The following is a 72,089-nucleotide window of genomic DNA, read 5'->3' as shown; positions in this document are numbered from 1 at the left end:
AAAAATCTCACTTCTTAATAAGGTATATGTGACTGGAGGTTTGCATTGATTCTTATGTTTCAATGTGGGGATTAATACTAATATATAATTTCACTTTATTTTAAATATTTTTGAAGCATTTTTATACAGTTCCCCAAAGGCATAGTTTTACATTTAGGAAAAATGAGTTTACATGTTGTGTCACAAAATATTGTGTGCATTATTCTTATATATGAAACTCAGGGTTTTCTTCTATTGTCTAAACAAAAGTTCCCTTTATGGAAACATTTAATCAAACACATTTTAGCTCATATACATAACTTATTTGTTATACCTGAAGTAGATCCAACACAAAAATTAGGCTTTGAAGATCTGCCCAATGCTTACATTATTTTAAACGATAAATTAAGAGCATTAATGAAACTTTTTTTTTTTACTTTTCATCATTTTACCTTATTGCTATGATTTTCCTTTTTGAAGTGAATTTTTATTCACCCTGGAGCTATTTGTAGTACTTGCTATCAGGGGAAATATGATTAGCTGAATTCTTTGTTTCCTGATGTAAACATGGGGAGTATTAAGTTCCAGACACTGCTATAACCTGGTAGAAAACCTTCAGAGATCATAAGCATCAAAGCTACATGTATTGGGGCCAGCGCTTTGGCATAGTGGGTAAAGTGCTGCCTGAAGTGCCGGCCTCCCATATGGGTGCCAGTTTGAGTCCCAGCTGCTCCACTTCTGATCCAGCTCTCTGCTATGGCCTGTGAAAGCAGTGGAGGATGGTGCAAGTCCTTGGGGCCCTGCACTCATGTGGGAGACATAGAATAAGCTCCTGGCTCATGGCTTTGGGTTGGTGCAGCTCTGGCCATTGCAGCCATCAGGGGAGTGAACCTGCAGATGGAAGGCTTTCTCTCTCTCTCTCTCTCTCTCTCTCTCTCCCTCTCCTCTCTGCCTCTGCCTCTCTGTAACTCTGCCTTTCAAAAAAATAAATAAATATTTAAATAAAAAAAGAAAGAAACCATGTTTTAAAAAAAAGTGATGGGGGCTATGCTGTGGTGCAGCAGGTTAATGCCCTGGCCTGAAGCTCCTGCATCCCATATGGGAGCCAGTTTCAGACCCAGCTCTCCACTTCCAATTCCACTCTCTGCTATGGTTTAGGAAAGCAGTAGAGTATATCCCAGGTCCTTGGGTCCCTGCACCTGCATGGGAGACCTGGAGGAAGCTCTTGTCTCCTGGCTTTGGATCCCTGCAGCTCTGGCCATTGTGGCCAATTGGGGAGTGAACCATCGGATGGAAGTCCTCTCCTCCCTCCCTCCTTTTCTCTTTCTCTCCCTTTACTCTCTCTGTGTAATTCTGACTTTCAAATAAATGAATACATCTTCAAAAAAAAAGTGACATGTGTAGATATAATTTCCTACGTGGCACCAAGGCCCATAAAGTGGTTGCTTCACCAGGACTAATCTTTCCAATACTAGATAATAAAGTGAAGAATTCTCTAATTAATAACCCTGGCATATACGCAGAGGTATTCAGAATATAAGAAATAATGTTCAAGATGGCTAGAGAGGGCCAACATTTGCTCCATGACAGGAAAAAAAAAAAAAAAAAAAACAGAACAACAAAGGGAGGACCACATTTCCAAGAGATTGAGTGAAAACTCAGGGCATCAGGCCTGGAGTTATGCTCCCTCACATACAATCTCAGGAAATTCTCTTTTGCTTTTGTGTATTGGAGCCAACTGGCAGTAGCCAATACAGAATCCCAGAAAACCAGAATTTAGGAAGTCCCCTTCTGCAGCTCTTACCACTTGGTGCTTGATGGCCAAGCCACAAGATCCGGGTCTCAGTTGCACCTAATAGCACCAGAACTGTAACTATTCTCTCTAAGTCCTGGGAGTACCTTGCTTTCCCTGTGGGACCTGGGAAATGCTCTATTTCCATTGCACTGATGGAAGTCCTTGGCTGACAATGTGTAAGCCTCACCACAACCTACACTTTTACTCCAGAACCTATGAAAGATATCCTTCCTGCTCAGCAGCTCTAGTACTGAGACTACTGGCACTATAGTTCTTAGATCACCTCTAAACAGCCTGCAGGACCAGGCTAAATTCTGCCTGCATTTAACTGCATGGTTCCCTTCAAATTTCCCAGTGCTAGAAGTGGAGCTTTTGGTGCTATAAGCCCCACTATTACCCACACACTGCCAGAAAATATAGGAAAGGTCTACTCACATCACCCAGTTACAGGGACAAAGCTACTGGTGCCAAGTTCCAGCATGCCTGGGACAAAGGAGAGACATATGTGTCTCTCCCAATCTAAAAATGTAGCTACTGACATCACAAACCCTACTGCAATTCACAACTAGCTCTGGGGCCTGAAGGCAGACACATTTGGAAGCTCACACCCACCACAAAGTCTTACCAGTATCCCCATGAACTGCTGCAGACTGGACAACTATGGGATTCATAGACACTGCTGACATTGGTCATAGCTGAAGAGACCACTTAGAGATTACAATCCTGGGCTCATGAAGAACCAAAGTCAGAGTAACCACACAGCTGACATTCCACATTCCATCTAAACAAAAAAGCCTTTTGCAATGAAAGTTACTCCACAAAGAAGAAGGAATGGTTCTATCACATGCACAGATGTTAATGTGGGGACCCAATGGAAATGAAGAAGTAAAGAAGCATGATAGCTCCAAAAGAATATAATAGTTCTACAGAAATAGGTACTGCCTTGAAGGAAACCTATGAAGGCCTCAAAAAGAATTCAAAGTAATGATCCTAACCAAACTCAATGAGATACTAGGGAACACAGATGATCAGTTCAGCACAGAAATCAATGAATGGTATGAATGAGAACTCCAACAGAGAGAGAGAGAAATCATTAAAAATAATTAATCAAAATCTTTGGAGCTGAAAAAATTAAACCAATGAATTAAATACAATTTATATCTTCAACAACAGATAAACCAAGACAGAGGGGAAAAAACTGCTGTTCTTGAGAGTAGATATTTGAAATAATACAGTCTGGTAAAAATAATGAAAAGGCCAGTGTGATATGTAGGATATCAATAAGTAAACAAACACATGTTGTTACAGGAATAACTGAAGGAAAAGGCCATGGAGAACTTCCTGAATGACAAAATAACTGGAAGATCCCTAGGTCTTGAAAGAGATATAAACATCCAGATAAAGGACGTTCAACCTTGAACAAACTCAACTAACAAAGATGTTCCACAAGGAATGTTGCAATCAAATTGTCAAAAGCTAATATTAGGGGGCCGGTGCTGTGGCCCAGTGGGTTAAATCCCTGACCTGATGCACTGGAATTCCAAATAGGTGCTGGTTCTATTCTTAGCTGCTCCTCTTCTGATCCATCTCTCTGCAATGGCTTGGGAAAGAAGTGGAAGATGGCCCAAGTGCTTGGGCCCCTGCACCCACGTGGGAGACCCAGAAGAAGCTCCTGGCTCCTGGCTTCAGATAGGCCCAGCTCTGGCCATTGCAGCGATCTGGAGAGTGAACCAGTGGATGGAAGACCTCTCTCTCTGTCTCTACCTCTTTATGTAACTCTGTCTTTCAAAAAAATTAAATAAATCTTTTTTAAAAGTTAGTAATAGATGATTCATCATTTAAAAAAATCATCTATCATTTTTCACTTTATGTTTCTTTGTGGGAGCAAACTGTTGAAATCCTTACTTAATGTATACTAAGCTGATCTTCTGTATAGTAAGATAATCTAAAATGAATCTTGATGTGAATGGAAGGGGAGAGGGAGTGGGAAAGGGGAGGTTTGTGGGTGGGAGGGACGGTATGGGGGGGGAAGCCATTGTAATCCATAATTCGTACTTTGGAAATTTATATTCATTAAATAAAAGTTAAAAAAAATGTCCTACATGAAGGACCTCAGTGGTTGAGACCCCAGTGGAAAGAAGTGGTCATCAAACAGGGATGTACTTTTCTCTGAAGGGAGGTGAAAACTCCCACTTTGCTTATGGCCTTGTCTAAATACTGATGGAGTTTGTGGATTCAAAAGGCTTCTGTAGCTTAGGCAGCTTATGTCAAGAGCCTAGGGTGATCACTGACATCACACCTAAGAGTGTTAAATGTTAAAATAACAATAAGAATCACTGTACGCTAACTTCCCACGCAGGACCTCTGTCCTCAAAGAGTTATATTATAATTATATCTTAAGTGCTCACAAAAGATGTATCATTATTGGGTGCATCTTTAAAGTTAATTAAGTTTCTAAAAAAAAAGTGAAATTAACTTCAAGATGCAATGACTTTGAATAGCCCTTTTCTTGATTGTTGAGGAACAATTTTTTTGTTTTATTTTTTGTTTGTTTTTTTAATGCAAATTGTTGAACATTACTTGGTATAGCATTGATCTTCAGTGTATAAAGTTAATTGAAAATAGATCTTAGTGGAGAATGGCACTGGGAATGGGAGATAGAGGAGGAGGAAGGGTGGGAGAGTGGATGGGAGGGCGGGTATGGTGAGAAGAATCACTATATTCCTAAAGTTGTACTTATGAAATGCATGAAGTTTGTATTCCTTAGATAAAAGGTTTCTTTGAGGAGAAAATAAACAAATGTATATGATTGTGTCACAATAAAATTTTATTTATAAAAAAAAGTTAGTAATAATGAGAGGATCCAAAAGAGTGAAACAAAAGCATTAAGGTTCACTTAGGTTATTAGCAAACTTCTCAGCAAAAACTCCAGAAGAGAATGGGATGCTATATTCAAGGTCTGGGGAAACAAAATTTCACCCAAAAATACTATATCCAGTGAGCTACCCCTTCAAAGTGAATCAGAAATAAAATCTTTCCCAGACAAGTGAAACTGAGACAACTCATCATCACTACATAAGCATCACAAGTAATTCTGAAGGGAGTCCTGTATTAGAACTAATGGATCATAATAATCATCATGAAAACACATTATAATGCAAAATTCAGTAATATAGCAAATTCATAAGAGAAAGAGCAAATCCAAACTTATCATGACAGAAAGCTACCAAAACACAAAGCTAAATAATGAGAGGCACAAACAGAGATTTTATAAAACAGGAAGTAAGACATCAACCAAACCACATCAGTTAGTTCTCACCTTTCAATATTAACTTTGAATGTAAGCGGATTTATTCTCCAGTCAAAAAATACAGACTAACTGAATGGATAAGAAACTACACTCAGGGCTGGCACTGTGGTGCAATAAGTTAATCCTCCACCTGCGGTTCCGGCATCCCCTACAGGTGCCGGTTCTAGTCCCAGCTGCTCCTCTGCCAATCCACCTCTCTGCTATGGCCTGGGAAAGCCATACAAGATGGCCCAAGTCCTTGGGCCTCCACACCCACAGGAAAAAGCTCGTGGCTTTGGATCAATGCAGCTATGGCTGTTATGGCCATTTAGGAAGTGAAACAATGGAAGGAAGACCTTTCTCTCTGTCTCTTTTTCTGTCTGTAACTCTACCTTCCAAATAAATAAAATATTTAAAAAAGAAACTATACTCAACCCTACATTACTCATTAGAAACTCATTTCACATTTAAAGATACACATTCACTGAGAGTAAAGGATTGAAAAACATAATGGATACAAATAGAAAGAAAAAAGGATCATGAGTACATGTACTCATATCAGGTAAAAACAGATTTCAATCCAGAAATTAAAAAAGAGATAAAGAAGATTATATATTAATAACAGGATTCATTCAGCTAGAAGACATAACAATACATATATATGCATATATACAATAAAAACCCAAATATGTAAGGCAAATATTATTATAAATAAATGGATAATTGCAATACAATAATAGTGATGCACTTCAATATCTCACTGTCATCAATGGACACATCATTTAGCCAGAAACTCCGCAAAGGTATTTAAGAGAGGCAGACCATGGAGCAAATGAACAACACAGGCATTGACAGAACATTTTAATTAAATACCACAAGAATACACATTCTCCTCATTAGCACACCAAACACTATCCAGGATAAACCACACATTGGGTGACAATCGGTTCTCAGAGTTTACATATACAACACTTTCTTCATCTACTCTTCGTTACTATTATGGATTGAGCTTCAATAAACATTAGAATTCATGTATCACTTTCATAGGCCGACTAAGCCAGACACAGAAAGACAAATAACACATTTTCTCTCATATGTGAAAGTTAAGATATGCAGAGTATAAAAAATGTATGTATGTCATATTGTTTGGAGTATAAAATTATAAATATTGACTTCTCTGAATTACACCATCTATATCATATAGCCTTATTTCTACAGTTTATGATCATTGTAATGAGTCCCACATTATGTCATATTAATATACTGGCTTTAATAAATATAGTATGTGTGTATATGTAATATATATATATATATATATACATAAAATAAATTTGGCAAACTCTAAAAACTATTAAATCTAAAAAATGAACTGTAGTTTTTAAAAATATCTTGAAGCAAAAAATGAAAACACAGCTTGTCAAATATATTTATTCTACCAAAAGCAGAATTAAGAAATTTCAGAAATAAATGCATACATTAAAATATAGAAAGATTTCAGATAAAACAATATAACAATGTATTTTCAAGGACTTAAAAAGCAAGAACAAACCAAACTCCAAATTAGAAGGAGGTGAAAAATCTGAACAAAAATAAGTAAAATTGAAACAAAAAAATGCAAAAGATCAAGAAAACAAAAAACTGGTACTATGTGCAGATAAACGAAACAGACAAAACTTTACTCAGGACAACAAAGGAAAAAGAGGAAAAACTCAAATAAAATTAGGGATGAAAGGGGAAACATCATAACTGATACCACAGAAACACAGAGAACCATGAGAAACTATTACAAACCACTCTATGTAAGCAAAATAGAAACCTTTACGGAAATGGAGAGGATCCTCGGTACATACAACTTGTCAAAATTACATCAAGAAGATATATAGGGGGCTGGCACTGTGGTGTAGCGGGTAAGGCCATCACCTGCAGTGCCAGCATCCCATATGAGCACTGAATTGAGTCCTGGCTGCTCCACTTCCAATCAAGCTCTCTGTTATGGCCTGGGAAAGCAGTGGAAGATGGCCCAAGTGCTTGGGCCCCTGCACCGGAATAGAAGACCTGGAAGAAGCTCCTGGTCCCTGGCTTCAGATTGGCACAGCTCCAGCCATTGCGGCCATCTGTGGAGTGAGCCAAGAGATGGAAGACCTCTCTGTCTCTCTCTGCCCCTCTGTAACTCTGCCTTTCAAACAAATGAATAAATAAATGTTTTTTTTTTTTTGAAAAGAAGATATATAAAACCTAAGATTGTTAAGCAAGTAATAACAATAAAGCAGTAATGAAAAATCCTATCAAAGAAAAACCCAGGGCTCAATGTCTTCAAAACTGAATTCTATAGGACAGTTAAAGAAGAAATAACTCTGATTCTTCTCAACTGTTCCAAAATATTGAAAAGGATGGAACTCTACCGGCATCACTCTGATACCAAAATGAAACACAGATATAACAGAAGAAAAAAAAAACACTACTGATCAATATACTTAAAAAACACAAGTGCAAAAATTTCCAACAAAATGTTAGCAAGCTGAATCCAACACTACAACAAAATACCATAAATTGTGATCAAGTGAGATTTAACCCAAGAATGCCAACTGGATTTAACATTCACAAATCACATATTGTTGTAAATCACATCAACAGAATGAAAAAAATCTCAATGATCATTTAAATAGATGCAGAAAAATATTTGATAATATTCAACATTCATTCACAGTTTTTTTTTAACAAACTAGATACAGGAAGAACATACATCAAAATTGCAATGGCTCTACATTTAAAAAATAGCTAATATCATATTGAATGGGGAAAATCTGAAATCATTTTCCCTCAAACCTGGAAGAAGAAAATGACATTAAGTTTCAGCACTCTTAATCAATACAGTATCAGAAACAGCAGCAAGAGAATAGCAGAATGAAAAAGAAATAAAGAACATCAGAATTGGAAAGAAAAAAGTCAGATGTCCATGTTAGCAGATATCACGAGAAAAAAAAAAAAACTACTCCACCAATAATCTATTAGAATTGATAAATCAATTCAGTACATTCACAAGGCACAGAATCAACAAACAAAAACCAGCATTTCAATATACTAATAATTATCTTGCTAAATGGAAATCAAGAAATAAATCTCTTCTGTGTATAAAGTTAATTGAAAATGGATCTTAGTGGAGAATGTAACTGGGAATGGGAAAGTGAAGAAGAGGAGGGGTGGGAGTATGGGTGGGAGGGCGTGTATGGTGGGCAGAATCACTACATTCCTAAAGTTGAAATTTATAAAATGCATAAAGTTTGTAATCCATAAATAAAAAGTTTCTTTGAAAAAAAATAAAATAACGGTTCTCACTTAGGGGAAAAAAAAAAAAACACTACTTGGGCTTCCTGCAACCTATAGCAGAGTGCCAGTGTTTGAGCTATGGTCTGCTTCTGATTCCAGCTACCTGCTAATGCACACGCTGGGACACAGCAGTGATAGCTCAAACACTTGGGTCTCTGCCATCCTGGATTGAATTCTGAGCTGCTTCTGTGGCCTGGCCCAGCCCAGCTATTGCTGGCATTTGAGAAGTAAACCAGTAGATGGAAGATATCACTTTCCTGTCTCTGTTTCTCTGCCTTTCAAAGAAAATGAAAATAAATAAAAATAATAAATAATAATTTTAAAAAGAAAGTAATCTCACTCACAGTAGCTTCAAAAATTAAATATTTAGGAATAAATTAACCTGAAAAGGTAAAGTTATCTAGATGCAAATAATAGTGAAATTTATTAAACATTTATGAGAGGCATCATTACAGACACACAAAAAAATGGAAGGATGTCTCTTGTTCATGGATTAGAACAATTAGCTGTGTTAAAATGCTATCTAAAGATTCATCGAAATCCCCATTAAAATTCTAGTGACTGAAAAAAGTAAAAGAGGAACAATAAAGAAAGGAAGAAAAAAAAGAAACAAAGAGAAAGAATTCTAGTGACATTATTTATAGATTTAGAAAAACAGGGGCTGGCACTGAGGCTCTGGCATCCCATATGGGCGCCGGTTCTAGTCCTGAACGCTTCTCTCCCAATCCAGCTCTCTGTTGTGGTCTGGGAAAGCAGTGCAAGATGGCCCAGGTCCTTGGGCTCCTGCACCCATGTGGGAGACCTGGAGGAAGCTCCTGCCTCCTGGCTTTGGATCGGCACAGCTCCTACTATTGTGGCCATCTGAGGAGTGAACCATCGGATGGAAGACCTCTCTCTCTCTCTCTCTCTCTCTCTCTGCCTCTCCTCTTTCTGTATAACTCTGACTTTCAAATAAAGAAAAAAAAGAAAAGAAAAACAGTCTTAAAGTTCATATGAAAGCACAAAAGACTGAGAATAGAACAGGAATTTTAAGAAGAAAAATGGCTTCCATTTTTCTGAGACTGGGCAGAGACAGAAAGACCTTCCCACCTGCTGGCTCACTGCCCAGGGGCCTGCAGCAGCTGTGACTAGGCTAGGCTAGAGCCAGCACCCAAAAGTTGTATTTGCATCTACACAGATAGTCATGGGAGTCAGTACTTGGATCATCATCTCTCAGGATGAACATCAGCAGGAAGATGGACCAGGTGGAATAACCAGGCTCTAACAAGGTGTCCTGAAGAAAGGGCCTCTGCTGTGGCCAGGGATTGCAGTGGAGGATGGCCCAAGTGCTTGGGCCCTGCACCCCATGGGAGACCAGGAGAAGTACCTGGCTCCTGCCATCGGATCAGCGCGGTGCACCGGCTGCAGCACGCTGGCCGCAGCAGACATTGGAGGGTGAACCAATGGCAAAGGAAGAACTTTCTCTCTGTCTCTCTCTCTCTATCACTGTCCACTCTGCTGAAAAGCTCATGACAGTATTTCAGGCATGGAAAGCCAAGACACTCTGGCAAAAGATCTCTGCGAGTGAGATGCCAGTGGAAAGAACAGGTCATCAAAGAAGGAGGTACCTTTCTCTGAAGGGAGGAGAGAACCTCCACTTTGACTATGACCTTGTCTAAACAAGATAAGAGTCGGAGAACTCAGAGGGCTTCCATAGCCTTAGAAACTCATGACTGGAGCATAGGGAGATTACTGATGCCATAGACAGGAGTGTCAATTGGTAAAGTCAACAACAGGAGTCACTGTGCACTTACTCCTCATGTAGGATCTCTATCCTTAATGTGCTGTACATTGAGATTTAATGCTATAACGAGTACTCAAACAATATATTTCACTTTGTGTTTCTATGGGGGTGCAAACTGTTGAAATCCTTACTTAATGCATACTAAACTGATCCTCTGTAAAAAAAAAAAAAAGAAATTATCAATTCCCAACTTGACTCTCACTGGGATTAAACATGACAATAGGTCTGCTCTGATTTCATCATCATTTAAAAAAATCATCTATTATTTTTCACTTTATGTTTCTGTGTGGGAGCAAACTGTTGAAATCCATACTTAATGTATACTAAGCTGATCTTCTGTATATTAAGATAATAAAAAATGAATCTTGATGTGAATGGAAGGGGAGAGGGAGTGGGAAAGGGGAGGGTTGTGGGTGGGAGGGACGGTATGGGGGGGAAGCCATTGTAATCCATAAGTCGTACTTTGGAAATTTATATGCATTAAATAAAAGTTTAAAAAAATAAATAAATAAATAAAAAGAAAGAAAGGGGACGTGCTCCCGAGATTTTGCACGAGGAAGTTCTCCTGGATCGAGTGGCTGTGAATCGAAGGACCTAGTGGGAGAACAAGGTCGCCCACCGTGTGGAAGCCGAGCCGCGGGAGCTGCGGTAGCCGCAGGGTCTGCACACCAGTGCAGGAAGGGGAGTGCTTGTCACACAGATGCCAGTGGGGAGAGTTGGGACATCCAGGGCTCCCAGTCCACACATTGGCGCTGGAAGGGGAGGTGAGCTCAATAACCCGAGACATTGGTGGGGAAACGGGGGTCAGAATCTACAGGGGAGCCGGAAAGTGCAGCAGACTCACTACCAGAAAGAAGGAAAAAAAAAAAAAAGGTGGGGGGTTTCTCTCTCCGCCAACCTTGCAAAGGTTGAAAGGCTGCAAGGCTTGAGTTTGCAAGAGACAAAGAGCAGGCCCCCTCTCTGGATTTACATAACAACAGGGGAGAGCTAAGGAACTGAGTCACTACAATTCAGTAGCCTAGGCAACCCAGTGGGAGTCCAGAGGAGAAACGGAGCCTACACAGACTCTTTGGGTAGAAGCCAGAGACTGGAAGCTAAATACCATCAATTCTGCACAGCCGTGCTGTGCGGTATTACTTACCCTGAATAAATAAAATAAATAAATAAATAAATAAATAAATAGAGATTTACCACGCATAACCTGAGGGTGTCACCTTTGCAAACCCGTAACCCAGAAGAACCAAGCAGAGCTCTCAGGCCACACCCATCTCAAGCCTCCAAGGCTCCTCCAACAGCAGGCAGTACACTTAACACAGACATAGTATAAAATAAAAAAAAAAAAAATTAAAAAAAACGCACAGTGACGAAAGAAGAATTAACTATGCCAAGAAACAAACACAGAAATCGAGGGAACAAGATCAAAGCTGGCACTATGATGCCTCCAAATAAACAAAACACCCCAAGCCAAGATTATGAAGACGATGAGATAGAAGAAATGCAAGATACAGATTTCAAAAAATTTATGATAAGATCATTTAGAAGTTTTCAAAAGCAAATCCTTGAACTACAGAAATCCTTATTGGACAGGATTGAAAATCTCTCTCATGAAAATGAAATTTTAAGGAAGAATCAAAATGAAACTCAGAAACTAGTAGAACAGGAAAGTGTGATAGTGAAGAGAAATCAAAATGAAATGAAGAGCTCAATAGATCAAATGACAAACACACTAGAAAGCCTTAAAAACAGAATGGGTGAGGCAGAAGAGAGAATATCGGATTTAGAAGATAGAGCACAGGAAAACATACAGTCAAACCAAAGAAAAGAAGAGGAAATTAGAAATTTAAAAAATATTGTTGGGAATCTACAGGATACTATTAAAAAAAACCAACATTCGAGTTCTAGGAGTTCCTGAAGGCATGGAGAGAGAGAAAGGATTAGAAGGCCTTTTTAGTGAGATACTAGCAGAAAACTTTCCAGGTTTGGAGAAGGACAGAGACATCCTAGTACAGGAAGCTCACAGAACCCCCAATAAACATGACCAAAAGAGATCCTCACCACGACACGTTGTAATTAAACTCTCCACAGTGAAACATAAAGAAAAGATCCTAAATTGTGCAAGAGAGAAACGTCAGATTACTCTCAGAGGATCTCCAATCAGACTCACAGCAGACTTCTCATCAGAAACACTACAGGCTAGGAGGGAATGGCTAGACATAGCACAGGTGCTAAGAGAGAAAAATTGCCAGCCCAGAATATTATATCCTGCCAAGCTCTCATTTGTGAATGAAGGTGAAATAAAGACCTTTCATAGCAAACAGAAATTGAAAGACTTTGCCGCCACTCTTCCGGCCCTGCAAAAGATACTTAAAGATGTGCTACACTCAGAAACACAGAAACACGGCCATCAATATGAAAGAAGGGAAAGGAAGAACACCTACCAGTAAAAGAGCATAGGAAGCTCAAAGCATATACTAGAAAATACCTCCTGGAAAATGGCAGGGCAAAGTCACTATGTATCAATAGACACATTAAACATTAATGTCTGAATTCTTCAGTTAAAAGACACCAATTGGCTGATTGACTCAAAGAACACAACCCATCTATTTGTTGCCTACAAGAAACACATCTCTCTAACAAAGATGCATGCAGACTGAAAGTGAAAGCTTGGAAAAAGATATTCCATGCCAACAGAAACCCAAAAAAAAGCAGGTGTAGCCATATTAATATCAGACAAAATAAACTTTAATACAAAAACTGTTAAGAGAGACAAAGAGGGACACTATATAATGATTAAGGGATCAATTCAATAGGAAGATGGAACTATTATAAATGTATATGCACCTAATTACAGGGCACCGGTCTATTTAAAAGATATGTTAAGGGACTTAAAGGGAGATTTAGATTCCAATACAATAGTACTGGGGGACTTCAATACTCCACTCTCAGAAATAGACAGATCATCCGGACAGAAGATCAACAAGGAAACAGCAGATTTAATCGACACTATAGCCCAAATGGATCTAACAAATATCTACAGAACTTTCAATCATACATCTAAAGACTTCACATTCTTCTCAGCAGTGCATGGAACCTTCTCTAGGACTGATCACATACTAGGCCATAAAGCAAGTCTCAGCAAATTTAAAAGAATTAGAATCATACCATGCAGCATCTCAGACCACAGCGGAATGAAGCTGGAAATTAGCAACTCAGCAAACCCCAGAAAGTATGCAAACACATGGAGACTGAACAACATGCTCCTGAATGAACACTGGGTCATTCAAGAAATCAAAAGAGAAATCAAAAACTTTCTGGAAGTAAATGAAGATAACAACACAACATATCAAAACTTATGGGATACAGCAAAAGCAGTATTGAAAGCAAATTTATAGCAATAGGTGGCTATATCAAGAAATTGGAAAGGCACCAAATAAATGAGCTTTCAGCGCATCTCAAGGACCTAGAAAAACTGCAGCAAACCAAACCCAAATGTAGTAGGAGAAGAGAAATAATTAAAATCAGAGAAGAAATTAACAGGATTGAATCCAAAAAAACACTACGAAAAATCAGCCAAGCGAGGGGCTGGTTTTTTGAAAAAAATAAACAAAATTGACACCCCATTGGCCCAACTAACTAAAAAAAGAAGAGAAAAGACCCAAATCAATAAAATCAGAGATGAAAAAAGAAACGTAACAACAGACACCACAGAAATAAAAAGAATCATCAGAAATTACTACAAGGACCTGTATGCCAGCAAACAGGAAAACCTATCAGCAATGGATAGATTCCTGGACACATGCAATTTACCAAAATTGAACCATGAAGACATAGAAAACCTAAATAGACCCATAACTGAAACAGTAATTAAAATAGTAATAAAGGCCCTCCCAACAAAGAAAAGCCCAGGACAAGATGGATTCACTGCTGAATTCTACCAGACATTTAAAGAACTCACTCCAATTCTTCTCAAACTATTCAGAACAATCGAAAAAGAGGGAATCCTCCCAAATTCTTTCTATGAAGCCAGCATCACCTTAATCCCTAAGCCAGAGAAAGATGTAGCACTGAAAGAAAATTATAGACCAATATCCCTGATGAACATAGAAGCAAAAATCCTCAATAAAATTCTCACCAATAGAATACAACAACACATCAGGAAAATCATCCACCCAGACCAAGTGGGATTCATCCCTGGTATGCAGGGATGGTTCAATATTCGCAAATCAATCAATGTGATTCACCACATTAACAGACTGCAAAAGAAAAACTTTATGATTATCTCAATTGATGCAGAGAAAGCATTCGATAAAATTCAACACCCTTTTATGATGAAAATTCTAAGCAAATTGGGTATAGAAGGAACATTCCTCAATATAATCAAAGCAATTTCTAAAAAACCCACGGCCAGCATCCTATTGAATGGGGAAAAGTTGGAAACATTTCCACTAAATCTGGCACCAGGCAGGGATGCCCACTCTCACCACTGCTATTTAACATAGTTCTGGAAGTTTTAGCCAGAGCCATCAGACAAGAAAAAGAAATTAAAGGAATACAATTTGAAAAGGAAGAAGTCAAACTATCCCTCTTTGCAGATGATATGATTCTTTACTTAGAGGATCCAAAGAACTCTACTAAGAGACTATTGGAACTCATAGAGGAGTTTGGCAAAGTGGCAGGATATAAAATCAATGCACAAAAATCAACAGCCTTTGTATATACAGGCAATGCCACGGCTGAGAAAGAACTGCTAAGATCAATCCCATTCACAATAGCTACAAAAACAATCAAATACCTTCCAATAAACTTAACCAAGGACATTAAAGATCTCTACGATGAAAATTACAAAACCTTAAAGAAAGACATAGAAGAGGATACCAAAAAATGGAAAAATATTCCATGCTCATGGATTGGAAGAATCAACATCATCAAAATGTCCATTCTCCCAAAAGGAATTTATACATTCAATGCAATTCCAATCAGCATACCAAAGACATTCTTCTCAGATCTAGAAAAAATGATGCTGAAATTCATATGGAGGCACAAGAGACCTCGAATAGCTAAAGCAATCTTGTACAACAAAAACAAAACCGGAGGCATCTCAATACCAGGTTTCAGGACATACTACAGGGCAGTTGTAATCAAAACAGCATGGTACTGGTACAGAAACAGATGGATAGACCAATGGAACAGAATTGAAACACCAAATCAACCCAAACATCTACAGCCAACTTATATTTGATCAAGGATCTAAAACCAATCCCCGGAGCAAGGACAGTCTATTCAATAAATGGTGCTGGGAAAACTGGATTTCCACGTGCAGAAGCATGAAGCAAGACCCCTACCTTACACCTTACACAAAAATCCACTCAACGTGGATTAAAGACCTAAATCTATGACCTGACACCATCAAGTTATTAGAGAACATTGGAGAAACCCTTCAAGATATTGGCACAGGCAAAGAATTTCTGGAAAAGACCCGGGAGGCACAGGCAGTCAAAGCCAAAATCAACTATAGGGATTGCATCAAATTGAGAAGTTTCTGTACTGCAAAAGAAACAGGAGAGTGAAGAGACAACCGGCAGAATGGGAAAAATATTTGCAAACTATGCAACAGATAAAGGGTTAATAACCAGAATCTACAAAGAGATCAAGAAACTCCACAAAAACAAAACAAACAACCCACATAAGAGATGGGCCAAGGACCTCAATAGACATTTTTCAAAAGAGGAAATCCAAAGGGCCAACAGGCACATGAAAAAATGTTCAAGATCACTAGCAATCAGGGAAATGCAAATCAAAACCACAATGAGGTTTCACCTCACCCCGGTTAGAATGGCTCACATACACAAATCTACCAACAACAGATGCTGGTGAGGATGTGGGGAAAAAGGGACACTAACCCACTGTTGGTGGCAATGCAAACTGGTCAAGCCACTATGGAAGTCAGTCTGGAGATTCCTCAGAAACCTGAATATAACCCTACCATTCAACCCAGCCATCCCACTCCTTGGAATTTATCCAAAGGAATTTAAATTGGCAAACAAAAAAGCTGTCTGCACCCTAATGTTTATCGCAGCACAATTCACAATAGCCAAGACCTGGAACCAACCTAAATGCCCATCAACGGTAGACTCAATAAAGAAATTATGGGATATGTATTCTTTAGAATACTATACTGCTGTAAGAAACAACAAAATCCAGTCACTTGCAACAAAATCGAGTAATCTGGAACACATCATGCTGAGTGAAATAAGCCAGTCCCAAAGGGACAAATACCATATGTTCTCCGTGATCGGTGACAACTGACTGAACACCAAAAAGGAAACCTCCTGAAGTGAAATGGACACTATGAGAAATGGTGACTTGATCAGCATAGCCCTGACTGTTAATGAACAACTTAATACATTATCCCTCTTAGTAGTTTTTTTTTTGCCTGTTCTACTTAATATGACTGGCTTAATTCTGTAATTATCACACAGTTATTCTTAAGTGTTGAAAATTAACTGAAATGTGAACCCTGTTAAACATAAGAGTGGGAATAAGAGAGGGAAGAGATGTATAATTTGGGACATGCTCACGCTGACTTGCCCCAAATCGTAGAGTTAGAAACATACCAGGGGATTCCAATTCAATCCCATCAAGGTGGCATGTACCAATGCCATCTCACTATTCCAAGTGATCAATTTCAGTTCACAATTGATCATAATGAAAGGACTAAGAGTCAAAGGGAGCACATAAACAAGTCTAGTACCTGCTAACACTAACCGACAGAATAAATAAAGGGGAGAGTGATCCAACATGGGAAGCGAGATACTCAGCAGACTTATAGAATGGCAGATGTCCTAAATAGCACTCTGGCCTCAGAATCAGCCCTAAAGGCATTCGGATCTGGCTAAAAAGCCCATGAGAGTATTTCAGGCATGGAAAGCCAAGACACTCTGGCAAAAGATCTCTGTGAGTGAGATCCCAGTGGAAAGAACAGGTCTTCAAAAAGGAGGTACCTTTCTCTGAAGGGAGGAGAGAACCTCCACTTTGACTATGACCTTGTCTAAACAAGATGAGTCGGAGAACTCAGAGGGCTTCCATAGCCTTGGAAACTCATGACTGGAGCATAGGGAGATTACTGATGCCATAGACAGGAGTGTCAATTTGTAAAGTCAACAACAGGAGTCACTGTGCTCTTACTCCTCATGTAGGATCTCTGTCCTTAGTGTGCTGTTCATTGAGATTTAATGCTATAACGAGTACTCAAACAGTATATTTCACTTTGTGTTTCTATGGGGGTGCAAACTGTTGAAATCTTTACTTAAAGCATACTAAACTGATCTTCTGTTAAAAAAAAAAAAGATTGTAAATTCCCAACTTGACTCTCACTGGGATTAAACATGACAATAGGTCTGATCTGATTTCATCATCATTTAAAAAATCATCTATCATTTTTCACTTTATGTTTCTATTTGGGAGCAAACTGTTGAAATCTTTACTTAATGTATACTAAGCTGATCTTCTGTATATTAAGATAATCGAAAATGAATCTGGATGTGAATGGAAGGGGAGAGGGAGTGGGAAAGGGGAGGGTTGTGGTTGGGAGGGACATTATGTGGGGGAAGCCATTGTAATCCATAAGTCGTACTTTGGGAATTTATATTCATTAAATGAAAGTTAAAAAAAAAAACTCAAATTGGAGGCATTACTATTCTTAAAGGAATTATTTTCTTCTGATTCCACTTACAAATCTTGATGCAACCATTTCACATAATAACGAGTGCAATATAGTATAGTGTCAGTTTATGATATATACATGTTTTAGAATATTCATTTGGTGCAACTAAAGTGAATAACAGTTCATGTTTATCAAACATTTTAGAAACAAAGGACAACTTTTAAAAACCAATGATAAAGTAAGATTGAATCTGGAAACTAATTTCTGGAGGCAAAAGAATATTTATTGTTGCTCCACTTGGGAATTTTTTTCTGATTGTTTAAATTATAGAAAATGCCAATGGTACAAATAATACCCAGAACACTGAGGAACAAATAATACTCCTTGCCTGCTATGAGCCACCAGAAAGATATTCATTTCAAAAGCAGACTTAGATATTAAGATATTATGATGATAACAGTATACTATGCACTGCTATAAGCTCTTCCATGGATAAAATGTGAAAATAATATGCAGCCAAAAACCCAGTCAAAAAGATCACAAAGACATGAATCAGTTTACAGAAAATGTCCAGAATAGACAGCTCCACAGAGACCAAGGATGGATTAGTGTTATCCAGCGCAGGAGGGAAGGTCAGAGGGATGGGGATGCACTGAAAACAGGTATTTAGATTTTGAAGGGGAGATGAACGTCTCCTAGTTAACAAGCAAGTATTTGGCAATAAGCACTGAAAGTTTTATGAAACGGCATACCTCGTGTCCTATTAATTAGCCCAATTATCTGAGTAAGAAAAATATGCAAGCTTTATTAACTAAAAATGATCATTATATATTACTCAAAATCACACACAATTAATGATTTCCTAAATATGCACATTGAGTAAACAGGTGTGTATTATTAACATAAAATAAAACTTGGTTGGCATGGAAACAGTAACACTATCCATCAGTTATAGGGAAATACATTCATGATATATTGTTAGGTATGGAAGTGTAATTGAGGAGAAACTGAGTCTGTCTGCCTATAACAGGGCTTACCTTGGTTGAGGCCTAGAACATTCTAGGACACAACAAGCACATGATGGTTGACACTCTTCAGCACACAGGGAGGGTGGCCAGACAGGTTTTGGGCTGGAGGACATAAGGCAGAGTACAGAGTTTGGCCTCTAAACTTGTGGCATAAACAGAACTCTCCTCTGGGACTCATGAACAAGGCAGGTCCTCACTATCCCTACACAGAGCCCCACCACTGGCAGAATGCAAACAGAAATCAGCTGCCACCTAAGCAGAGAATCCACAAGCATGAAACATTTTCCATCACATGTGCCATTTCACATTGGGACTAGCAATGAAGAAAATACAAAGAGGTAAGGAAACTCGAAGTGAAACAGTGAAAAAGAACGGAAGTATTTAACAGTACATGTTAGAAGTAATTACAAGGCGTGATTCTGACCCAAAGATCAGCACCCCCACTTTCTCACTAGCACAACACTACCTGCGGAGGTAGTAGGTGCTATACACGAGAAAGAACTGACAAGGACAGACTCACATCATTTAAACAAATTGCACACTGCAAAACTCTCCTATCACATGAGCATGTGGATCTCTGGGGCAATTGAGAAGCAAACTCCTCTGCTGGCACCAACAAGGTGTGTAGACACAGGCCTTTTATTAAACCCCTCCTTAAGCACCAATGCAGTGACTGAGTTACCAGACACACCACTAATGCAAAGCTCAGAATTCATACAGTTTCTGCATTGTTTCTGGAGAAGAAAATATCAGATTTTGAGAAGAAGCCATTAACTATGTATGGGAAATTATTTCCCTTGCTTCTGATGTTCAGGATCAGGGTTCAAATGCCTCCAGTGTAGTAGGACTTAATTATTGATCTGTGAGGGTACCGGGTCTGCCTCATGGCTTCAAGTCACAAGCAAAATGAGTATTGTCCTTGTCGGCAGTGGCTACCTAGACTAAGGCCCTCCCAACATTGACCTCAGGACATAGTCTTAGGACTCCTGTGTGCTTTCTTCACAGGTGCTAGCAATAGGGGACCTGAGGTCCCAACCATCTCACTGACTCCAAGAACAGAACCCCAGGGCTTAATTACAGAGACCTGGCCAATGGAGTAGGCACAAAAATCGTGATGCCTCTCCTATGTCTCTGAAGGAGTCAGAAAGCAAATGGAAATGAAAGGTAGTGAAATGCTAAAGAAAGGAGAGGACCTTAGCTTTCATGGAACTGTGTTTCTGCCATTCTTAGAAGAATTATCAGAACTCGCAAGAGGTGTTGAACACACACAGACATGAACATATACTCAAATGCAGGCATAACAACACTTAACAGCTAGAGAATATCTAAAATATAGTGGATAAGATTGAAATTGACATTTTGAAATTTGATGGCTATTTACAGCCCTTGGATTACTGTTGAGGAACAGTGTTTTTTCCCTCATCTTATTTGCTTACTGTAGGGTTAATCTTATAAGGGAAAAGTAAATTGAAAATAGATTTGTAAAATTAGGAGTAGGAATAGGAAAGGAAGAAGGGTGAGGGCAGAGGAGGGAGGGAAGGATTATAATTCCTGATTCTGTATATATGAAAGCAATGAAATATGTGTACCTTAAATAAAACTTAAAAAACACATATACACACACCTTGAACTTACCAAGATGCCACCATGTTATACTCAGGCTTGAGTAAAAAGGATAACCGGATCATGTCTCTTTCTGGTTCCATGTAGTACAGGGGAAAAAACACTCCCAGCACTAGGTCTCCATCTCTGAAGACACTTGGCTTCAGATACTCATGGCAGTTCTCAACAATTCTGTCCTGTGAATTAGATAAAGCCTGCAGGAGTAGGTAGAGAAAAATCAGAGGCAATGACATGTCACTGTCTCCCCAAACTATAGTGAGAGCCTTAAGTCTCAGCTGAGAGGAGGAGACACAGAGCTGGATCAGGTCTGAGGGCTCATCAATCAGCAGTGACAGTGGAGCTCTGTGTAGAGCACAGCTGACTCCAGGTATTGACGTGTGCCCTCTGCCTGTAGGAACCTGTGTGCCAGTCTGGTGAGCTAGACCAGAGCACAGCTAGAAGCAGAATGCAGAGTTCAAAGCAAGACACAGTGCTGAGACCTGGCTCTGAGTGTCCTGTAATCAGAGCTGCTCTGGGTTCCCTGTAATTTCAATGCTTCCCATTTGTCTCATCCAGAAACTCAGGGGATCCACCTGCCTGAGGCTCTGCACCTGTTGTCCTCCATTATGGGGGAAAACCCTTTGGAAAAACATGTTTTGCACTTGTCTACCTCCTTTGCCTTTAGGGTTACATCATAGTCCAACAAGGCTATGGCAATCATAGCATCTTGGTACAGAAGCTCTGTTAAATAGTATGCACAGTGGCCAAGGGTTTTGTGAATAGACATCTGTGAGGAATTTGGCAGGGTTAGAAAAAGTTGGTGTTGGAATAACCAAAACACCCAGCTGCATCTTCCCACATGATGCTGTAGACATTAAGTGAAGGGCTGACATCAGTCACAGATGACTTCGGACACCACAGGAATGTTCATCATTATCGTGCCTAATGTCACTCCCAGGGCCACGGTATCCTGCTGCCAAAAAAATGGGCTTCCTTATTAATAAGTGAATAAGCCCTGCGCTCGTGGCTCACTAGGCTAATCCTCCACCTTGTGGCACTGGCACACAGGGTTCTAGTCCCAGTCAGGATGCTGGATTCTGTCCCTGTTGCCCCTCTTCCAGGCCAGCTCTCTGCTGTGGCCAGGGAGTGCAGTGGAGGATGGCCCAAGTGCTTGGGCCCTGCACCCCATGGGAGACCAGGATAAGTACCTGGCTCCTGCCATCGGATCAGCGTGGTGCACTGGCCACAGCACGCTGGCTGCGGCGGCCATTGGAGGGTGAACCAACGGCAAAGGAAGACCTTTCTCTCTGTCTCTCTCTCTCACTGTCCACTCTGCCTGTCAAAAAAAATTAAAAATTAATAAGTTAATAAGCCATATTCTAGAGAGAGGAAGTACTCTGTCCTCCACACCTACTCCTCCCCCACAGCTGAGCTCCCCACCCATCATCCTGATGCCCTCCACATAGAGAATGCTTGAATCACTAAGCTCTCAGCATCAGTGATTTCAATATGACAACAGAAAGAAACTGTGTTGGTTCTCAATCACTTATTTTCTGTTGTCATATTTATTTTCTCCCACTTTTCAGAGACAATAGAATGTCCTACATGTGTATTTTCATTTTGAAATTCATAACTTTAAATTATGTAGATGTATGTCTACCAGAGAATGATTTGATACCTGTACACAATGTTGAGTGGTATAATACAACTGTTTTGTGTTTCAGCTTTACTTCATTGCCTTATTTTTTCTTGTGTTGACCACACTTAAAGTCTACTATGTCAACACTTTCTTAAGTATACAACATGTTGTTCACTGAGTTATCTCATGATTTGTGACAGTTCACTTGAACTCCTTGGTCTTGCCTAATTTTGACTGCTGTGATTAACAGGTTCTGAGTTTCCCACTTCCTAGTGTTTTAATCACAAAGCTCTATTTATTTTTTCAAAAAATATTTATTTATATTAAAGTCAGAGTTACACAGAGAGAGAAAGAAAGGCAGACAGAGAGAGAGGTCTTCCATCAGCTTTTTCACTCCCCATATGTCCACAACGGTTAGAGCTGTTCCGATCAGAAGCCAGGAGCCAGAAGCCAGGAGATTCTTCTGGATCTCCCAGGTGGGTGCAGGGGCCCAAGGACTTGGGACATCTTCTACTGCTTTCTCAGGCCATAGCAGAGAGCTTGATTGGAAGTGGGGAGCCAGGACTCTAACCGGCATCCATATGGGATGCTGGCACTACAGGCAGCAGCTTTACCAGCTATGCCACAGCAACAGCCCCAAAAGCTCTCTTTCTGAAGTTGACTTTGGACACCAGACCTAGGGGTGAGGAGGGGATATATTTATTTTTTGTGTGTGTTTGATGTATTTCATGCATCCAAATATCCTCAAGACTCATCCATGTTGTCAAGTAATAAGATTTTCCTTATTGTTAGGATTGGATAATATTGCATTGTATGTACAGATCACATTGTCTTTATACATTTATCTGTTGATGGACACTTAGGTTGATTCCACACTTGGAACTTTTGCATACTGTTGCAATGAACATGGGAGTGCAGATGTCTCTTTCACATGCAAATTCCAAATCCTTTAGATATATAATTACAGGTAGCACTGGGACTGCTGGGTAATATGAAGGTTCTATTTCTCATCATACAATTTTCATTATATTTATACTAATTTACCTTTCTACCTTCATCCTTGGTAACATTTATTTCTTCTATGTTTTTTAACTTTTTATTTTATTTATTTGAAAGTCAAATTTATACTGGGGAGGAGGAACAAACAGAAAGAAACAGAGAGGAGAGAGGATGGGGAGAGAGAGAGAGAGAGAGAGAGAGAGAGAGAGAGATTAAGAGAGAGAGATCTTCCATCCACTGGTTCACTCCTCCTAATGGCCACAACAGCTAGGGCTTGACCAAGCCAAAGCCAAGAGCCAGGAGCTTCTTTCAATTCTCCCATGTGTGTTCAGGGGCTCAAGCACTTGGAACATCTTCTGTGGTTTCCCAGGTCATTAGCAGGCAGGTGTATTATCAGTGGAGCAGTCAGATCTGAAACTATCACCTATATGGAATACCAGTGTCACAGGCAGTAGCTTTACCTGCTATGCTACATTGCCAGCCCCCTTTTTATGTTTTTTTCTAATAACTCTTCTAACATGTGTGTGGTGATATCTCTTTATAGCATCAGTTTGCAACTCTCTGATGATTAGTGATGATGAGCATTTATTCATATACCTGTTCACTGTGAAACTTCTTTTCAGAAATATTTATTCAAGTCTTTTGGAAGCATTTAGTTCTGTTTTTTTTTTCTACTTTAAGTCCACGGGTGCAGCAGCCATTCCATCTCTCTTGATTACAGCAAGAAATCAGTGTCTGCCTGTTACAGAAAAAGAAAAAAAAATCATGATTTCTTTTCCTGTGTTCCCACAGCTGCAGAAGCTGCACTGGTATGGCTGTGCCATGGCATGATGAAGTGGTGTCCTAAGGAATCCCGAAGGTAAGTTTTGGGGTCCCACGCAACTGCTTGGGCTCCAGGACCCAGGGAATGTCCATTGGTTAGCTTCCTAAGGGTTTCATGAGAGTGACATTTCTGGATGGACATGCAGAGCTAGATGAGGAAGCTGGGGTTGAAGGTAGGGCTGTCCCCTGCCCTGTGCCCTGATTGCTGCTCCCCAACAAGCCCTAACTGCTGGCTTTTCCCCCCAGCTCCTGCAGAGGGCCAGCACCCAGATGATCGTGGTGGTCTTGGAAGCGGGAACAGAGCTGCAGCTTTGCCTGGGAGCTGAGGGCCTAGTGCTGGCCTCACAGACAGCCCTGCAGCTCACACTGGGCCATGTGGTGGTCGTGGTGGTCCCTGAGAACGTCCTGACAGCAGCAGAGGGGCTCTGGTTCCCTGCCCAGGTCCGCTGGCTCCTGCTCACAGGTGCTGACCCCACCTGGGAGATCAGCATGGAAGACGGATCTGCCGTTTCCCAGGGAGCAGTCGCTGTGTGTGTCCCACAGGCACACAGGGAGGCTGTTGCTCCCCACGGCTCCCAGCCACCGTTGGCATGCCCAGGCAATGCAATGCCAGGAGCTGCTCCTCTCATTGCCCCAGCCCCCTCTTCCTCACCCCTCGCTACAGAGCTGCTGCCACTCTGGGCTACTCCCATATGCCCAAGCCTCACCCAGAGAGGCATCCTCTGCCAGCTGAGTTCCAGTTGAGCCTCCATGGCCTGGAACCCCTGGCCTGCTCTCTCCTCAGACCTCTGCCTCCCTCTCCCAGCACAGGGCCCAGAGCTTGCATCAAAGCCAGCCCCAGGCCAGGCTGCAAGGCACACAGACGTCTCTTCCAACACTGATGCACCAGGAGCCCTCAGGCTCCACACAAACTGCAGAGATGCTTACATCAAGGCCATGGACACCTGCCCCTTCTGGATTCACCCATCCCTGACATCACCCCCGAGTATGCACGGGGGACACTGCAGATGTGTGGTGCTCTCAGATCTGCCACAGGTGCTGGAGAGATAAATAGTGGTAGTGATGAATTTGGGGTGTCAGTGATTTCCAGTGTCCTCACTGTCAATGGGATGAGAATTTTGGGTGACACCATTGTAAATACCTAAAATCCAATTGTAAATAATAGAACACTGTGAAAAAAATCAAAATAGCAGCACTGTGAGTCCTTACACATCTTGCAATTATTGAAGGTGAATTTGGACAGTTTGGGATTGTCAGGTTTATCTGGGGCCTCTAACTCTTGTGAAACCTGTGTACATACCTGGTGTGTATGATGAACTAAAGTTTCTTATGCAGTCCTTCTGTATTTGTGAAACACACTCTGGATTTAGACTTTGAATGGTGAGATGGCATTGGTATATGCCACCTTGATGGGATTGAATTGGAATCCCCTGGCGTGTTTCTAACTCTATCATTCAACCAATGGTATTAAGTAGAACAAAAAAAATACTAAAAGGAATGAAATAGCAAATTTTTGCTTGACAGTCAGGACAAGGGCTGACCAAGTCATTGTTTTTCATAGTGTCCATTTCACTTCAACAGGTTTCCTTTTAGGAGCTCAGTTAGTTGTCACCAATCCGGGAGAACATATGATATTTGTCCCTTTGGGACTGGCTTATTTCATTCAGCATGGTGTTTTCCAGATTCCTCCATTTTGTTGCAAATGACTGGATTTCATTTTTTTTATTGCTGAATAGTATTTTATAGAGTACATATACTATAATTTCTTTATTCAGTCTCATGTTGATGGGCATTTTGGTTGACTCCATGTCTTAGCTATTGTGAATTGGCTACTCCTCTTCTTATCCAACTCTCTGCTATGGCCTGGGAAAGCAGTGGAGGATGGCCCAAGTCCTTGGGCCACAGACCCATGTGGGAGACCTGGAAGAAACTTGTGGCCCCTGGCTTCAGATGAGCCCAGCACCTGCCATTGCAGCCATTTGGGAAGTGGATCAATGGAGGGAATTCCTCTCTCTCTCTGCTGCTCTGTTACTCTGCCTCTAAATAAAATAAATAAATCTTAAAAAAAAGAAAATCAGCCATTTTGAATGTCTGTATCCAATATAGAAGGCTTGGGGTCTAGTCCTAGCTCTTCTCCCATTTCCAGCTTCTTGCTGATGTGACCTTGGGAGATGAAAGTTGTAGCTGAATGTTTAGGTCCATGCCACAGCTGTCTGCAGGGCATTGGGTTCTGAGCTGGTCCAGACCCTGGTCTGCCTATTGTAGCCATGTCTCTCCCTGTCTCCCCAATTCTCCCTCTCACCATTTCTCTTTCAAATAAATTTTCAAAAAATAATGAGTAGCGGGGCCAGTGCTGTGGCACAGCATGTTAACGTCCTGGCTTAAAGTGCCAGCATCCTATATTGGCTCCAGTTCGAGTCCTGGCTGCTCCACTTCAAATCCAGTTCTCTTGTATGGCCTGGGAAAGTGGTAGAAGATGATCCAAGTCCTTGGGTCCCTAAACCCACATAGGAGACCAGAAGGAAGCTCTTGGCACCTGGTTTTGGATCAGCACAGTTCTGACCATTGCAGCCATCTAGGGAGTGAACCTAGGGAAGATTCTCTCTCTCTCTCTCTCTCTCTCTCTCTCTCTCTCTGCCTCTTCTCTATGTGTAACTCTGACTTTCAAATAAATAAAAATCTTTTGAAAAATGAGTTAGTAATACATCTTCAGAAAATAAAAATAAAGTATAAACCCTCCACATCTACATTTTTGCAATTAAAATTTCATCATGGTTATAAAAACATAATATCCACAAAGTTAATCCTTCCTTCCTGAATGAATTTGTTAAGTCTCAAGAAAAGGAAACATCATATTATTCAACCCCTATAAGATGGGTGGGTGGGGGTTTGAGGAAGTTACAGATATGATGTCTTTAAAATCCTTACTTAATGCATACTAAACTGATCCTCTGTAAAAAAAAAAAGAAAAAGAAATTATCAATTCCCAACTTGACTCTCACTGGGATTAAACATGACAATAGGTCTGCTCTGATTTCATCATCATTAAAAAAAAATCATCTATTATTTTTCACTTTATGTTTCTGTGTGGGAGCAAACTGTTGAAATCCATACTTAATGTATACTAAGCTGATCTTCTGTATATTAAGATAATTGAAAATGAATCTTGATGTGAATGGAAGGGGAGAGGGAGTGGGAAAGGGGAGGGTTGTGGGTGGGAGGGACGTTATGAGGGGGGAAGCCATTGTAATCCATAAGTCGTACTTTGGAAATTTATATTCATTAAATAAAAGTTTAAAAAAAAAGAAAAGTAAAAAAAAAGATTTATTTATTTACTTATTAATTGAAATTCTGATTTACAGGGAGAGACAGAGAGAGCAAGCAAAATTTTCCATCTGCTGGTTCACTCCTCCAATGGCCTCAATGGCCAGGCCTGGGCCAGGCTGATGTCGGAAGCCTGAATCTCCATCCTGATCTCCCACAGAGAAGGCACAGGCTCAGGTAATTGGGCCATTACCCGCTGCTTTCCCAGGGTGATTAGCAGAAAGCTAGATGGAAAGTAGAGTAACTGGGACTTGAACCAGCTACTGGGACTTGAGCCAGCCATAGAAAGTGGCAGTCTGTCACAGTGGCAGCTTAGTGCACAGGGCCACATTGCTGACCTTGTCTTTTCATTCTAAATAAAAGGAATCCTACTCTATTTCTTTTAAGATTTATGTATCTGAGAGGTAGAATTGCAGAGAGAGAGAGAGAGATTTAAAGGACTTTTATCTGCTGGTTCATTCCCCAAATGGCCACAACAGCCAGAGCTGAACCAATCCGAAGAAGAAGATTCTTCCAGGCCTCCCAATCAGGTGCAGGAGCCCAAGCACTAGGACCATCTTCCACTGCTTTCCCAGGCCATCAGCAGAAACCTGAATTGGAAGTGGAGCAGCCAGGACACAAACTGGCATCAATGTGGGATGCTGGCACCACAGGTGGAGGCTTAGCCCACTATGCCACAGTGCTGGCCCCAGGAATACTTCTCTTGACCCAGTGTCTGTGTATGTGATGCCACATTTCCATCATCAATTTCTCTGATATGTGGCTGTTCTCAGTATCTCTTAGTATACGAGCCTGATGCTTAGGAGGAAGAAGGAACCAACAATGCCTGCACACTTATGGAAAAGTGCACCCCCATCATATTTGGTCATGGCCCATGCTGGTTTCCAGTTTCACGTGACTATACATTTTTGGACCCAGACTTCATTTTTATGCAGCTTCATTCTCAGTACATCTAGGTTCTGCTTTGTTCCCACATTTTGTGGAAAGCAGGAGTCACGTTTAAATCACATGTGGTAGTTTCTCTTGATGATTTTCTTATTTGCAGGACTGGATGTCCTAGCTGGTGATTCTTGTGAGTGAATTGATAATACAGAAAGAGGGACACTTTTTTCTTGGTTTCCTTAAAAATATTTTTTTTTATTTCTTTGAAAGTTAGAGTTAAAGAGAGAAGAAAAGGAGGAGGATGGAGGGAGGGAGAGAGAGAGACAGAGAGACACAGAGAGAGAGAGACAGAGAGACACAGAGAGAGAGATACAGAGAGAGATAAAGAGATACAGAGAGAGAGGTCTTCAAATCATTGGTTTACTCCCGAAATGGCCACTACAGCTGGGGCTGGGCCAGGCTGAAGCCAGGAGCTAAGAGCTTCACCTGGGTTTCCCACATGGGTGAGGGGCCCAAGCACTGAGGCTGTCTTCTGCTGCCTTCCCAGGTGCATTAGCAGGGAACTGGGGAAGAAGGTGAGCAGCCGATTCTTGAATCAGTGCCCATATGCGATGCCGGCATCTCAGGCAGAGGCTTAAACTACTACGCCCTAACACCAGCTCTAGAAGGAATATGCTGACCACTTGATCCACTAATCTCACTGCTTCCTGGTGAGTTGGAAGAGATTTGCTCTTTTATCCAGAAAATATTTCATAGTAGTGATATTCACATTTTGCTATACTATATCATTCATTCCCTGAAATAATTGTTTATGAATGTTTACACTGTTAAATTTGATTTTTGAAAAGAATATTACAAAGAATGTTACTCACAATTTGTATGAACTCCTCAGAGAAGTAGAGATAAATTCATCACCTTATGTGAGTTTCTGATTAGAACTCCACCTAATTGTCCAAACAGACCACCTTGGGATGTCCTTAAAGGAAAGAATGTTTGGGGTGAAAAAGATTTACTTTATTTATTTGAGAGAGAGCAAGATCCCAATTGCTGTTTCATCCCCAAATGCATGCAATCATGGGGTAGGGATAGGCCAGACCAAGTATTGGGAATTCAATCCCAGTAACCTCGTAGGTGGCCAGGACCCACCTACTTGAGCTATCACCTGTTGCTTCCCAAGGTACAAAGACATGGAGTAGAGCCTGAACTTGAACTCAGTTACTCCAGTATTGGAGTGTGCATATCAAGCATGCTCCACAACTCCCAGCCCAGAAAAGACTGGAAAAGACTCATGGCATTGAGAAATACTGAGGGATATGAAGATCACCTTAATTGAACTTATGTAGGAGTTGTGGACATGCTTTTGAGATTATGTTTCTGAGTGTGTATGCAAGAGTGTGGTAGGGAGGGTGTGAGCTTTTCTCTCTCTCTCTCTCTCTCTCTCTCTCTCTCTCTTTCAAGATTTATGTCTTGGGGCTGGCACTGTGGGGTAGTGGGTTAAGCCTCCACCTGCAAGGTTGGCATCCCATATGGGGGCCGGTTCGAGTCCAGCTGCTCCTCTTAGGATCCAGCTCTTTGCTATGGTCTGGAAAAGTGGCTGAAGTTGGCCCAAGTAATTCAGCCCCTGCACCCATGTAGGAGACCAGAAAGAAGCTGCTGGCTCTTGGTATCAGATCAGCCCAGCTCCATCTGTTGTGGCCATTTGGAAAGTGAGCCAGTGGGTTGAAAATTCTCTCTGTCTGCCACACTCTGTATGCAACCTCTCAAATAAATACATAAATCTAATATTTGTATATTTATTTGACATCAGAATTACAGAGAGAAATAGAGAGATGGAGAAAAAGAGATCTCTCATCTGCTGTTTCCCTCCCCAAATGGCTGAAATGGATAGGGATGGCCCAGGCTGAAGCCAAGAGACAGGAAATCCATCTAGGTCTCCTTTATGGGTGCAGTGGCCCAAGGATTTGGGCCATCCTTTGCTGTTTTCCAAGGCACATTAGCAGGGACCTGGATTAGAAATGGAACAGCCGGGACTCAAACCAGTGCTTATATTGAATGCCTGTGCTACAGCCATGGACTTAACCTCTTGCACCACAACTCTGGTCCTGAGCTTCTGATTCTTGGAAGTGGACATCACTGTCTTGAGAACGACCCTCCCTGTCTGTTCACTGTGGCCTTGAACAAAGGTGGCATCTTCCAGCCTATAATGTGCCTTTTGAAATGTGTGCTTGTGAAAGAAAATAAATACAACAAACACAGAACTCATTTTTGTATTTTGTTCAACCAAAAGTAGCCAAGTAGCATCATTACAAACATAGGATATCAAATTGTAAAGATTTGACTAAACTTCTTCTTCTGAATTCAAATCTAGGATGTATATCATGAACCCAGTGCATATCCATATAAAATTTGAATACCTAAGTTTATTTATAGAAATCACAAGAGATACAAACACCATCTTCCACAGCACAGCTCTAGGGACTCTGGCAAAATCCCCTTCCTCCAAGTACACCAAATACAGAGCTCCACTTCTCTCCCAAGCATCTCCAGCTGGTGACAGTCTGGAGAGAGCACATGGCATATCTGCACAGCACCAAACACCCACAGTGTCCCCCTCACAGAGAAGGGGTTGAGGTCAGGAATGGGGGAATCCCAGAAGGGGCAGGTGTCCATGGTCTTGCTGTCAGCTTGTCTGCAGTTTGTGTGGGGCCTGAGGGCCCCCAGTGCATCAGTGCTGGAAGAGACATCTGTGCACCTTGCAGCCTGGCCTAGGGTGGGCCTTGATGCAAGTTCTGGGCCCTGAGCTGGGAGAGGGAGACAGAGGCAGAGGTCTGAGGGCAGAGCAGGCCAGGGGTTCCAGGTCATGGAGACTCAACTGGAACTCAGCTGCAGAGGATGCCTCTCCAGTTGAGGCTTGGACATGTGGGAGTAGCCCAGAGTTGCGGCAGCTCTTTAGCGAGGTGTGAGGAAGAGGGGGCTGGGACAGTGAGAGGAGCAGCTCCTGGCATTGCATTGGCTGGGCATGCTGATGGTGGCTGGGGGCCTTGGAGAATACCAGCCACCCTGTCTGTCTGTGGCACACACATCAGCTGCTCCCAGGTAAGCCACAGACCCATCTTCAAGGTTGATCTTCCAGGTGGGGTCAGCACTTTGAGCGGGATGCAGGGGCCTGGGCAGGGAACCAGAGCCCTCTACTGCCTCAGGATGTGCTCAGGGACCACTACCACCACCACATGGCCCAATGTGAGCTGCAGGGCTCTCTGTAAAGCCCAGCACCAGGCTCTCAGCTCCCAGGTGGAATTGCAGCTCTGTTCCACTTCAAAGACTACCAAGATCATGTGGGTGCTGGCACTCTTCAGCCCTAGATGGGGAAGAAGCCAGGAGTTAGGGCTTGTCAGAAAGCAGCTGACAGGGTACAGGTGGCTGTGTCCTTACCTGAAACTCAGCCCCCAAATCCAGCTCTCCGTGGACACCCAAAAATGTCACTTTCCTGAAACCCTCAAAAAGATCACCAAGGGACGTTCCCTGGGCCCTGGAGCACAATCAGTCATGTGGACCCCAGGACATACACTCAGGGCTGCATGGAGTACTGCTTCATCATGGCATGGACAACGGCTGCCCTTCCTGGGCAGCTTCTGCACCTAGGGGAACACGGAGTTCATCGAGGGGAGGCGGCTGTCCCACGGGAGTCCCAGTGGAGGGGCATAGTTGCTCCCTCCACGGAGGTGGCTGCAGCCCTGGGCATCCTAGAGAAAGTCCCTCCCCCATTCCAGTCAGGCTTGGAAGGGGGAGCCTTTCCTAGTGGGGGCAGTCAGGTGAGAGCATAGAAAATGCCTTACCTGGCCTGGGACCCTGCTGCAGTCTCTGCCGTTTGGGGAGGTTGCCTTGTGTCCCGTGTGGTCTGCAGGAGAATGGGACTCAGTCAGCTGAGACCAGCGAGACCTGTTACACAAAGCCCCTAACTCCTTGCAGCCCTGCAGCCCTGAGCCCATCCCAGTCCCCCAGATTCAACGCCCAACACTGGGGCTGCCTGAATCCCTCTTCTCCCCTGAGGGTGGGGATTTCTGATCTGCCAAGGCCCATGTGGATATTACAACATCAATTGGGGGCCATACCAACCACTCAGCTTAAAAAGGAGTCTGCTCTGCTGTTCTGCATTCTGGGTCCCACCTGCAGATCCTTTAGCACAGGCTGAACAAAAGAGCATCACTGGACCCAGGGGCTGATGTTCCCATCCCTGAAACTGTGCTCACTTCAGCACACACTGACATGGGACAGGAACCTACGAGGCATCTCTCTCTCTCTCTATCTCTCACTCTCTCTCTCTCCCTCTCTCTCTCTCTCACACACACACACTCAATCTGTCACCTAGACACTCTCCTCCAACATACCTGCTGTCTCCAACAGGGCCGCTGGTCCCTTCTGGGCAGGAGTCACTGGGGCTGCTTGGGCGCCAGCAGCCACTCATGGTACAGATTCTCTGGTCTGTCTGTGCCAACCCCAGGTGATGTCTGCTTCCTGCAGATCTCCCATTGGCTACTGCTCTTTCTCTTCACCTGAGGCAGAGGGATCAGCCCCCCAGCTGGTACCCCAGGCAACTTGAGTGCTAGAGAGATGTTCCTGCGGCCTCACACAGGCAGAGTGAGCTTGGACAGAGGGAGCTCCTGGGAACGCCTCCAGGTGTGGGAGGCAGGGTTAGAGCCAGGGAGGAATGGTAGCCTTGGCTTCTTCCTCATATTCTCAGCCTGATGAGCTTATGGGGGGAAGGGTTTGCTAGGCAGAACTCAATCAATCAGAATAATGATCCGCTGGCAGTCTATCAATGAAAGTCAATCCAATAGAACCTCCCCTGATTAAAATCCCATCCAGTAAGAACTGCCTATGGTATGCAATTCTGTTAAACAATTCTCTTGCTCCTTATGTGATTGTTTTTCCAATAACGCTTGTGCAATTTTACAGGATTTGATTTTTATAGAGTAGTTTATTTATTTGAAATTCAGAGTTTACAGAGGGAGATGGAGAGGCAGAGAGAGAGAAAAAAAATTCTTCATCCACTTGTTCACACCCCAGTTGTTTACATAGCCTTAGCTGTGCAGATCCGAAGCCAGTAGCCAAGAACTTCGACTGGGTCTCCCACATGGGTACAAGGGCCCAAGGACTTGGGCCATCCTCTATTGCCTTCGCAGGCCATAGCAAAGTGCTGGGTCAAAAGTGGAGCAGCCAGGACTAAAACCAGTGACCCTATGGGATTCTGATACTGCAGGTAGTGGTTTTACCTGCTATGCCACAGCCCCAGCCACAGGATTTGATTTTTGAAATCATCCTTTTTTTCCTATTTACTACTGGTTTCCTTCCTTCCTTATTTATTTAGAAAGGCAAAGTGGCAGTGGGATAGGGAGACCCAAAGAGCCATCTTGCATCCGCTGGTGCTTTCTACTCCTTTTCCATACTCATCAGGGAGCAGGATTGGAAGCACTGGAGCCAGGACTCCAACCTGTGCCTCTAAGGTATGTGGCTGATTCCAGGCTGGCTTATTCCCCTGGGCCACAACAGCAGCACAATTTCTCCTGTAGCCTATTAAAACCAATGGCATATGCAAATTTCTGTGTATGGAAACTTTCTAGATTTTTACATATAAATATGTTTTCCATATATATTTTTCCTTGGTCTGTGGCTTATCCACTGATGGGATTGTGACTGGGGGAATTAATTGCATTTTTCCCGGTAGCTGTGGATTTCCCACTGTTTTGCTTATCTATTGTCTTCCTCTATAAGGACCAGCCAGAAGGCAAAGATCCAGCATTTTCCAAGAATCCACTGGCTGTATGCATCCTACTCTGAGGGCAGCCAGGCAAAACTTGTGACCATGGGAGAACCTGCGTCATTCTCATCTCCAAGCCAGCCCTCCCTGGTGAGTTGAGAATTATTGTGACCACCCAGTGTCCACTGGTGTACTTCTTTCTTTACTTAAATTTCTCTCAGTAACTGACAGGATTTTTCTAAAGATTTAGTTATTTATTTGGAAGGCTGGGTTACAGGCAGAGATTGGGAGAGAAAGAGAGGGGGAGAAGCCCTCCACGTGCTGGTTCACTCCAACCATGGCCACAACTTCAAACATGGGGCTTCACTCCCTGGTTTTGAGTGACAATCAATGTCATCTACCCTTAATTATGTGAACTTTCTTGGGATCATAGACCAGATTGTTCTGAAATATTTCTTAATTTATTTCAAAGGAAGAGTTACATAGAACAATAGTAAGAGCTAGTGAAAGATGATCTTCCATCCTCCCCCTCTCTCCTTCTCTCTCTGGCACTCTGCTATCAAATAAAAACAAACCCTAAAACACACAGCTTTTTGTTCTCATCCCCTCAAACCGCCTGTGGTTCCAATGCACTTGGCCTCAAACCTTTTGGATGACAATGGTGCACAGTGCGAGGCAGCTTCCACCAGGAGAAGGGGAGGTGGAGGCACCTGGGACCCCTTCCATAGCTGGAAGTCTGTGTCTTCCACTCTGCTCAAGTTTGATTTTGTTTTCCAAGGGGAGACTGAGAAGAATGATTATTCCTGAGACCTTGCAAAGGAAGCAAGTACCACGTGTGTTGAAGGCCAAGCCGAGACCCAGAGAAGGCTCTGCACAGCCAGTCAGACTGACCAGCTGCATCTTCAAGAGTCTGATCACTCGAGTCTCTGCCCACCTGGGCAATGTGGTTCAACACTTGCTGACAGAGGGGTACCTGGAGAAGCCCCAGCAGGTCTGTGCACTCAGGCTACTGCAGGGGCTCTGCGCCAGCAGCAACGAGGGAGAGCCTTTACCCACTTTGGAATTTGCAAACTCCTGGAAGATGACAGCACCAGCAATCCCAAGCAGATCCCCAGGTCCGGTTGGTGCTGGGGGTCTGCAGTCCAGGCCCAAGCCTACCCCTGAGCCATCCTCCAAGGTGGTAGTGGTGATTCCACCAGCAGATCTGGGTGTCTCCTGGCCTCTCTCCAGCTGGCAGGTAACTCCTGAGGACATCAAAAGGCAGACAAGGAAAGTGAAGGAGCTGAGGAGGAGACTGGCTGAGGCCCTGCAGGCAGACAAGATCATCAGAGAGGAAGAGAAGGTGGGGAGGGGAGACTGAACATGGGGAAGCTGGAGAGAAGGGGCAGCCATGTGGTGCAGGCTCTGTGGGGATGGGGGAGCCCCCAAGAAAGAGCTTTCCATGTTGGTCTTTGTGTGTAATGCCAGTTTGGCCCCCTTCATGGATCCAATAATCCCCAACTGTACTTTATTAAACTCTGATAGAAAGGAAGTGTGGACTGTGCCTCTTTTTGTGGGGGACATGATAAGTTTCCCTTGAGAAAGTGTTTAAGTTTCTCTTTACAGTTTTTTTTTTTTTTCATTTTTACATCACCATCTTCATCGGTAATCTATTGAGGGATTATTGCCTTACTCATTTTTCTTCTTCCATTACTTAACATTAAAGGAAATGATGGCCCCTGCTCCAAAGACATTCTCTTCCTCTGATGTCCATGTGAATGATTTTCACTTTTAAAATTTTTTATTCATTTTTTGAGAGGTGGAGTTACAGAGAGTGAGAGGGAGAGACAGAGAGAAAGGTCTTGTATCCACTGGTTCTTTCCCCAAATGGTCGCAGTGGCTGGAGCTATGCCAATCTGAATCAGGAGCCAGGAGCTTCTTCTGGGTCTCCCACATTGGTGTAGGGGCCCAAGTGCTTGAGCCATCTTTTACTACTTTCCCAGGCTTCTCAGATAGCTGGATTGGAAGAGGAGCAACTGGGACACCAACCAGTGCCCATATTGGATGCTGGCGCACTACAGGTAGAGAATTAACCTACTGTGCCACAGGGTCAGCCTCTGAAGTATTTTCAGGTAAACAAATCAGTAGCATTTGGTACATTTGAAATTTTGGACAAGTTTCACCTCTGTTATTTTGATTGATACCATTGTTTACAATTCTTCTATATCAATCTACTGAAGAACAAAATCTTTTTAACGAATATGTAGTTGGCTAATTCCAACATCAGGGTCATGAGCTTCAAAATGTCACAGTTTTGAACATTCTGTTTAAAAATTTCATCACAGGACCAGCTTGGTGGCCAAGCAGGTAAAGCTGCTACCTCAGACACTGGTTTCCCATATGGGAGTCAGTTCGAGTCCCAACTGCTTCATTTCTAACCCAGCTCCCTGCTGATAAACCTGGGAAGAAAAGTGATAGCTGACTCAAGTGCTTGGGCCACTGCCACCCACATAGGGGACCCAGAAGAAACTCCTGACTCCTTGAATCAGTCTGGCCCAGCTGCTTATTGTAGAGACCATTAGGGGAGTGAACCCATGGATGCAAGATCTCTCTCTCTCTCAATCTCTCTCTCTCTATATATATATATATATATGTCTTGAGCTCTGACTTTCAAATCAATAAATAAATCTTTTTTTAAAAAGTTCTCATGTTTGATCACACCTTGTTCCCTGAAATGTCAGAAGACAGAAACATTCACACACAAGAGACCAAATTTTTAAGCATGAGGGGAAAATGGCTTTTTCAAGCTTTCCTGATGTATAGTAATACAAATTTAGTACGTTTCATGTATGTATGTTGACAACTTTGGACATCGCATACATCATAGTATCATCATCACCATCAAAGAAGTAGACATTCATGGGCACCAAATCCCCTTAGGTTGGGTGGTAAAAAAAAATCTTAAGTATGAAAATAATCATATGGATAAGATTAAGTGTTAAAGTGCTCATAGAAATAGGATTAAGTGTCTAGTAATGATAATAATAATCATAATAATAGATTTAAAAGGAGAGACTGTTCCAACATGGGAAGCAGTCCACACAGCAGACTCATAGAATGATAATCACTTTAAGTAGCACTCTTAATTCAGAAACAACCCTCAAGGCATTCTGTTCTGGCTACAATGCCCACATGTGCATTTCAGGCATGGAAAGTGAAGACACTACTGCAAAAATGTGTCCTACATGAAGGACATCGGTGGGTGAAACCCCAGTGGAAAGAAGGTGTCTTCAAGAAAGGAGGTACTATTCTCTGAAGGGAGGAGAGAACTTCTACTTTGTTTATTGTCTTGTCTAAATCCTGATGATGTTTGTGGATTCAAAAGTCTTCCGTAAGGGCCGACTCTGTGGTGTAGTACGTAAAGCCACTGCCAGCAGTGTTGGCCTCACATATGGGTGCAATTTCAAGTCCCTGCTTCTCCATTTCCTATACAGCTCTCTGCATGACCTGGGAAAGCAGTGGGAGTTGGCCCAAGTCTTTGAGCCCCTGCACTTGCATTTGAGACCTGGAAGAAGATCCTGACTCCTGGCTTTGGATGGGCACATCTCTGGCCATTGCAGCCATCTGGGGTGTGAACCAGTGGATGGAAGACCTATTTCTCTCTGCCTCTCCTCTTTGTAACTCTGCCTTTCAAATAAAATAAATAAAAAAACATTTTAAAAAAGTTCCATAGCTTAGGCAGCTCTTGTCAGGAGCCTCAGTTAATGACTGGCATCATACACAAGAGTGTTAATTGTTGAATTAACCACAAGAGTCACTGTGCACTAACTTCTCATGCAGGGCATCTGTCCTCAATGAGTTGTCCTCAATGAGATTTAACTGTGAAACCTGTTCTCAAAGTTTTATTTCATTTTAGTGAATTAAGTAGAAGATTTGAACATCCCTTGTCTCGACTGTTGAGGAACAGTTTTTTTTTTTTCATGCAAATTGTTGAACTCTTTACTTACTACAGAGTTGGTCTTCTGTGTTAAAGTTAATTGGAAGTGAATATTAGTGGAGAATGGGACTGGGAGTGGGAAAAGGAGGAGGGAGTCTGGGCGTGTGGGTGGGAGAGCAGGTATGGTGAGAAGAATCACTATATTCCTAAAGTTGTACTTATGAAATTCATGAAGTTTGTATTCCTGAAATAAATGGCTTCTTTAAAAACAATAAAGTAGGAATTTGCATCCACATGCCTTTCTGAAGTATGAGAATTCACATCAAAAAATACCCAAGGACATTCCAGAAACCCGCTCAAAAATATTACAGAATCCTGATGATTGAATCAACAGCTCCCCCATCATTTCCATGGGTGAGGAAAATTTCTCCCACTTGAGTCCAGGAGGCCATGACCACTCAAGTAAAACTGAGCCTCTCCCAACAGAGAACTTGAGATTTGGAAATAAAAATGGGATTGCTTAGGACACTTGGTCTGGGATAGAAGCAAAAGATGGCCCATTTATTATATGTAGAATATATTTAGTAACTCAAGGGATATATAGGTTAAATTAGTCGAAGAGATTAAAGTCTAGGAAAAAGACAAATAGCTATATATAAAAAAAAATAGCCAAGAGTTTATTTCACATCTAATTATTTTTTTCTTGTAGTTACATTACTTGAAATAGTCTGTGCTTTTATTTACAGTCCATCATTTGGAGTAATTTACAATGAATTTGTCTAAGGGTCCCAAAGATGTATACCTAATATACCCTATATTATGCATCATAAGCCCTGAAGATAAGGATTAGCTCACACTATGAATAGTTGTAATATCATGCGGAGATTTGGAAGTTTTGTTTTTGGGCATGCAGTAATCCTTATGATATCAAAAGAAAATGACATCCTCCTATATTAGAGATGTAACATAACATAAGTAGTATGTATACATAGGTTTAAATTTATAGAATGTACACATTTTTTTAAGTTTGGGCCTACAAGGTAACACAAGGTGTCTTTAAACAGAAATTGTGCATTCTGAAAAATCTATGGATCGATTTGTATTTGCTGAACCAAAATTGAGCTTGAATTATTGAATGTAAATAGAATTTTAAAATAAACCTACCACTCTATGTGTGACCTACCCAAAAATCATAGTGACTTATCCATCCATGATTTGCTTATGTTACTGAAAAAATAGGTTTAGCTTCCATAAAGATGCAACGAAATCTTTAGGATGTTTGCAAATAGCCCATACCCTAGCCAACTTTGAACTACATCATACACCTATCTTGATTGTGTTAAGTCAATTCCCAACTTGTTGGAAGGGTTCATGGACAAACATTTCTCACCATCTGAACCTATTACATGGTGGCCACCAAAAAACAAACAAACAATAACTAATTTCTACCAAAAAGAAACATTGAGGATAGGGAGGTCAAGGAAAAATAATAAGGACAGATGAGTACACATGCACTTCCTGCCTCTCATTTGAGTGCTCTCACTCTCTTTCCAAATATCCCTGTCCTACAGCTTCAGCATCTTCTAAGGAAAAGCCCATTTACAAACAGTGCTGGGCTCTGGCCTCAGAATCAGCCCTAAAGGCATTCGGATTCGGCTGAAAAGCCCATGAGAGTATTTCAGGCATGGAAAGCCCAAACACTCTGGCAAAAAAAAGGACCTAAATGAAAGATCTCTGTGAGTGAGATCCCAGTGGAACGAACAGGTCTCCAAAGAAGGAGGTACCTTTCTCTGAAGAGAGGAGAGAACTTCCACTTTGACTATGACCTTGTCTAAATAAGATAAGAGTCGATGAACTCAAAAGGCTTCCATAGCCTTGGAAACTCATGACTGGAGCATTAGAGACATCACTGATGCCATAAACAGGAGTGTCAATTTGTAAAGTCAACAACAGGAGTCACTGTGCACTTACTCCTCATGTAGGATCTCTGTCCTTAATGTGCTGTATATTGAGATTTAGTGCTATAACGAGTACTCAAACAGTATTTTTCACTTTGTGTTTCTATGTGGGTGCAAACTGTTGAAATCTTTACTTAATGTATACTAAACTGATCTTCTGTATATAAAGAAAATTGAAAATGAATCTAGATAAGAATGGAAGGGGAGAGACAGTGGGAAAGGGGAGGGTTGTGGGTGGGAGGGAAGTCATTGGTGGGGGGAGCCAATGTAATCCATAAGCTGTACTTTGGAAATCTATATTCATTAAATAAAGGTTAAAAAAAAACAGTGCTGGGGAAGGAGATTCCTCTTATGATCAAGGCACCGTATTGCACACCACAATGTCCATAGTGTGTGGATTTTCCTCTAGGTCTTGAGTTGTTGGATAAAATTGGAGAGTTTCCCTGCCAAGCGTGCACATTACCAAGGCTTGGTTATCAATGCAAAGATGATAAAATGGCCTACTGAATTCAAGGAGGTATGGTTCCATGAGAAGAATTTGAAACAGAAGGAGGTGAGAAGAGATGATGTGTGAAATTTTAAATATGCGTTCAATTCTCATTTCACATGCATGCATGAAATATTATGTTCCTCACACATGTCATCATCCAGTGTCTATCAAATGTGCAGGTTTCTATCAGCAGTTAGAGAGTGGTAGTAACAAAGCTAATACAAGGAGGAAAGAAGCAAATTTAGTAGAAAGAAGCAAACTAATTAACAGAGATTCTACATATATTCCAACTGAAATAAATGAGTTTCCAGGCTGCTTGCCTCAAGCCCGCTTTCACCCGACTCCCAGGGTCTGTGTGGTGACTCCTCACCTCTTGCCCCCACCACGCTCCTCCTCTCAGAAATCAACTGCAACAGTGGATCATGGCTGCTAAGTGGGATATTGTTGTGCATGAGACACAACACATATTGACTTCTTTCCATGGAGGCTTCTCATTTTCACACCACAAGAGAGAAATCCCTGGCCTCAAACATGTTGTCAAGACAGTGGACCCTTCCCACTACCCAGAAGATTTCTTCCTCAGTCAACTATGGCTTCATGGTTTTCACTGCTTACCTCCTGGGTCACTTTGTGGAACAACTGGAGTCTGCCCACCAATTGCTTCTTTTGACTTTTTCCCAGGACGCATTGACATGCTGATCATATCTGACTCCAGCTATTTCATCTACAATGCTGTGTATGCAGTGGCCCATGCCCTCCATAAGATGCTTTCAGAGCAAATAGAAAAGGGATCTCCAGGAGATGCAGCTTACCCTAGGATTCTTCCATGGCAGGTAAACATCTCCCAGAACAGGACACTCACTGAACACCTGTTAGCATCCTCAGGTATTTTTATTGCAGTACCACATGACCATGTTTTCATGCTGAGACTGGCATGATCAGGTATGATGGAAAGTGGGCTCTTTCATTCTTCACTGGGCATATATACATCTATAATAGTTATCTGAGTGTGGAGGATTTGTTATCTGCTATTGAACATTTTAAAAAACAATTTATGCTATGGAACATGTTGAAAGTATTTAAAAACAGTATACGTACTAAGAGATTCACATAAGTCTACAGATAAATGAGTTTTCATCATTGCATCACACTCATAATCAACACCCAAATTCAGAACATAGCATTACTAGTATCCCAAAGATGCTCTGTATCCCCAACTCAATTTCTTTAAAAGCTTTAAAGAACCAGAGCAGTTCTAGGAGATCCTAAATTATTATTCTCAGGCATTTCTTCATATTATAACTTTGTAAACAAAATCCAAAGTGAAGCACCCTTTCAACATTGTCAAGTAAGCAAATTATAAACCATTGTTGGTTAGTCATTTATATAGTAATTATTATGACCCTGTCCCACATGACAATAATTGGGTTTGAAATTTGGCTGATTCCTGACCCCAGATTCTCAAGAAAAGAAATGTACCGAATGAGTGGTAATGACTCAGAGCTATTGGGTCCCTGTCAGTTATTTTTTTCTTACCTCCTGGCTCTTGCCTCAATCCAGGCTCAGCCACTATGTGCACTGAGAGGTGAAGCAGCAAAAGGTTGGTCTCTCAACTTTCTCTCTTTCCATGCTTCTCTCTCTTCCTCTCAAAAACCACAAAACAGTCTAGAAATGTTTTCATATAAAGTAAAAGAAATCGCTGTTTAAGCTGAAACACAGCAGACCATCAACTTATAAATGACAATGTCATTTTATATAATAGGCCTATGGAGAGGGATAAAGCAATAAAAGGACACAGAGGTCTGACCTGCTGTGATCACAGCGACACAAAGGCAAGGTCTCAGCACTGTGACTGACTTAGAAATTTCTCCCTTTGGCTTTTAGCTGTTTCCTTATCTGGATCACCAGACTCTCATGGGCATTCTGTAGGCTGAAAAAAACAGCAATCCTGGGATTGGCTGTGCCCTACACAGAGACCAGTTCTCCCTGACGAGGGCTGACCCTGAAGATAGCATCTACTCCACGTTCTCCCCATTTCAGTTGAGACTGGTCTCTGACTTTATGCTGGGGAGATCTTGACATGTCATCATCTCTGCTTTTTCTCTGCTTGAAACTCCACCCCCTGCACACTTCCCTTGATATGTTGGTCAGCAGCTACCAAACTTATCTGAGGATAAATGTCTACACCGAAAGTCTACAGATAGAGACACAACCAGACTCTTATGTTCAAGCCAGAAAACACAGTGTCAGCATCTTGGGAAGTTCAAGGTTGTGTGTATGTGTTAAATATCATTGTGACTGCATGTGACTGCATGTTTGTGCCTGTGTGTTTTGTCCCTATTGGCAATTCTGAAAAATGTGTGGCAGAAAGGCAGATGAATGAAAGCAGAGGTCCTCACCCTTGTTCTGCCTTCCATGGAATTTTCCGTTTGCTCCCCAGCCTTTCAGAGGCAGAGGATAGGCATCAAGATTTTTGTGCCCACCCTATAAGCACATCCCCTGATCCAACTCTGGGGTCTTGGCAAAGATAAGACTGTTGGGACCCAGGACCACTACTGCCAATGTCCAGATCTGTCTGGAGAGGAGCCTAGCTCTTGTGATGCATGCACTACTTCATTCAATGTTGCTGCCTTGCTTATCACTGTTCCATCTTATGTCTGACATTTCTTATCAGAAGACAAGAACCTCTAATTCACTTTGTCACCCTTTGGGATGAGCTTCTTTCAGTGCCCAATATTTTCATATCTTACCCACGTTGTACCTTGTATCAGTGAGAAGTATACTTTTCTCAGAACATTTACATGGTTAAGGTACTCAATATTCAGCTGATTGTCAGAGCTATAAGTAAACCAGGGGTGAACAAATATACCCTTCATAGTGTAAAAGTTTATCACTAAGGAAAAATGATTTTAAAAATTTAATTCAACATTCTTATCATTAAAATACATAAAATTACTCAATGGATCCACAGCACAATTTTTGCACCAGATCTATTTAGTGTCCCACAAGTGAGTCCTCCTGGGATCAGAAATCCAATTTTGGTTCAGGTGTTTATGGGAAAGCAACACTTGTTTAGACCACAGGAGAAAATTTTAAATTCATGTGTAAAGATAATACATACAACACAGTGTGTCAAAATAGAAAAGTACCTTTACACTAAAAATGAAACACTGCCATCTTGAAACTATGAATATATTATAAGAAGGAACAAAATAGAAATGGCACTTTATTAATTCAACATTGCAAACTAAAAATCAGTGTATATGAACTGAAGAAATGATTGGATAAATATATTTCTTCCCTTATAACTACAATGTGACAATTTTCTTGACATTCAAATTATGGATGAAATGTAGGAAATAAGATAAAGACCAGAATTCCAAGGAAAGTGGGGCAAAGAAAATCATAGTGAAAAAATAGAACAACTGTTTTATTATTCACAATAACATAAATCCATCTTAAATTACAAGAACTCATATTTTCAGGCAGGAAATGTGGGAAAATACAGATTGCTAAATTGTAAAATGCGAAAAGACAAGATAAATTCAATACACAGGAAATTAATAAATGAAGACAAAGTGAACCTTCTGAAATCTCTAATATAAGAAGTCCTGAATTGGATGCCTTTGTTTCAATGAAAATCTAACTTAATAAACCTGCTTTGACAAGAGTTTATATATAAAAGTAGAAACTTATCAAAAAGTCTCGGGAAATCACACTGGTGAATATGGTCACAGATGATAATATTCTCACATATTTGAACAAGTGGCAAACAAAGTTCTATTCAAACTATTCCAGAACCTACAGAAAACATAGATGCAGATTGGTTTCTCTTCTTAAGCAGAAATGAGCTCCCACATTGGAATTTACCAAAGCTTTCCCAAAGGGCACATGAAGATGAGGTTGTGCATGGACACAGTTTGCTTCCAAGAATGTAAAAAAAGGACATTCCACAATCCTCCAGCGACCCTGGAGCATCACTGAGTGGCACCCTGGATCCAGCCTTGGCTTCCTTTGGATTTAGCTGTGAAACTACACTGAAAAATAGGATCTCACCCTTCTCTCTAAATCTGCTGCTTCATTTAGGTGATCAGGGAAGAACCACCCGTATATGTTGGCCTCTTACTTTGCCATCCAGGTGATCAATAAGGACCCACAATAACTCCTCAACCTATCCATGGAATTCCAAAGCTGCAATGCCTTTGTCATGGACCATTGACCCTTAGGAATGTTTTGCATTTTCTCTTCAAAAAGCATTTACTCCCTCTAACTATAATTGCCATACACAATACAAAGCACTTGTTATTGCTGGAACCATGTCTGCATTTTCTGCATAGATGGTACTTGTTGGACCTCTAAAACCCCACAGGTAAATGGAATCCTAATTCTGGAGAGCAATGTGTGAGTCTCCACCAATACCATTCTCTCACATCTGATGAAAGGCAAATGTGGAAGCCAAGTATGGGTATCCTACCATGGTGTACAATGTGTCCCAGGGAGTCGGCTGGATTCTGAGAATATTAAAAAGTGGAAGAACTAATGAAGGTGTGAAGCAGTGCAACCTGAGGGAGCCCACTCTGATTGCTGCCTGAGGATAATATATCCATTTGCCATCTTCTGTGAATATTGACTTTTGACTAATCACAGCTCTTTGACACATAAGATATTTATAGCATGCAGAAATATTCTGTCCTAAGACAAGGCTCTCTTAGAAGGCATCCAGGGACCAAAGGTGGTTAGATGTGTAGATGTGAATACCTGGACATCTGGTTTCCACTTCAGATGAAGCTGAGGGCCATGCTAGTCCTGAAGATTCCCCAAGGAATGTTTAAGGCTCAGTTACAATTACACTGGAATTCACACACTCACCTGCCCAAGCCCAAGCCTGCCACAATCTCTTCCACAAAAGCAGATTTTGTCAAAGCGCACCCAGAAAACATTCTCACAACCTCTGACTGTTCTGTTTGAGAGGCAGAGAAACAGGGACAGAAAGAGAGAGAGCTCCTATTTGCTGTTTTCTCACTAAAAGCACACCTCAATAGCAGAAGCCCACCTGGTCCTGGGAAGAAACCAAGAGCCAGGAACTCAATAGAAGTCTCCAATCTAGGTGTTAGAAATCCAATTACATGAGCCATTTCTGATGCTTCCCATGGTCTGCATTAGCATCTCAGATATTCTCAATGAAGGGACGATTTCAAACAAGCAACAGCCAGGACATATCACTGCAAAACACAGAACACAGTAGCTTTGGAAGATTCTGGGCTGGATTGATTGCATTTCTAAGGTAACTCAGGTTATACTGTGGTGACACATGAACCCCAAAGTTGTAAGAGATCAATGCAGTAAAGATTGTCATTAGTCTCAGTGTGAACACATAACAGTGGTTGCTGAGAGAGGGGGTTGTGCTCCCCCAGTGGCATGGGGAGAAGATGAGGGAAATCCACTGTCTACTTTCTTCCTGATGCTACATCCAAAGTTCATGCCTTCTCAGTTGGAAATGCAAAGCATCCACAGCCTGTAGTGGTGCATTTTTTTCTTTCATACTGTGAATGGGGAATCACTGTCCTTAAAGTACTGGGCATGTAAAATGTGATCTTATCTGTGCTCAGAATGACATAGATCAGTGTAGGGACAGCCTCATCCACAAAAATGCCCCACGTTTCTGCCATGATCCACACCTTTCCCATGTGAAGAAGCATTTTTTTTGCAATGTGAACAATGACTAGATTCTACATATCACCATGTAGTAGGTGCACATTTGTAGATGACATGCTCATGCTCACCTTGAAAGCAATATTATTACAATTCTGGGTGCCTTTTTTACCCTGGCTTATAGATGGATTTGTATGAAATTTATCACTTTATAGAATGGACCATCAAAGAAAGAGGTATTTTTCTCTGAAGGGAGTAGAGAACTTCCATTTTGATTATGGCTTTGTCTAAATAAAGTAGGAGTTTGTGAACTCAAGAGGCTTCCATATCCTTGGAAGCTCATGACAAGAGCCTTGGGTGATTACTGACCTTGGGTGATTACTGTCATAAAAAAGAGTGTCAATTGTTAAATCTCCATATTTTGGAATACTGTTCTATTTCTTTCTTTAAGATTTTGTAATTCTCATCATAGAGATCATTGACATCCTTGGTTAAATTTATTCCAAGGTATTTGATGGTTATTGTAGCTATTGTGAATGGGATTGATCTTAGCAGTTCTTTCTCAGCCATGGCATTGCTTGTGTATACAAAGGCTGTTGATTTTTCTGCATTGATTTTATATCCTGCTACTTTGCCAAACTCTTCTATGAGTTCCAATAGTCTCTTAGTAGAGTTCTTTGGATCCCCTAAGTAAAGAATCATATCATCTGCAAAGAGGGATAATTTGACTTCTTCCTTCCCAATTTGTATCCCTTTCATTTTTTTTCTTGCCTAATAGCTCTAGCTAGAACTTCCAGAACTATATTGAATAGCAGTGGTGAGAGTGGGCATCCCTGTCTGGTACCAGATCTTAGTGGAAATGCTTTCAAATTCCTTCCATACACAATTTGCTTAGAGTTTTCATCATGAAAGGGTGTTGTATTTTATCAAATGCTTTCTTGGCGTCTATTTAGATAATCATATGGTTTTTCTTCTGCAGTCTGTTAATGTGGTGTATCACATTGATTGTTTTGCGCACATTAAACCATCCCTGCATACCAGGGATAAATCCCACTTGGTCTGGGTGGATGATTTTTCTGATGTGTTGTTGTATTCTATTGGCCAGTATTTTATTGAGGATTTTTGCTTCTATGTTCATCAGGTATATTGGTCTGTAATTCTCTTTCAATGCTGCATATTTTTCTGGCTTAGGGATTAAGGTGATGCTGGCTTCATAGAAAGAATTTGGGAGGATTCCCTCTTTTTGATTGTTCTGAATAGTTTGAAAAGAATTGGAGTTAGTTCTTCTTTAAATGTCTGGTAGAATTCAGCAGTGAATCCATCAGGTCCTGGGCTTTTCTTTGTTGGGAGGGCCTTTATTACTGTATCAATTTCTGTCTCAGTTATGGGTCTGTTTAGGTTTTCTATGTCTTCCTGGTTCATTTTAGGTAGGTTGCATGTGTCCAGGAATCTATCCATTTCTGATAGGTTTCCCTGTTTGTTGGCATACAGGTGTTTATAGAAAATTCTGATGATTCTTTTTATTTCTGTGGTGTCAGTTGTTACATTTCCTTTATCTCTGATTTTATTGATTTGGGTCTTTTCTCTTCTTTTTTTAGTTAGTTGGGCCAATGGGGTGTCAATTTTGTTCATTTTTTCAAAAAACCAGCTCCTCCTTTGACTGATTTTTTGTAATGTTTTTCTTGATTCAATCCTGTTGATTTGTTCTCTGATTTTAATTATTTCTCTTCTCCTACTAGATTTGGGTCTGGTTTGCTGCAGATTTTCTAGATCCTTGAGATACAGTGAAAGTCATCTATTTGGTGCCTTTCCAATTTCTTGATGTAGGCACCTATTGATATAAACATTTCTCTTAACACTGCTTTTGCTGTATCCTATAAGTTTTGGTACATTGTGCTGTTATCCTCATTTACTTCCAGATAATTTTTGATTTCTATTTTAATATCTTCTATGACCCATTGTTTATTCAGGAGCATGTTGTTCAATCTCCATGTGTTTGCATATGCTCTAGGGATTCCTGAGTTGCTAATTTCCAACGTCATTCCTTTATAGTGTGAGAAGCTGCATGGTATGATTCTAATTCTTTTGAATTTGCTGAGACTTGCTTTATGGCCTAGTATGTGGTCAATCCTAGAGAAGGTTCCATGTACTGCTGAGAAGAATGTAAATGCTTTCTGTGTAGGATGAAAAGTTCTGTAGATATCTGTTAGATCCATTTGGGCAATAGTGTCAATTAAATGTGCTGTTTCCTTGTTGATCTTCTGTCCTGTTGATCTGTCTATTTCTGAGAGTGGAGTACTGAAATCCCCCAGTACTATTGTATTGGGGTCTAAGTCTCCCTTTAAGTCCCTTAACAAATCTTTTAAATAAAGCGGTGCCATGTAATTAGGTGCATATACATTGATGATGGTTATATCTTCCTGTTGAATTGATCCCTTGATCATTATATACTGCCCCTCTTTGTCTCTCCTAACAGTTTTTGTGGTAAAGTTTATGTTGTCCGATATTAAGATGGCTATGCCCACTCTTTTTTCATTTCTGTTGGCATGGTATATCTTTTTCCAGCCTTTCACTTTCACTCTGTATGCATCTTTATTGGAAAGATGTGTTTCTTGTAAGCAGCAAATAGATGGGTTTTGTTCCTTTACCCAATCAGCCAATCGGTGTCTTTTAACTAGACAGTTCAGGCCTTTAATGTTCAATATGACTACTGATAAGTAGTAACTTTGCTCTGCCATTTGCCAAAGATATTTTCTGATATATGTTTTGAACTTCCTGTGATCTTTAGGCGTGAGGTTTCCTTCATTTACTTTCTTTCATATTGATGTTTCTGTGTTTCTGTGTGTAACACATCTTTAAGCATCTTTTGAAGGGCTGGACGAGTGGTGGCAAATTCTTTCAATTTCTGTTTGCTCTGAAAGGTCTTTATTTCACCTTCATTCACAAATGAGAGCTTTGCAGGATATAATATTCTGGGCTGGCAATTTTTCTCTCTTAGTACCTGGGCTATATCTCACCATTCCCTCCTAGCTTGTAGGGTTTCTGATGAGAAGTCAGCTGTGAGTCTGATTGGAGATCCTCTGAGAGTAATCTGACATTTCTCTCTTGCACATTTTAGGATCTTTTTTTTTTATGTTTCACCGCAGCGAGCTTAATTACAACATGTCGTGGTGAGGATCTCTTTTGGTCATGTTTATTAGGGGTTCTATGAGCTTCCTGTACTAGGTTTGTCTCTGTCCTTCTCCAAACCTGGGAAATTTTCTGCTAGTATCTCACTAAAAAGGCCTTCTAATCCTTTCTCCCTCTCCATGCCTTCAGGAACTCCTAGAACCCGAATGTTGGTTTTTTTAATAGTATCCTGAAGATTCCTGACAATATTTTTTAGATTTCTAATTTCCTCTTCTTTTCTTTGGTCTGACTGTATCTTTTCCTGTGCTCTGTCTTCTAAGTCCGATACTCTCTTCTGCTTCACCCATTCTGTTTTTAAGGCGCTCTAATGTGTTTATCATTTGATCTATTGAATTCTTCATTTCATTATGATTTCTCATCACTATCATAGTTTCATGTTCTGCTAGTTGTTTCATTTCATTTTATTTCCTCCTTAATATTTCATTTTCATGAGAGAGATTTTCTATCTTGTCCATTAAGGATTTCTGTAGCTTGAGAATTTGTTTTTGAGAACTTCTTAATGTTCTTATCAATTTTTTGAGATCTGCTTCTTGCATTTCTTCTATCTCATCATCTTCATAATCTTGAATTGGGGTCTCTTTCATTTGGGGGCGTCATAGTGTCTTCCTTGTTCTTGTTACCTCGGTTTTTGCGTTTGTTGTTTGGCATATTGGAGATATTCTTTGTTTTTTTTTTTTTTTTTTCTCATTATACTGTGACTCTAGATTAAGAAGACGGTCTGCTTTTGATGGATCCTTAGAGGCTGTGATGGGTGTGGCCAGAGAGTTCTGGTTCTACAGGGTTAAGGGTGTGCCAAAGGTGATTCACTCTGATTGTTCTCTTTCTTGCTCTCACTCTCTCCTTTTTTTTTTTTTTTTTGACTCAGTTGGGAAGTAATTCCACAGAGCTGAATGGAATTGAGAGTAGTTGATGTATGAAATCTGGCCCCTGTGGGTATTCGTTTGCTTACCAGAGTCAGGTTTTTCTGCTTGGCTAATGAGGGGCACCCGCTTTACATATGCAAAATGGTACGCACCACTTTACTTATGTAAAATGGCGCCTGCCCTTTGTCTTGCTTGGCTTTGTAAGGTGAGTGGAGAGAGAGGCTAAATGTCCGTGCAGGTTCCCCTTATTTATTCATTTTTTTCTCTCCTCCAGCCAGCCTGGTGAACTTTCCCCAATGGGGTTTCAGGCCTCATTCTCTGTAGGCTTTTTCTGCCTTTCCCCACCAATGTCTCGGGTTATCGAGAGGTTTTTGTCTCACCTCCCCTTCCAGTGCTGGCGTGCAGACTCTGCGGCTCCGGAGGTTCCGGTGGGTTAGACAGCCCTGGCAGTTCCCGCGATTCAGCTTCCACGAGGTGGGTGACCTTGCTCTCCCCTTAGGTTCTCCAAGTCACAGCCACTAGATCCGGAAGAGTTTTTTCCTGATCCTTTTCCTGAGGCTACCGTAACTCCACTTTTATTATACTATCTTTTCTCGGATGTCGGTGCGCCCTCACTATTCCGCCATCTTATTTGGCAAAGTATTAAGCCTTTTTACAGTAATGTAAATATGTTATCTCAGAAACTAAAGAAAGAGGGAGGGAGAAAGAAGGTGGGTAAGAGAGAGGAGGAGAAATTAAGGGAGGAAGAAAGGGAATATCAGTTTGTTTTTAGAATTGTATCTACAAAGCACATTGAATCTGTTAAAAACTTATTAATGGGGGGCCAGAGCTGTGGCATAGCAGGTAAAGCTGCTGCCTGCAGTGCCTTCATCCCATATGGATGCCGGTTTGATTCCCCCTGCTCCACTTTTGATCCAGCTCTCTGCTATGGCCTGGGCAAGCAGTGGAAGTTGGCTCAACTCCCTTAGCCTCTGTACACACGTGGGAGACCTGGAAGAAGATCCTTGCTTCAGATCAGCTCAGCTCTAGCATTTGCAGTCATTTGGGGAGTGAACCAGCAGATGGAAGACCTCTCTCTCTCTCTCTCTTTCTCTCTCTGGATCTATATCTCTCTGTAACTCTGTCTTTCAAATAAATAAATCTTTTAAAAGAACTAATTAATGAACATCAACCAAGTGTCTCCTATAAGCTGCAAGCTATTTTTCCTACAACAAGAAGTCATAACATGTTTCCTTGACTCAGGTGATACATTTAGAAAACAAATCATGATTTTTTTTTCTTTTGATGTAACAGGCAGACATTGATTTCTTGCTGAAATAAAAAGAGATGGAATGACTGTTGCTCCCATGGATTTAAAGTGATCATGCCCTAAAAAGTTGTTGTGATGAGGTTTCTTTAGCAAGTCCTTGTCTAAAATATCATTTATTTGATGAGTGAAGTTTTTTAACTTGCATTGCTCTGTGGAATTTTAAAAAGGGATGTTTTGCTGGCTGCAACAATAAATTTCACTGTGCTGTTTTAAAAAGTAATAATAATTAAAATTTTCCAAAATTTAAATATAAAAAAAGAAAGTGTAAATCAGATAAAAGATTATAGTTAAAACATAAAGGGCACTCAAAAAGTTAATAGTAAGAAAAAAATAACCCAACTGAATGTTTGCAAAGGACTTGAATAGAGATTTCTCAAAAAGAAGACCCACAATGAACAGGTAAATTAATAAATGATCTGGAAAGCCAAAACAGTGACAAAAAATATCATACATGGAGGATCTCCGTGATACCTCAGAGGAAAGAAAGGGTCATCAAAGAAGGATACACTCTTCTCTGAAGGGAGGAGAGAACATCCACTTTGCTTATGACTGTGCCCAAATACTGATGGGGTCTATGGTCACGAAAGGTTTCCATAGCCTTGGCAGCCCATGGCAAGAGCCTCAGATGATCAATCACTGATGTCAAAAAAAGAGCGTTACTTTTTAAAGGAAAAATAGTAGTCACTGTGGACTTGCTCCCCACGAAGGACCTCTGTCCCTAATGAATTTTAATATGAGAACCAACTGCACATTTTCTCCCCAAACAGTACTCTATATGTTGTGTATGTGCATGGGTGCAAATTGTTGAAGTCTATGCTTAGCATGGAGTTGGTCCTCTGTATATAAAGTCATGCTAAAAATACACCATAATAAAGACAGAGATGGGAGAGGGAGAGGGAGGTGAGGTGGGATTTGCGAGGGGGGTAAGGGGGAAAGAACTACTATATTCCTAAAGTAGTATCTAGGAAAAATGCATTCATTAAATAAAAAATGAATAAATGCTCATCACCACTAATTACCAGAGAGTTACAAACTGATGCTATAAAGAGATATCACCACACACCTGTTAGAAGAGTTATTAAAAAAAAAAACATAAAAGGGGGCAGGCAGTTTAGCATATCAGGTAAAGCCACTGCCTGTGATGCTGGTATCCCATACAGGTGATAGTTTCAGACCTGACTACTCCACTGCTAATACACCTGCCTGCTAATGACCTGGGAAACCATAGAAGATGTTCCAAGTTCTCGAGCCCCTGAACACACATGGGAGAACTGGAAGAAGCTCCTGGCTCTTGGCTTTAACTTGGTCCAGCACTAGCTGTTGTAGCCATTAGGAGGAGTGAACCAGTGGATGGAAGATCTCTCTCTCTCTCTCTCTCTGTCTGTCTTCTTGTTCTTTCTCCTTCCTCTCTTTCTGTAACTTTGACTTTCAAATAAATAAAATAAATCTTTAAAAAACATAGAAGAAATAAATGTTAACAAGGATGAAGATAGAAAGGTAAATTAGTATTAATATAATGAAAATTGTATGATGAAAAATAGCACCTTCATATTACCCAGCAGTCCCAGTGCTACCTGTAATTATATATCTGAAGGATGTGGAATTTGCATGTGAAAGAGACATCTGCACTCCCATGTTCATTGCAACATTATTCAAAAATTCCAAGTGTGAAATCAACGTAAGTGTCCATCAATAGATAAATGTATAAAGACGATGTGGTCTGTATATAAAATGCAATATTATTCAGTCTTAACAATAAGGAAAATCTTATTTGACAACGTGGATGAGTGTCGAGGTCATTCGGATGCATGGCATACATCATGTGCAAAAAAAGAATGTATCCTTTCCTCATTCCTAGGACTGGTGTCCAAAGTCAACTTCAGAAAGAGAGCTTTTGGGGCTGTCACTGTGGAATAGCTCATAAAGCTCCCAACTACAGTGCCAGCATCCCATATGGTCATGGGTTCAACTCCTGGCTTCTCCACTTCCAATCAAGCTCTCTGCTGTGGTATGGGAAAGCAGTAGAAGATGGCCAAGTCCTTGGACTTCTGCAGCCATGTTGGGGATCCAGAAGAAATCTGGAAGAAGCTCCTGGTGCTTGGCATCAGATCAGCACAGCTCCAGATGTTGTGGCCATCTGGGGAGCAAACCAGCAAATAAGCAAATATTTTTTGAAATTGTGACAGGCTCAATTGGACTTGCCCCAAATGGTGGAGTTAGAAATGTGCCAGGGGATTCCAATACAATACCATCAAGGTTTCATGTACCAATGCCATCTCACTAGTCAAAATGATCAATTCCAGGTCACAATTGATCATACTGATAGGTCTAAGAGTCAAAGGGATCACATAAACAAGACTAGTGTCTGTGAATACTAACTGATAGAATAAAAAAGGGAGAGAATTATCCAACATGCGAAGTGGGATACACAGCAGACTCATAGAATGGCAGATGTCCTAAACACCACTCTGGCCTCAGAATCAGCCCTTAAGGCATTTGGAGCTGGCTGAAGAGCCCATGAGAGTATTTTAGGCATGGAAAGCCAAGACACTCTGGAAAAAAAAGAGGACCTAAATGAAAGATCTCTGTGAGTGAGATCCCAGTGGAAAGAACAGGTCATCAAAGAAGGAGGTACCTTTCTCTGAAGGGAGGAGAGAACTTCCACTTTGACTATGACCCTGTTGGAATAAGATCGAAGTCAGAGAACTCAAGAGGCTTCCATAGCCTTGGAAACTCATGACTAGAGCCTAGGAAAATTTCTGACGCCATAAACAAGTGTGTCAAATTGTTAAGTCAACAAGAATCACCGTGTACTTACTCCTCATATGGGATTTCTGTCCTTAATGTATTGTGCAATGTGAATTAATGCTATAACTAGTACTGAAACAGTATTTTACACTTTATGTTCTGTGTGGGTGCAAACTGATGAAATCTTTACTTAATATATGCTAAATTGATCTTCTATAGAAAAAGATAATTGAAAATGAATCTTGTTGTGAATGGAATGGGAGAGGGAGCAGGAGATGGGAGGGTTGCAGGTGGGAGGGAAGTTATGGGGGGAAAAGCCATTGTAATCCATAAACTGTACTTTGGAAATTTATATTTACTAAATAAAAGTTCAAAAAATTAAATAGAGCTTTGTGATTGAAACACTAGGAGGTGGGAAACTATGAACACGTTGATCACAGCAGTCAAAATTAGGCAAGACCAAGCATTTCAAGTGAACTGTCACATATCATGAGATAACACAGTGAACAACATGTTGTATACTTGAAAGTGTTGACACAATAGACCTTTAAGTGTGGTCAGCACAAGAAAAAATAAGACAATGAAATAAAGCTGAGACACAAAACAGTTGTATTATACCACTCAACATTGTGTACAGGTATCAAATCATTCTCTGGTAGACATACATCTACATAATTTAAAATTATGAATTTCAAAATGAAAATACACATGTAAAATTTTCTCTGAAAAGGGGGGGGGAAATAAATATGGAACACAGAAAATAAGTGGTTGAAAACCAACACAGTTTCTCTCAGTTGTCACATTGAAACAACATGTTGAGAGCTTGGTGATTCTAGTGTTCTCTTTGTGGAGGGAATCAGGATGATGGGTAGGAGCTCAGCTGTGGGAGAGGAGTAAGATTGGGAGATGAACTACTTCCTCTCTCTGGAATGTGGCTTATTCATTTATTAATAAGGAAGCCCTTTTTTGGCAGCAGGATACCGTGGCCCTGGGAGTGACATTAGGCACGATAATGATGAGCATTCCTGTGGTGTCAGAAGTCATCTGTGACTGATGTCAGCCCTTCACCTAATGTCTACAGCATCATGTGGGAAGATGCAGCTGGGTGTTTTGGTTATTCCAACACCAACTTTTTCTAACCCTGCCAAATTCCTCACAGATGTCTATTCACAAAACCCTTGGCCACTGTGCATACTATTGAACAGAGCTGCTGTACCAGGATGCTATGATTGCCAAAGCCTTGTTGGACTATGATGCAACCCTAGAGGCAAAGGAGGTAGACAAGTGCAAAACATGTTTTTCCAAATGGTTTTCCCCCATAATGCAGGACAACAGGTGCAGAGCCTCCAGCAGGTGGATCCCCTGAGTTTCTGGATGAGACAAATGGGAAGCATTGAAAATACAGGGAACCCAGAGCAGCTCTGATTACAGGACACTCAGAGCCAGGTCTCAGCACTGTGACTTGCTTTGAACTCTGCATTCTGCTTCTAGCTGTGCTCTGGTCTAGCTCACCAGACTGGCACACAGGTTCCTACAGGCAGAGGGCACACGTCAATACCTGGAGTCAGCTGTGCTCTACACAGAGCTCCACTGTCACTGCTGATTGATGAGCCCTCAGACCTGATCCAGCCCTGTGTCTCCTCCTCTCAGCTGAGACTCAGGGCTCTCACTATAGTTTGGGGAGACAGTGACATGGCTTTATCTAATTCACAGGACAGGATTGTTGAGAACTGCCATGAGTATCTGAAGCCAAGTGTCCAGAAATGGAGACCTAGTGCTGGGAATGTTTTTTCCCTGTACATGGAACCAGAAAGAGACATGATCCGGTTATCCTTTTTACTCAAGCCTGGGTATAATGTGGTGGCATCTTGGTAAGCTTAAGGCTGTGTGTAAGTCTTATGTGTTGTTATGACTACATGTGAGTGTATGCTTGTGCCTCCCTGTGTCCAATCACTAATGAGATTTCTGAGAATTCTGCACAGAATGGTTGTTTTTTCTTCCACTATCTTTCTGCTTCTACTTGCTTCCCTACTCCTTCAGAGACCTAGGAGAGACACCAACATTTTTGTGCCTGCTTGATGGACAAGGTCTCTCTGATTAAGCCCTGGTGGTCTTTGAGAGAGTGAAACATTGTATCTTTCGCATCCCTTTACTTTCAGTTTATGTGTATCTTTACTTGTGAGGTGAATTTATTATGGGCAATGTAGAGTTCAGTATAGTTTCTTATTCATTCAGTTAGGCTATATCTTTTGACTGGGTAATATATTCCATTTACCTTCAAGGCTAATGTGAGAGATGAGAACTCACTACTGCAATTTTGTTGATGGCTTACTTCTTGTCTTACATAATCTATGTTTCATTATGCCTTTCTTTTCATTCATCTTTGTGTTTTGGTAGCTTTCTGTCATAATGGTGGATTTTCTTATCTTTCTCTTTTATGAATTTGCAATGTTACTGAATTTTGTATTGTCATTGTGTTTTCATGATGATTGTTATGATTAGATTCTTGAGTCTTTTTTAAAGATTTATTTTACTTATTTGAAACACAGAGTTACAGAGAGAAGCAGAGACATAGAGAGAGGTCCTCCATCTGCTGGTTCACTCCCCAATGGCTGCAATGTCTGGAGCTGCACCTATCCAAAGCCAGAAGCCAGGAGATTCCTCCAGGTCTCCCACATGGGTGCATAGGCCCAAGGACTTCGGCCATTCTCCATTGCTATTCCAGGCCATAGCAGAGAGCTGGATCAGAAGAGCAGCAGCCTACTCCAGAACCAGTGCCCATATGGCATGCCGGCTCTTCAACCCAAGGCAATAACCCACTGGGCCACAGCATCGGCCCTGATCCTTTAATTCTAATGTAGGTCTCCCTTCAGGATTCTTTGTCTGGTAATGATGAATGTTCTCAGTTTAGCTTGTCTGGGAATGATTTTATTTCTGATTCACTTTTAAAAGGTAGGTCACTGGATAAAGCATTTTTGGTTGAAATTTTGTTTCTCAAGACCTGAACATATCATCCTATTCTCTTCTGGTCAAGAGGTTTTGCTGAGAAGTCTGCTACTAATCTAAGTGAAACTTGATGTCTGTGTTTCACTGTCTTTGGGATTTTGTCATTTAACTTTTTTTTTTTTCGACAGGCAGAGTGGACAGTGAAAGAAAGAGACAGAGAGAAAGGTCTTCCTTTGCCGTTGGTTCACCCTCCAATGGCCACCGTGGCCGGCGCACTGCGGCCGGCGCACCACACTGATCCAAAGGCAGGAGCCAGGTGCTTCTCCTGGTCTCCCATGCGGGTGCAGGGCCCAAGCACTTGGGCCATCCTCCACTGCCCTCCCAGGCCATAGCAGAGAGATTGCCTGGAAGAGGGGCAACCGGGACAGAATCTGGCACCCTGACTGGGACTTGAACCTGGTGTGCCGGCCCTGCTATGTGGAGGATTAGCCTGTTGAGCTGTGGTGCCGGCCTCTGTCATTTAACTTTTGACAATTTGGCTACAACATTCCTTGTAGAAAGTCTTCATTCGTTGAAAGTTGTTGAGGTCCTTTGAACTTCCTGTATGTGGTTGCTCATATAAAATACAAGACTGGGGAAATTTTCAATAATTATTTCTTATATATATATGTGTGTGTGTGTGTGTGTGTGTATTTCAAATAATATCTCAATTATTTCATTTAAGAAGTTCTCAATGGCTATTCCTATGATTATTCCTGTAACACAAACATTTGTTTACTTAATGATATCCCATACATTCCCTAGGCTATCTTTTTTTTTTTAACTTCTCTCTCTTTATTTTTGCCTGATAGGATGATGGCAAAATCTTGATCTCAAGGTCAGCAATTTTTTTTCCTACTTGTCCAATTTTATTTTTGTTCATTGTATTTTTATTTCATTGGTGTAATTTCTCAACTCCAAAATTTCTGTTTAATTCTTTCTAATGATTTCTTCTGTTTGCTTATGACATGTTTAATATCATATATTGTTTCCTTAATTGTTTTGAATTGACCATCTGTGTTCCCTGATATCTCATTGAGATTCCTAAGGATCATTATTTTGGATTTATTTTTATTTGTTCATTTATCTCCTTCAATTCAGTATCTATTAATGGAGAACTGTTTCATCCTTTTGGAGCTGTCATGCTTCTAGGCATCTTTACTGTGTTCCTACACTGACATCTGTAAATGTGGTGGAACAGTTCCTCTTTCTTTGTGGAGTAACTTCAGTTCGAAAACTTTTTTGTTTAGATGCAATGTAGGAGGTCAGTTGTGTGGTTACTTGGGTTTTGCTTCTCAGTGATCCCAGAATTGAAACCTCTAAGTGATCTCTTCAGCTATAACCAATGTCATCAGTATCTATGGGTCTAGAGTGGTCTAGTCTGTGGTAATTCATGGGAGCTGGCCCTGACCAGCTTCACTGTGGCTTTCCTAGCCAGGAATCTGCCAGACACGTTCAATGAAGCCAAGTTCCTGAAATTCAGCATGCTGGTGTTCTGCAGTGTCTGGGTGACTTTCCTGCCTGTCTACCACAGCACGAAGCAGAAGGTCATGGTGGCCGTGGAGGTCTTCTCCATCTTGGCATCCAGTGCAGGGCTCCTAGGCTGCATATTTGTCCCCAAATGCTATGTTATTCTTTTAAGACCTGAGAACAATTTGAAAGACTTAAAGAAAAAAAGCAAGTTGTAAAGGATTCTAAAATTTTCCACTTGTTTTGCTATCAAATATTTGGAGTTTAGACCCAACAATCTACTCTGAAATATCATTCCTGAAATATGAAGGGCTAAAATTGCTATTTCCTTTAAAATCTACTTGTGGATTGGACATTTAGCCTAGCAATCTGAATGCATGCATGGCATCTATTTTTGGCTCTGGCTTTGGCTCCTGACCTGGACTTCTGACTCCTGGGACCCTGGAAGGAAGTGGTGAATCTTCACATTAACTTGATCCTGGCCACCCTTGTGAAAATTTAGGGTTTGACTCCCTGTTATTGGTTGTAGCCTCAGCCCAGGCACAGGCATTGGGGGTGTAGAGGTGTGAGGCATTGAATGGGAGGTCTCTATCTGTCACTAACCTTCTGTTTCTCTCCATCTCAGAGTTTGTTATGGAATTTAGAGAAAAATTTTATACTGAGTGAAAATAAATTATGGTGTAAATGCCCATCAGGGCTCCAACAACAATGCTACTTTATTTTAAAAGGCTAGCCCTGAAATGGTTAAGACTGAATTACTTTCTATTTATTTATCAATATACAGACAATGTAAGCATTCATATTTGCTAAGACATCTAATTATACATGCTTTACATTCTGTTTTCTCTGGCTATTGAGTGCTTATCATTTCTTTGTTGACATTGTCATTTAAATGAGATTTATTTTCCAGACACAGGAGGCACTTGGTCATACAGTGTTCTTCTGTAGAGATATTGTGCCTCGCCCCCATGGCCCCAGTATGGCCCCCATCCCCGCTCTCTGCCACTGCGGGCTGCTCACCCTCCTGGGGGTCCCCTTTAAAAGTTCCGCTGCCATGTTCCCACAAGGGTTTTGTGGGGTTGGGGTCTGCCCATAACCAGTGGCGGTGGCAGCACTGAGGTTTTCCCCGTGTGAGGACACGTGTTTTGTGGCTGTGGTTGAGATATTGTGTTGCCCAAAAATATCTTAATAAATGCTCATTGCTGAGATTTTTGAAATGGTGCTTTTATCACACATATATGGGATATTCATTTACACATGGCACTGACTTAGTAACTGTACGTTCTTCTGTCAATGTATTGGCTTTTGTTTTGTCTTTGTTTTAAGTTTTCTTTTTCCAGTTGCACATGGGACACAAGGCTGGATTAATGTGAAATTCTCATAGCAAAGATAAACCAATTTTAAACTGGACAAGTCAAAAGCATTTAAGTGCATGCACATTCATATTGAACATGCAGATTGTGCACAGTATGTTCACACATTCGTGCAATAGTCTTCTCTATGTGGAGTGAAGTGATTTTCATCACCGTAAAAATTGTATTATGCAGTAAGAAATCACTTTCAAACTCATATCATGGAAGCAATCATCTCCTTCAGTTTCTAAGAGTTTACCTTTTTGAATAATTCTGACAAGTGGCAGCAGTCAATATGTGGCATAAGAGTCTGGCTTCAAACCCATCCACATTGCAGCAGGCTTTATTAATTCCTTTTTCAAACTCCATCTTACTGATGATTTTTATCATTTTGTTTTACAATTTTATTCTCTTTCATTGTTTTTGTTCAACCTAATATTTTATTGTTATTTTTTAGATAACATAGTTTTAGTTTGCATTTGACTCAAAGGCTTAATGCTCCACTAAATAAAGGGCTCAACAAGCACCAAGCAAAAAGACCATAGTACTGTAGGAAAATAGGCAGGGGCTATAAACAATAATCCAATGAAAAGATGTTCAACTTCCCTCATATACTGAAAATTTTAAAATTGCCATAGAATATTAATGCTAGAGTACTGTATAGTTCTTAATAATTCATTCAACAAAGATTTAAAACAAAGTATTGCAAAAACACTGTATTTGCAGCCCAAATGGTACACACAGACATATTTCTCTCCTAAAATTTCTATTTTTTTCACAGCCAAAATGAATTTTTCTTTTATTTCCCCAGAACCTTTTTAATTAAGGTGTCAAAACTTCATGCATTGCAGAAATATAACGTTAGGAACATTGTGATTTTTCCCACCCTACCTGCCCTTCCACCCACACTCCTACACTTCTTCCTCCCTCCTACCCAATTCCCATTCTTATTTTTACTAAGATATATTTTCAATTAACTTTATACACATAAGGTTAATTCTATACTAAGTAAGAGTTCAACAAGTAGTATGAAAAAACAAACCGTTCCTCAACAATTGAGAAAAGGGCTGTTCAATGGCATCACATCTCCAAGTGCTTTCTTAAATTTCATATTGTGATTATTTTAAAATTAGCTCCCACATTTAAGGGAGAATTTGTGTTATTTGTCTTTCTGTCTACCATATTCATTTTATCTAATAGTCCACAACAGGACATTCATTTTTTTTCCACATTGTTACTGATATAAACTGGTGCTCCACACTCTCTTATATAGCAGCTTTACCAGCTCACATTCCCACAAACAGTGGATTAGGGTACCTTTTTCCACACATCTCACCAGCATCTGTTTTTTGTTGATTTCTGTATGAAAGCCATCCTAACTGGGGTGAGATGAACCCTCACTGTGGTTTTGGTTTTCATTTCCCTGATGGCTAGTGATCCTGAGCATTTTTTTTCATGTGTCAGTTGGCCATTTGATTTCATCTTTTGAAAAACGTCTCGGGTCCTTTGCCACTTCTAAACTGGGTTGTTTGTTTTGTTGTTGTTAAATTTCTTGAGCTCTTTATGCATTCTGGTTATTAATCCTTTATCAGTTGCATAGTTTGCAAATAATTTCTCCCATTCTGTCAGTTGTCTTTTCATTTTGCTGATTGCTTCTTTCACAGTGCAGAAGTTTCTCGATCTGATGTAATCCCATTTGTCGATTTTGGCTTTTATTGCCTATGCCTCTAGGGTCTTTTACAAGAAATCTTTGTCTATGACAATGGCTGACATCATTTTTAAGACTTATTTATTTATTTGAAAGTCTGAGTCAGAGAGAAAGAGAGAGATAGAGAGAGAGAGAGAGAGAGAGGTCTTCCATTGAATGGCTCACTCCCCAGATAGCTGCAATGGACGGAGCTGTGATGATCTGAAGCCAGAAACCAGGGGCTTCTTCTGGGTCTCCCAAATGGGTGCAGGGGCCCAAGGATTTAGGCCATCTTCTACTTATTTCCCAAACCATGGCAGAGAGCTGGATCAGAAGTGGAGCAGCTGGGTCTCAAACTGGCACCCATATGGGATGCCAGTGCTTCAGGCCAGGGCATTAAACCACTGTGCCACAGAGGCACCCCCTGACATCATTTTAAAATCAGTACTTGATGACTGTATGGTGAAGAAGAGGAATAGATTAGATCAAGGTACATATCCTTCCTTATCTCTGGGAGAGAGCAATGGATTCACTTGTTCTGGCTATAGCCATGCTCACTGTGACTGTGCTTACATCTTTAGTGATATCCCACACAGAAGTTTCTGCTGTCGCATGATCTCTCAGAGCTACTCATCTCAGAACTCTGGTTCTATAAGTAGCAAATGCTATGGAAACCTAGCACCCCAACTGATTTCTCTGTTTTATAACAAAATGGATAGCAGGCATTTTAGCCTAGTGATTATGACCATGTCCTCAATGGAGTTTCTGAGTTCAATCCCTGGCTCCAGCTCCTGACCCCAACTTCTCAGATTCAGACACTGGGAGGCAGTGGTGACAGATCAAGCATTGGTTTCCTGTCATCTATGTGCAAGACTTGGATTTATTTCTTGGCACCTGGTTCTGTCCCAAGCCCAGCCCCAACTAAGTGGGAGATTTTTCTCTCGCTTTTTTTAAATAGGTGATTTCTTTTTTATTTTATTTATTTATTTTATTTGACTGGTAGAGTCACAGACAGTGAGAGAAAGAGAGACTGAAAGATCTTCCTTCTGTTGGCTCACTCCCCTAAATGGTCGCTACGGCCAGCACTGCGCCGAACTGATGCCAGGAGCCAGGTGCTTCTTCCTGATCTCCCATGACGGTGGAGGATCCCAAACTCTTGGGCCATCCTCCACTGCCCTCCTGGGCCACAACAGAGAGCTAGACTGGAAGAGGAGCAACTGGGACTAGAACCCGGCATCCATATGTGATGCCGGTGTCACAGGCGGGGGATTAACCAAGTGAGCCATGATGCTGGCTCTGAGATTTTTCTCTCTCTTCATAGACTTATTAGGAAATAAACATGACTAGGGAATGTTGGAAATAAAAGAAAAAGAGTAATTGTGTGAAGCTATCTTCAGCTGCCTAGCAAGGATACAAGCAATAATGTCATTTTATATTGAGCAACTATCCCTGAATTTTGGAATATTGAATTATTATCTATTTTCTTAATCAATTTACCTACACTACAATCACTCATACTTGATATGATATCTAAACTACATATGCTTTGTGTTCAGTTTTCTCTGGGTCATTTGAGTTTGCTATTTCATAATTTAAGTGGGGTTTCCTTCCCAGTACCAGAGTCAATTTATGAAGCTATTATCCTGAAATGGATACTGTATTGTACACAATCTCTTGAATAATAATCATTTTCCAATTATGCATGATGGTACTTCAAAGACTTCTTGGTGCTTGTTCTTATCAACAGCACAGTAGATGACTGTGGGTTACTATTTTCTACTCTAACACCCAGCCCCTACCCCAAATTCCTACATACTGTAACAGAGAATATGCTTATGTAAAGAATCTGTTTTAATCATAATTTACAATGCTTTCTTCCTGAAGGTCACCTTCCTAGGATTTCCTGAACCCACAAAGCTGCTAACACAATCTTCAGGTGAAATAGCTGTAGAATCAGTATTTAACTAACAAACTTATCTATAATCATCCCCAAAAAATAAAAATAAGATGGTATCATTATCACACTTATATGTAGTTTTCATGAATACATACAAATGATTCTGTAATTAAATACATAGGGCTAAATCTATCCATTGACTGCTGTTTATTTTTGACCTTGCTTAGAGTTTTTTCTATAATTCCACTTGGAGAGAATGCTGTTTCTATTGACATATAATTCGCATAGCCAATGTGAATCACTTTAAACTGAAAATCTCAGTGGAACTGAAGCACATCCATACTCATACTGTACACTCACATTGTATACAGTGTGTTTACAGATTTGTGAAAACAACATTGCTATGTAGATCCAAAACCACTTCCCTATCCCATAGTCAGTCTCTTCACTAAGCAGTCAACAGCAAGTCCCCAGACCACAGGGCAGGCAACCATCATATCCTTCAGTTTCCTTTTTAAAATTTTTTAAATTTGTATTTATTTATTTGAAAGGCAGCCTGACAGAGAGGCAGAGGCAGAGAAAGAGATAGAGGTCTTCCCTCTGTTGGTTCACTCCCCAAAAGGCTGCCATGGCTGAAACTGGCCGATCCCAAGCCAGGAGCCAGGAGCTTCTTCCAGGTCTTCCACGTGGGTGCAGGGGCCCAAGCACTTGGTACATCTTCTACTGCTTTCCCAGGCCATAGCAGAGAGCTGGATCAGAAGCGGAGCAGATAGGATGCTGACCAGCCCCCATGTGGGATGCCAGCACTGCAAGTGTTGGCTTTACCCTGTACACCACAGGGCCGGCCCCTTTCCTTCACTTTCTATAGGTTTACATATATTTGACATACCATAGGAAACATTCTGAGACCATATTATCTATCGCAAAGTGCTTGGACACCACCCTTTAAGCGTGGTCACACATAAAAATGAAAAGGATGTGAGGTAATGGACAAGATAAATAGTTGGATGGAGCCAATCCTCAATGTATGCAGTTGCAAGTCATTCTCATGGAACCATAAATTGTTACATTTTAAATAATCATATAAAAGTATTTAAGGGGGCCGGCGCCGTGGCTCACGTGGCTACTCCTCCGCCTGCAGCACCAGCATCCCATATGGGCACCAGGTTCTAGTCCTGGTTGCTCCTCTTCCAGTCTAGCTCTCTGCTGTGGCCCGGGAGGGCAGTGGAGGATGGCCCAAGTGCTTGGGCCCCTACACCCACATGGGAGATCACGAAGAAGCACCTGGCTTCTGGCTTTGGATTGGTGCAGTGCCATCCATGGTGGCCATTTGGGGAGTGAACCAACAGAAGGAGGACCTTTCTGTCTCTCTCTCTGAGGGTCTGTAACTCTACCTGTCTAATAAATTAAAAAAAAAAAACAATTAAAAGTATTTAAGAAAATTCTACTGAGATGTTTTATATGAAATGTGAGGAAACATAGATATGATCAGGAAATCAATGTTTAATAAAGAATACAGTTCCTGTCACTTGTCACAGGATATGTCACTTATCACAGTTCCTGTGACTTGCCATTTGCCATGGGATGTTGATTCAAGGTTGCTGGTGCAGAATACTGAATTTGAGAAGTGTGTTGGGGAAGTGGATTAATTGTTTGGAGTGGTAGATGCAGGGAGATGAGCTCCTACAGTTCTCTGGATGTACCTATTTATTTAGCAATTAGAAACTCATGTTCCTAGCAGAGTACTGTAGGTCTGAGAGAGATATTAAGATGCAGTAATGAAGACAATGGCTGGGGTGTACACAGAGCCATCAATGAATGACACCAGCCCTTCACTTCTTTCTAGAGAAACACATGTAATGATGCAACTTGCTGTTTTGTTTATCTGAACACCAACTCTTTCTAAAGATGCCAAATCCTCCCAAGCAAACTATCGAAATAACCACTCTTGGTCCCTTGTACACACAGGTTTACAGGTCTGCTGTGTAAACCTGGGGTGGTCCCCAAAGCCCTGATCGACCATGATGAAATCATAGAGGACAGGTTGGAGGGACAAAGACGTCTTTTCTTTTTTTTAAACTTTTATTTAATAAATACAAATTTCCAAAGTGCAACTTTTGAATTATAGCTGCTTCCCCCCCATAACCTTCCTGCTGCCTGCAGCCCTCCCATCTCCCACACCCTCTCCCATCCCATTTTTCATCATGATTCATTTTTAATTATCTTTATATACAGAAGATTAACTTAGTATATACTAAGTGAAGATTTCAACAGACTGCACTCACAAAGACACACAAAGTATAGAGTACAGTTTGGGTAGTAGTTTTACCATTAATTCACATAGTACAACATGTTAAGGACAGAGGTCCTACATGGGGAGCAGGTGCACAGTGACCCCCATTGTTGATTTAACAATTGACACTCTTATTTATGATATCAGTAATCACCCAAAGTTCTTGTTATGAACTGCCAAGGCTATGGAAGCCTCTTGAGTTCACCAACTCCGATCTTGTTTAGACAAGGCCATAATCAAAGTAGAAGTTCTCTCCTCCCTTCAGAAAAAGGTACTGCATTCTGTGATGACCTGTTCTTTCCACTGGGATCTCACTCACAGAGATCTTTCATTTAGGTCATTTTTTGACAGAGTGTCTTGGCTTTCCATGCCTCAAATACTCTCATGGGCTTTTTAGTCAGATCTGAATGCCCTAAGGGCCGATTCTGAGGCCAGAGTGCTGTTTAAAGACATCTGCCATTCTAAGAGTTTGCTCTGTTTCCCACTTCCCATGTTGCATTGTTCCCTCCTTTTTAATTCTATCAATTTATTATTTGCAGACATTGGCCTTATTTATTTGGCCCCTTTGACACTTAATCCCATCTTTTTGATCAATTATGAACTTAAACTGATCACTTGAACAAGTAAGATGGCATTGGTACTTGCCACCTTAATGGGATTGAATTGGAATCCCCTGGCACGTTTCTAGCTCTACTATGAGGTGTAAGTCCAAATGAGCATGTGCAGAACTATACATCTTCACACTCCCTTATTCCCATTCTTATATTTAACAGGGATCACTTTTAAGTTACATTTAAATGACTAAGAATAATCGTGTTGTTTTCCAAAGTGATTTTTCCACGGAATGGAGGGTGATAGGTGCAGAGCTTCCTTGCAGAATGCTTCCTTGTGTTTCCAGAATGGACACAGATAAAAGAATAAAAAGACTCAGAGGTCTGATCTGCTCTGACCACAGTGACACAAAATCTAGGTCTCTGTACTGTGACTGACTTAGAAATATCTCCCTTTGGCTTCTAGCCGTGTCCTTGTCTGGATCATCACACTGTCATGCACATTATATAGGCTGAGGACACAGCAATCCCAAGACTTGGCTGTGCCCTACATAGAGACAAGTTCTGCCTGCAGAGGGCTGACCCTGCAGGCAGTATCTGCCCATGTTCTTCCCATTTCAGCTGAGACTCTGGTCTCTGACTCTATGCTGGGGAGATACTGGATGTCACCATTTCTGATTTTTCTCTTCCTACTCCCACACCCTTTACACACTTCATTGAACATGTCGGTCAGCAGCTGCCACGTTTATCTGAAGATAGATGTCCACAGAGATGAAGATTTGGAGCTGGGTGGGTTCCTCCCACTTTACTACATGGAATTAGAATGTGAGATGATCCAATTATCTTTTACAGTCAAGCCACGGCATATAGTGTCAGCATCTCAGTAAGTTCAAGGTTGTGACTGAGTGTGAGTACATGCTTGTGCCCGTGTGTGTCCTATCCTTATTGGCAATTTTGAGAAGTATACAGAGAAGTGTCAGAAATGCAGTCCAGTGAAAGTTGAGTTCTCTTCAATTCTTTTCCCTTCCACAGCAGTCATTTCCTTTTTTCTGTTTGCCCCCCTGGTCCCTCAGAACAGAAGAGAGGTGTCAACATATTTAAACCTACCAATTTGGACACATCCCTCTGATCCAACCTTTGGGGTATTGGAATGGTTAAGACTGTTGGGACCCACAGATGAGTCCTGCTGGAGTCCATGGAGATGGTTCAAGTTGTCCTGATACACTGATAACCAGGCATAAGGTCATGGTTAGTTCCCAAGAGGCTCAAGCTGGATATCACAGTCAACAAGGGCATAGTTGAGATGTGCCTGAACTAGAAACCATGAAACCCTGAGAACCACCACTCTAAATGGACTCTGTCCCACCATCAATCAATAACTCAGTTCTACCAGAGAGGAAGCGTTGGTGTTCCTGATCATCAAAATAAAAAGGGAAATAAATCATGTTTCCTAACGAGTCAATGTTTTTTTCACTAGGATGCTGATGGTTCTTTTCCAGGAACAATACAGAAACTGCATGAATTCTGGGATTTGCACACCTCATTTGTGCATGCTTCTAGTAACTGGGTTGCTACTTTGCTGCTTAACAAGGGGGTTTAACACCTTGTTGGTCACAACAGTGGTGCAAGCTTCTCAGACATTTAAGAGATCCACATGCTCATGTGTTCAGAACAGGGTGAGGAACACAAGTTGTTTAATTGGAGTCAGTCTGTCCTTGTGAGTTTCTTTTGGAATTTAACACCTGTCCCCACAGCAGGTCACCTTGCATAAGAGGGAGCTCATGGTGGGTCTCCTCACTTTGGGGGCAGAATTGCAGCCTTGCAATTTGCCTAACCTGTGCCTTCACATAACCTATCCCTCTCACTGTTTCATTTTGGTGTCCTAATCTCTTTTAGTGACTCCATTTCTAGCCAAAACTTGAATGAGACATTTTTGTGGGAGGTCGTTCATGTGTGTGAATTTCTTGGTTAAGTGACAGTTATGACTGTGCATTGAGTGACAGATGTGGAGGTGGAATGTGATCTGAAGATGAAGGAATCCCTACCTTCAGAGTGAGAGCCTTTATTCCAGGTACCAAAGCTGGAGGTGCACTCTGCCTTCTGTCCTGCAGCTAGGGAAGTATCTCTCCACCCTCATTCTGTGCATAAGGGGCCAGCCATCATGTGCTTGTCACATCCTAGAATCTTCGATGCCTAGACCTGGGTAATCTAAAATGGGCAGCAGTTTTCAGTTCTGTCTTGATATCTCATTAAGAATATTTCAAAATTATTTAAAGATTTAACACAAAATAAAATTTTATGTAATTAATTAGAACAAAAGAATCACGGGAAAAAACTAAGTGATTTAATGCACTAAGATTGTTATTTATTAACAAGGAAGCATTTTTATGTTCAAATTATGGAGGAAACTTGAGTAGTCAGAAAAGAAGAGAATAATGCCAATGGAAGAAGAAAAAAATGAGAAAATGACACTAATTCCCATATAGAAATGATATGTGGGAGTTATTTTATTTTTTTGGACAGGCAGAGTTAGACAGTGAGAGAGAGAGAGACAGAGAGAAAGGTCTTCCTTTGGGTTCAACCCCCAAATGGCCGCTATGGCAGCCGTACTGTGCTGATCTGAAGCCAAGAGCCAGGTGCTTTCTTCCGGTCTCCCATGCAGGTTCAGGGCCCAAGCACTTGGGCCATCCTCCACTGCCTTCCTGGGCCACAACAGAGAGCTAGACTGGAAGAGGAGCAACTGGGACAGAATCTGGCGCCCCAACCGGGACTAGAACCCAATGTGCCGGCACCACAGGCAGAGGATTAGCGTAGTGAGCCACGGTGCTGCCAGTGGGAGTTATTTTTAAATTCCAAGAACTAATTTAGATGGCTAAGCTACTTATAAACAGCAGAAAATATTCAGGTGCAAAATGTAAATGAAGAGAGGATAATTCATTACCAACACTGAAAATAAAGACACTTGAGGGACTAGCTTGGATTCTATCACAATAAGACATAAGTCCTGAAGTGAATGCTCATCTTTCAAAGAAAATATATTTTAACAAAGCTGCTTTCATAAGGGTTGACATATTAGAGTGGAAAATATACAAAGGGCCCAAAAATTTCCTCAGGTGAATATGGATAAGGAGACAAATGCATCCCAAAGCTGGAAAAACTGGCAGGTCGGGTGGTTATTTAAAATATTCAAAACCTCATGGGAAACAGAAATGCTGGCAAGTTTGTGTCTGCCTCTGAGCAGAAACTGGATTGCACACTGGATGCACCAAGTCCTTTCCAGAAAAGTCCAGGAGGCTGAGTGTGTGCACAACTTTTTCACACCACTAGAGGGCAACATCTTGCTGTCTGGTCCATACATAGAGATGCACCCTACTATTTGTAGGACCTTCAAATATCTGTCCAGGAAACAGGGGTATTCTACTTCACCCCAGCTACAAAGCCTGAACATCCCTCACAGTGGTTTAGAAACACTTTGCTTCACAAGAGTCAAAGAGACATCCCCAGATCTTCCATGTCCCTGTTAATGTTACCTACCCTGGTTCCCTGTGCCAGGGCTGGCACATCACTAAGTGGCAGCCTGAGTCTGACTGAGGAGTTGTTCTGAATTCCATGGTCTGACCCTTCTCCCTGATGCTGCCCCTCTCTTTAGGTGGCTGTGGAAGAACTACCAATATGTGCTGGCCTTCCATTTTGCCATGCAGGAGATCAAAAAGGAATCTCAGCTACTCCCCAATCTGTCCTTGGGTTTCTATCTCTACAATTCCTTTGACAGTGATCAGTCTACCCTGTGGAGCACTCTACACTGGCTGACCAGAGAGCATCATTTCATCCCTTACTACACCTGCCAGACACAGAACAATTCAGTTGCCATAATTGCAGGGACCAAGTCTACATTTTTCAATGAGAGCAAAGAACCCTTTTGGAGCTCTACAAGATCCCCTAGATGAATAGGCCATGAATTCTGGAAAGAAATGTTGGAGCCTTTCCCACTTCTGGTGCTAGTGGAACGTGGATATTGACCTCACAGTCGCACAGTGATACAGAACAGATCCCAGGGGTTTTCCCGTGTTGTGAGACTATAAACAGGGGAAGGAGAAGGAAGAAAGGGAAGGAGAAGTGGAAGCTTAGAGCCTCCACCAGATTCCTGTGTAGATCTAGGCAGCCATCTTGCCACCGACTGGGAGTAGTGACAGCTGACTACTCACAGCCTTGTGCCTTACTGGAAATACCCACAGCACAGAAAACTTTCCCTTTCCACTCTCTTAGGAGGTATCCAGAGGCCAATGGTTGTCAGATGGATGCAGTTATCAATCTGCTGAGCATTGAGTTCCATCTGAGACAAAACTGAGGGCCAGTTCTGAAGACCTCCAAGGAGCAATAAGTCTAAGTCACAGTTGTGTTGTGGTTCACCTGTGCTCTATGCCTTATTCTCAACAACCATAGTGGATCGTATCACAGATCTCCCAGTGAATGTTCATGCTTACAACTCTGTGTCTCCTAGATTAAAAATTAAAATATAATATTTGTATGGGATAAGAAGGAGAGGGAGGGACAGAAGGAGGGAAAGGGGGATGGAGAGAGCATCTCTTCAAATTTGAATCAGCCCAAAAGATGGGAGCCAGGAACTCAATTCAGATAAAAATGGGTGGCAGGTACCTAACTACTGGAGCCATCACCTGCTGTCTCCCAGGTGTGCATTAGCAGGAAGGTAGAATCAGGAACCAGAGCCCAGAACCAGACCTAGAAACCTCCCTGTGGGACATTAGCATATGATCTAGTATCCTAAATGTTGGCTTCTCATCTCAAGGATTATTATTCACAGAGGGCTGCCCTTCACACTAGCAGCAATGATGTCATTACTGTCAAGTACATTAGCTGATATGAATTTTGTGCTTGAAAATTCATTTTGAAGAAAATCAGAGATGGTAAAGGATTGTCTTCTTTAAAACAACCTAAGTTATGCCCGGGTAATAAATAAGTTCCAAATTATCAAGAGATCCATGCAGTAAAGATTGATTTCTCTCTCAAATATTAAATTTCATGGAGGGTGGGATTTACTGGAGGTTGGAACTCTGCTCCAGAAATCACACAGGTCTCACTGCTACTAAGAGTATGTATGTGGCCGGCGCCGTGGCTCACTAGGCTAATCCTCCGCCTTGCGGCGCCTGCACACCCGGTTCTAGTTCCGGTCGGGACACCGGATTCTGTCCCGGTTGCCCCTCTTCCAGGCCAGCTCTCTGCTGTGGCCCAGGAGTGCAGTGGAGGATGGCCCAAGTACTTGGGCCCTGCACCCCATGGGAGACCAGGATAAGTACCTGGCTTCTGCCATTGGATCAGCGTGGTGAGCCAGCTGCAGCATGCCGGCCACGATGGCCATTGGAGGGTGAACCAATGGCAAAGGAAAACCTTTCTCTCTGTCTCTCTCTCTCACTGTCCACTCTGCCTGTCAAAAAAGAGAGTATGTATGTACCACTGATATAATATTATGACTAGGATTACCATTTCATCTGCAAAGATACACATGCTCTATGGTGATGTCAAGAATCTCATGACTGTGGACATAATGAGAGATTTCTTTCTAACCCTGGGGAAGGTGTGGATTATGGTAGCAAAGACAGATATTGTTGTGTATGAGACGAACCACATGCTGCACTCTTTCCATAGAGACTTCTAATTTTCACACCACAGAAGGGAAATCCCTGGCCTCAAACACTTTCTCAAGACAGTGAACCCCTCCAGGTACCAAGAAGACTTTTACTTCAATAAACTGTGGTTTCACATTTTTGGCTGTTTACCTGTTGGGTCCTTTTGTGGAAAAATTGGAGTCTGCCCTCTCAAT

General features: G+C 41.3%; 3 long non-coding RNA genes across 7 annotated transcripts; 2 read left to right on the top strand and 1 right to left on the bottom strand.

Annotated features, from left to right (window-relative positions):
* Window positions 1–23,790: 23,790 nt before the first annotated feature.
* On the bottom strand, window positions 23,791–32,864 carry LOC149121498 (uncharacterized). Of its 3 annotated transcripts, XR_016223265.1 has the most exons (4): window positions 32,521–32,864; window positions 31,969–32,030; window positions 29,005–29,108; window positions 23,791–23,843 (listed from the first exon to the last, which is right to left on the bottom strand). It is a non-coding gene; the product is annotated as an uncharacterized LOC149121498 (long non-coding RNA). The 3 variants fall into 3 exon arrangements; XR_016223267.1 differs by lacking the exon at window positions 29,005–29,108 and having other exon boundaries at window positions 23,802–23,843; XR_016223266.1 differs by lacking the exons at window positions 23,791–23,843; window positions 29,005–29,108 and adding an exon at window positions 30,809–31,490.
* On the top strand, window positions 28,549–35,370 carry LOC149121497 (uncharacterized). Of its 2 annotated transcripts, XR_016223269.1 has the most exons (4): window positions 28,549–28,842; window positions 33,501–33,636; window positions 33,905–34,040; window positions 34,669–35,370. It is a non-coding gene; the product is annotated as an uncharacterized LOC149121497 (long non-coding RNA). The 2 variants fall into 2 exon arrangements; XR_016223268.1 differs by lacking the exon at window positions 33,501–33,636 and having other exon boundaries at window positions 28,552–28,842.
* A 14,594-nt stretch (window positions 35,371–49,964) lies between these two features.
* Window positions 49,965–55,880, top strand: LOC149121496 (uncharacterized). 2 transcript variants are annotated; one of them, XR_016222950.1, is made up of 3 exons: window positions 49,965–50,163; window positions 50,351–50,432; window positions 55,729–55,880. It is a non-coding gene; the product is annotated as an uncharacterized LOC149121496 (long non-coding RNA). The 2 variants fall into 2 exon arrangements; XR_016222949.1 differs by lacking the exon at window positions 55,729–55,880 and adding an exon at window positions 50,877–51,073.
* Window positions 55,881–72,089: the final 16,209 nt, after the last annotated feature.

This window comes from Oryctolagus cuniculus, chromosome 16, assembly GCF_051225735.1.
Source record: "Oryctolagus cuniculus isolate XC-2025 breed Fujian yellow rabbit chromosome 16, ASM5122573v1, whole genome shotgun sequence".
Classification (NCBI taxonomy): domain Eukaryota; kingdom Metazoa; phylum Chordata; class Mammalia; order Lagomorpha; family Leporidae; genus Oryctolagus; species Oryctolagus cuniculus.
The sequence above is the reverse complement of the archived record's forward strand: the minus strand, read 5'-3'. Positions and strand labels throughout refer to the sequence as shown.